Below are 72,089 nucleotides of genomic sequence, written 5' to 3' on the forward strand. Positions count from 1 at the left end.
GAGTTTTCATGAAATGTGAATAAAATATTGTTGGAAGTGATGTTAAGGCATTTAAACTGTTGAATAGAAAATCAGTTGGCCTGAGAGTTTTCATGAAATGTGAATAAAATATTGTTGGAAGTGATGTTAAGGCATTTAAACTGTTGAATAGAAAATCGGTTGGCCTGAGAGTTTTCATGAAATGTGAATAAAATATTGTTGGAAGTGATGTTAAGGCATTTAAACTGTTGAATAGAAAATCGGTTGGCCTGAGAGTTTTAATGAAATGTGAATAAAATATTGTTGGAAGTGATGTTAAGGCATTTAAACTGTTGAATAGAAAATCGGTTGGCCTGAGAGTTTTCATGAAATGTGAATAAAATATTGTTGGAAGTGATGTTAAGGCATTTAAACTGTTGAATAGAAAATCGGTTGGCCTGAGAGTTTTCATGAAATGTGAATAAAATACTGTTGGAAGTGATGTTCAGGCATTTAAACTATTGAATAGAAAATCAGTGGGCCTGAGAGTTTTCATGAAATGTGAATAAAATATTGTTGGAAGTGATGTTAAGGCATTTAAACTATTGAATAGAAAATCAGTTGGCCTGAGAGTTTTCATGAAATGTGAATAAAATATTGTTGGAAGTGATGTTAAACTGTTGAATAGAAAATCGGTTGGCCTGAGAGTTTTCATGAAATGTGAATAAAATATTGTTGGAAGTGATGTTAAGGCATTTAAACTGTTGAATAGAAAATCGGTTGGCCTGAGAGTTTTCATGAAATGTGAATAAAATATTGTTGGAAGTGATGTTAAGGCATTTAAACTGTTGAATAGAAAATCAGTTGGCCTGAGAGTTTTCATGAAATGTGAATAAAATATTGTTGGAAGTGATGTTAAGGCATTTAAACTGTTGAATAGAAAATCGGTTGGCCTGAGAGTTTTCATGAAATGTGAATAAAATATTGTTGGAAGTGATGTTAAGGCATTTAAACTGTTGAATAGAAAATCAGTTGGCCTGAGAGTTTTCATGAAATGTGAATAAAATATTGTTGGAAGTGATGTTAAGGCATTTAAACTGTTGAATAGAAAATCGGTTGGCCTGAGAGTTTTCATGAAATGTGAATAAAATATTGTTGGAAGTGATGTTAAGGCATTTAAACGGTTGAATAGAAAATCAGTTGGCCTGAGAGTTTTCATGAAATGTGAATAAAATATTGTTGGAAGTGATGTTAAGGCATTTAAACTGTTGAATAGAAAATCAGTTGGCCTGAGAGTTTTCATGAAATGTGAATAAAATATTGTTGGAAGTGATGTTAAGGCATTTAAACTGTTGAATAGAAAATCGGTTGGCCTGAGAGTTTTCATGAAATGTGAATAAAATATTGTTGGAAGTGATGTTAAGGCATTTAAACTGTTGAATAGAAAATCGGTTGGCCTGAGAGTTTTAATGAAATGTGAATAAAATATTGTTGGAAGTGATGTTAAGGCATTTAAACTGTTGAATAGAAAATCGGTTGGCCTGAGAGTTTTCATGAAATGTGAATAAAATATTGTTGGAAGTGATGTTAATACATTTAAACTGTTGAATAGAAAATCGGTTGGCCTGAGAGTTTTCATGAAATGTGAATAAAATACTGTTGGAAGTGATGTTCAGGCATTTAAACTATTGAATAGAAAATCAGTGGGCCTGAGAGTTTTCATGAAATGTGAATAAAATATTGTTGGAAGTGATGTTAAGGCATTTAAACTATTGAATAGAAAATCAGTTGGCCTGAGAGTTTTCATGAAATGTGAATAAAATATTGTTGGAAGTGATGTTAAACTGTTGAATAGAAAATCGGTTGGCCTGAGAGTTTTCATGAAATGTGAATAAAATATTGTTGGAAGTGATGTTAAGGCATTTAAACTGTTGAATAGAAAATCGGTTGGCCTGAGAGTTTTCATGAAATGTGAATAAAATATTGTTGGAAGTGATGTTAAGGCATTTAAACTGTTGAATAGAAAATCAGTTGGCCTGAGAGTTTTCATGAAATGTGAATAAAATATTGTTGGAAGTGATGTTAAGGCATTTAAACTGTTGAATAGAAAATCGGTTGGCCTGAGAGTTTTCATGAAATGTGAATAAAATATTGTTGGAAGTGATGTTAAGGCATTTAAACTGTTGAATAGAAAATCAGTTGGCCTGAGAGTTTTCATGAAATGTGAATAAAATATTGTTGGAAGTGATGTTAAGGCATTTAAACTGTTGAATAGAAAATCAGTTGGCCTGAGAGTTTTCATGAAATGTGAATAAAATATTGTTGGAAGTGATGTTAAGGCATTTAAACTGTTGAATAGAAAATCGGTTGGCCTGAGAGTTTTCATGAAATGTGAATAAAATATTGTTGGAAGTGATGTTAAGGCATTTAAACTGTTGAATAGAAAATCGGTTGGCCTGAGAGTTTTAATGAAATGTGAATAAAATATTGTTGGAAGTGATGTTAAGGCATTTAAACTGTTGAATAGAAAATCGGTTGGCCTGAGAGTTTTCATGAAATGTGAATAAAATATTGTTGGAAGTGATGTTAAGGCATTTAAACTGTTGAATAGAAAATCGGTTGGCCTGAGAGTTTTCATGAAATGTGAATAAAATACTGTTGGAAGTGATGTTCAGGCATTTAAACTATTGAATAGAAAATCAGTGGGCCTGAGAGTTTTCATGAAATGTGAATAAAATATTGTTGGAAGTGATGTTAAGGCATTTAAACTATTGAATAGAAAATCAGTTGGCCTGAGAGTTTTCATGAAATGTGAATAAAATATTGTTGGAAGTGATGTTAAACTGTTGAATAGAAAATCGGTTGGCCTGAGAGTTTTCATGAAATGTGAATAAAATATTGTTGGAAGTGATGTTAAGGCATTTAAACTGTTGAATAGAAAATCGGTTGGCCTGAGAGTTTTCATGAAATGTGAATAAAATATTGTTGGAAGTGATGTTAAGGCATTTAAACTGTTGAATAGAAAATCGGTTGGCCTGAGAGTTTTCATGAAATGTGAATAAAATATTGTTGGAAGTGATGTTAAGGCATTTAAACTGTTGAATAGAAAATCGGTTGGCCTGAGAGTTTTCATGAAATGTGAATAAAATATTGTTGGAAGTGATGTTAAGGCATTTAAACTGTTGAATAGAAAATCAGTTGGCCTGAGAGTTTCCATGAAATGTGAATAAAATATTGTTGGAAGTGATGTTAAGGCATTTAAACTGTTGAATAGAAAATCGGTTGGCCTGAGAGTTTTCATGAAATGTGAATAAAATATTGTTGGAAGTGATGTTAAGGCATTTAAACTGTTGAATAGAAAATCGGTTGGCCTGAGAGTTTTCATGAAATGTGAATAAAATATTGTTGGAAGTGATGTTAAGGCATTTAAACTGTTGAATAGAAAATCGGTTGGCCTGAGAGTTTTCATGAAATGTGAATAAAATATTGTTGGAAGTGATGTTAAGGCATTTAAACTGTTGAATAGAAAATCGGTTGGCCTGAGAGTTTTCATGAAATGTGAATAAAATATTGTTGGAAGTGATGTTAAGGCATTTAAACTGTTGAATAGAAAATCAGTTGGCCTGAGAGTTTCCATGAAATGTGAATAAAATATTGTTGGAAGTGATGTTAAGGCATTTAAACTGTTGAATAGAAAATCGGTTGGCCTGAGAGTTTTCATGAAATGTGAATAAAATATTGTTGGAAGTGATGTTAAGGCATTTAAACTGTTGAATAGAAAATCGGTTGGCCTGAGAGTTTTCATGAAATGTGAATAAAATATTGTTGGAAGTGATGTTAAGGCATTTAAACTGTTGAATAGAAAATCAGTTGGCCTGAGAGTTTCCATGAAATGTGAATAAAATATTGTTGGAAGTGATGTTAAGGCATTTAAACTGTTGAATAGAAAATCGGTTGGCCTGAGAGTTTTCATGAAATGTGAATAAAATATTGTTGGAAGTGATGTTAAGGCATTTAAACTGTTGAATAGAAAATCAGTTGGCCTGAGAGTTTTCATGAAATGTGAATAAAATATTGTTGGAAGTGATGTTAAGGCATTTAAACTATTGAATAGAAAATCGGTTGGCCTGAGAGTTTTCATGAAATGTGAATAAAATATTGTTGGAACTGATGTGAAGGCATTTAAACTGTTGAATAAAAAATCAGTTGGCCTGAGAGTCTTCATGAAATGTGAATAAAATATTGTTGGAAGTGATGTTAAGGCATTAAAACTGTTGAATAGAAAATCGGTTGGCCTGAGAGTTTTCATGAAATGTGAATAAAATATTGTTGGAAGTGATGTTAAGGCATTTAAACTGTTGAATAGAAAATCGGTTGGCCTGAGAGTTTTCATGAAATGTGAATAAAATATTGTTGGAAGTGATGTTAAGGCATTTAAACTGTTGAATAGAAAATCGGTTGGCCTGAGAGTTTTCATGAAATGTGAATAAAATATTGTTGGAACTGATGTGAAGGCATTTAAACTGTTGAATAAAAAATCAGTTGGCCTGAGAGTCTTCATGAAATGTGAATAAAATATTGTTGGAAGTGATGTTAAGGCATTAAAACTGTTGAATAGAAAATCGATTGGCCTGAGAGTTATGAAACCTCATAAGAGCTAAGTTGAAAAGCTCTTGTTTTTAGCTGGGAAATTGATTAATGGAACTTAAGTATGCAACCTGCATCATGAAGCTTGAATCAAAGAACTCGACTAAACAAGTGTAAAACGATTTATGAATAAATTATTGTTTCGTTATATAAAAATGTCCCAGAGTTTTTCCTTGTTTCTCGCTTGCCGGCCTGAATGAAAATGCAGTTTGTTTCAGGTATGCCCTGACGCCAGATGATGAAGGAGACAGACTGGGTCCAGCACGAAGCCAGAGTGACGGCCGAAATTAACGATGTTGCCACACGGACTTAGGGTCATGCACATTTCGCGTGCCCTGAGCAGCAGAAGGATATTTTCCAGTGACCAGTGAGAGTCTGGTCACCCTTGAGGGGTCCACCACTAGACAAGTAAGAATGTAGCCCTGCTGGGTTGCATCTATGGTCCTGTGAGCTGGGAGCGACGAACACGGCCAGAAGTACATCACAAGTATGCTCCAGTGAACCAGGATAGCGACGGATGCGGCCTGGCCCTCGGATGGGAGAGGGGTAGGGTTATATTATACATGGAAGTAAAAAAAAAAAAAAAAGAAATGGCAAAAAATAAAGAAAGACAAGTAAACTGGCAAAATCAACTGGGATTATTTGTTTTTGTGAAGCAGAAGATATCAAGTAGAAAATACACTGGGGCTTCTATATCGTGATTAGGCCCAATGTTTCAAATTCAAAGACAGATATCAGGAATCAGCAAACAAAATACTCAAAGATATGTAAACTTGATTATTGATTTGCATTGGATTAGTTTTTTTTTTTCATTACTTTTCATGGTTCCAATAATAGTTCGTACACTCATGCTTGTCAAACAATTTCCTTCCATTACATGTAAACAGTCACAAAAATGGATTCAAAATGTTGAGGACATCAGGGACTTACCAATCCAATAACTTTCAAAAGATGCCCTCAGATACCTTCAGACTCAAGTCCCGAAAGCTTTTCTACAACTCAAAAAGCAAAAATTTCTACCCAGTTGAGACATGAAAGCAGGAATGGAGAAACAATACTTCCAAAGGAGAGGACATTGTTGAAGACCCAACTTTGTGCCTCCCAGGTTTTGCTACAAATAGTACGAAGCAGTGAGTAGCTGCAAGCTGTATCAGAACAAGACATTGCAGGACTGCAGTAAACAAACACAGGTAGCGACAAATAGACTCCCCAATCTGTTCAAAGTGCAAGGAAGCTCACCAGGACACAGACCACCTGATCCTAAACTGTCGAGTCACCTGACTGGAAAAAGGCTACGCGACAGTTCATTTATCTGAAGACAATTTCTGAGAGTGGTTTGAAAAAAAAAAGTGGTATAGAGTTCTAACCCATACGATACAACGGGTCACAAATAAATATCAGTAAAAAAATAGAAACTAACAAAATCATTTCAATATTTCCTTTTTTTACAGGGAACGATTGCTTTCCTATACGAATTTAATGAATACCCATAACCAAAAACAGTTATTGTTAAGTCTACATATATAACTGATAATAGAAGTATTGGTCTGTGTGTGTAGGGGAGGGGCATGATAAAAGCGACTACTTCTCAGTGAAATATTAAAAAAAAAAATGATCATGCAGGAAAATACCCGAGTTTGGTTAAGATTGAAGATAATGAACTTCAACAAACAATCTACATAATATAAAACAAACTTTTCTTTTTAACCAAACTTATCCTTCAACTAAGTTTCATTTCAAGCTTACAGAGGCAACAAAAATGCTTCCTTAAACAATGTTTTCTGCACATCTTTTTATCGTAAGAAAAGGATTTAATAGAATATTTTAGGTTGCACTGGCAAAGGAGATAATAAAATCTCAACAAATAATTTCTTTTTAGAAAACGACCCCAGACTTTTTGACATCTGGAAACATAGTTCAGTGGTAGAGCATTCGACTGCAGATCGAATGATCCCCTGTTCAAGCTCAGGTGTACCTCACCATTTTATTTTAATTTTTTCTTATTAATAAATTCAATTTACGATAAAAGAAGAGATACCATTTAAAATTGTTGCAAATCATTTGTTTGCATATTTTAAAACTAAACATTAATAAAAAGTGACTTTTCCAGGGCATTCATCGTCAAGCCCAAATATCAGCTGACGTGATATTATAAACAAAAACAGACAGAATTTGATGAATGAGATTATCATTTTTAATTATTTTATTTTTTTGTTTGCGAATTAGTCAACCAAGCAAATTATTCCTTGTAATATATAATCTATATCTATAATATAAATCTCACCTGTCTGTTTAAATGTATGTATGTATGGCTGCCTAAAACTTCGACAGAGGCGACGGATTTTCACGATGAAAAAAAAAGATGATGAAAAAAAAAAAGATTGCTAAAATATTGAAAAGGTCTAAAAGCGTTGTTTTTCAGGTTATTGAAAATAGGAAAAAAAAAAAAAAAAGGTTTGTTATTGACTGAAAAGAAAAAAAATAATTCCCAATTTTAACCGTAATAATCATTGTCAACATACTCCGCAAATGCTTAAAAAAAAAAAAAAAAAAAAAAAAAAATTGAGGGGGTGGTAGTGTCAGTAGGTTGGGTGGTTGTTTTACGGCATATCAACCCTTTTCAAGTTATTTAATGCCGAATCCAGTGATTTTGGAGAAAAAGTTTTTAATAGAACATGTTTTTTTTTTTCAAGTCAGTTTCTATTTAACCCATAATTGGAATCCTAACAGGTACTACAACTCCGCGTCAGAGTGAACCTGGGAGCAGTGGCAATTATGGGGTGGCTTCACACTCGCCAAAGCCCGCAAGCTGGGGCTTCACCATTGGATATAGTTTAAGGTCATATCCAGGACCGTGTCAGTAGGAGAGAAATAGACTTGTTTATCACGTGTGTGTGTACAAACCTGGCAGCTAATGAATACAATGTATGATACAGGTCTTTATGTCTCTATAAGTACTGATCTCCACAAAATTTGAATGAGATTTTCTTAATAATCATAGTAGAAAAACCTATAAAAGGCGTCATTCTAAAGAAAATTGTGGAAGTGGATCTAATGTACAAACTTACCCTCCACCAAAAAACAAAAAAGTTAACGTGTGTGCAATTTTGAGAATCAATCCCGAAAAGAAATTTAAATAAAATACTCCACTGAATTTAATTCCCTAATTATTCAAATTAACGTAAAAAAAAAAAAATAAATAAATAAATAAATAAAAAAGGTATTTGCTTGTTTGGTTATTGGCCTTTTGGTCAAGATCAAAGTGTAGTATCTGTTCTTCAGATGCTGCACTTCCATTTTTTGTTCTCTTTCGGTGGAGGAGAAATCCTTCACGACTGAGACAATTTTTATTTTTGTACCTTTTCTCCACGTTAAAAAACGACCCTGGTGTCTAACTCTGTCCCGTGGGGAGGCAAAGTAAATAGGTACATTAAAATTTATGGAAATGCCTAAATATTTAGATATGGCTACATTTCCATACTTTGAAATATCTTACAATCTGCCATAGCAGTGTCGTCCACGTGTTTACGAAATTTGAAATTCAGATACTTATATTCTAATATTTTTGCATATTATTATAGCAAATCATCATATGAAAACAATCCAGTAAAAACAGTTGCAAAATGCTACGGGTGTAATGGCTCGGATCACATACATAAGCAAACAAGATGTCCAGTATTTGGGAAAAGAATATAGCTACTACAGAGTAACAAATCACTTTGAAAAAAAAAAAAAAACATGCTTAAAAACATTGACTATTGTGGTCATATCCAGGCTGATAGACCAACCTCTAGTCTATCCCTTTTAGAGTATAAAAACATTCTCTAATCTAATAAATCAGGTACTGTCTACCAAACTCCAGCCCCATCACCACACTGTTGAATCCATGGTCTCCGTCCACTAGTACTTTCATGAAAATGTGCCCCGATGAACTTCCTGTACTTTGACACCTGACGACAAACTATCCTTTCACTGTAGAGGTCCCTCAGATGCCAGAAAACATACTCTTGCCTTTGAAATTCCCTCCTTGCTCTCCAACTATACCAATATGCAGAAATTTAAATGTAATGTGAACAAACGTCTTGCTGCCCAACTCAGAATACTCCCTATAAACCTGACTCCTAATGTCTCAGTTACAATGTGCCTAATCTATAAATATAAAAGCGAAAATGTGTGTATGTGTGCCTGCTAAAAACTTTCGACAGACACGACGAAAATTCACAAACTCGGTATCATATTGAAGCCCCATCCTTTGCTCGAAAAATATCAAAAAATTGGCCAAAAACATTAAATTTTTTTCACCCCGAAATCGACAATTTTTGACAGGGTGTCAACAAAAACGGTCCTCTTGTGACGACGTCATGACCTGATTTACTTTAAATAGTTGAAAAAAAAATGACTAAATTTCATGTAGGTCATGTTAGCTCAGTTGGTTAGCGCGTTGGTTCGTTATCTAAACGTTTTGGGTTCGAATCGTGGTGTGAGATATCTTTTTTTTTTTTTTCAATTTTTTAAATTTAAATATTGAACCAGTGTTATTTAAGCCATTTTTCACGTAACGTTCGTTTTTCTGTTTTTTTTTTTTTTTTTTTTTTTTACTTCGCTTATCCACCCCCGACCACACACCCGGGTACCCACAGATTTTTTAAAAATTTTAATATCGAAACAGGCTTATTTAAGCCATTTTTCACGTGTTCGTTTTTCTGTTTTTTTTTGTTTTTTTTCGATTTTTACATTTAACATTGTTCGTTTGCCTTACGTTAGTTTTTTTTTTTTTCGATGTTTTGATTTAAACCTTCGCCACTTCCGGTTTGGCAATCCATTGCAACAGCAAAGACATCACATTTTTTTTCACGTTATTTTCCTCCTTCACAGTACGGGTTCGAGTCTGCCTGTCTATTACCACACTTTTTTTTTTTTTTTTTTTGATCACCACACCTCCAAACATGCGGGAGATGCCGGGCATCCAGGCTAGTTTGGGGGGGGGGGAGAAAAAAAGTTACTAAGAGATTTTGGATATTTGTTGAAGAATACAACTTATACCCGTTATGTAAAGCCGATAGTAGCAAGGAAAAAAAAGACAAATAAATATACTGTGACCTCGTGACCTTTCAATTATAACAGCATCAATATTTATTGCGGTGATGCGACACTCTCCAGTTATTTGTTTCTGCAACAATAGAAAATTTCCAACTGCTGAAGTGATGAATATTTTGATATATTCTCTTGATGCATTGGTTCATCTGTGTTTCAAGCTGACCCAAACTGCTCAGTTTTTTTTTTTTAATCAGCTCCAAATGGTCTTTTTATTTCCAGGTTGACCATCTTGTCTAAATTAAAAATAAAACATGCGAAAGGCCCCAGAACTTTGAAGAGTTGAATCTTTTTCATATCCGTTCAAACATATTTGCAATGCAAAACAAAAACTGACCCAACATTTTACGTTAGGTCTGAACTATTTTATTTAATGTTGTGGAAATTTAGTTGGAAATTACTTATTGAATTAAAAGTATGCTTTAATGATCCCATGGCCAGATGAGACGTCATTGCCATTGTTTTTATAAGTATCATGTTTGTCAAGCACTGCAGTAGTTGGAATGTTCTATAGCCTCTGCCGTTTCAAACTTTTATAAATGCTTTAATAGAAAGCTTCTATTGCTTTGAGAACGTTATCAAATTTAAGAATATCCTTTAACAACCACCTCCCCATCAAGTCATTACAGAGACAAGTGAAGTTTTTTTTTGTTTTTTTGTTTTTTTGCACAATTTTATTATGAAAATAGAAAAATAAAAAAATTCTTTTCATCTTTGGACTTTCAGATGACAAAAATAAAAAAATACAAAATGTCTACACATGATTGATATTTTGAACTTTGGTTCCATGAAAATCATTTTGAAAAAAAAAAAAAAAAAAGATTTAAATGATTTACAATAAAATCGAGAATAATAATTATATCTCGTGAAGTTAAAAACATTTGGAAAAAAAAAAGACATTTTGATAATTATGATCTGAAGATAGAATATTTGTCTTTTATGCGTTTAAATAAAAATTCTGAAAAAAAAAAAAAAAAAAAAAAAAATGCGAATACAATGAGCTCTTCCCGAGATAAGAAGCATGTTACCAAATGAGAGTATTGACAAATTATGAACAAAATGTACATACTTATATTTCTTGATTCAATATTTCACTTCAGTTATGAAACTTTGTCAAGAATAGCATTTTATTGTACAAAGTCAGATGAAATATACAAAAGCTTGGAGAAAAATCTTTAAGATGGATGCGTGAATGGGAGAATGTTTTTCTTGGAGGATGGAGGTGGGTTGTAGATAAAAGGTATGTGAAAGATGAAAGATTTAATGCATAGATGATAGAGGTGCATATAGGCAGCTGGATACAAAAAAAGAGTAAGATAGAATGATATGTTGAATGGTGGACCAGAAGGGAAGAAAAAAAGTTGAAGTGATGATGCAGACCTTTTTTTTTTTTTTTTTTTTTTTTTTAAATACAAAATGGAAATTTATATTTTTGTTTTTATTATATTTTTAGCTACAAATGCTGCTATTTGAAATAATCCCTGTCTTTGGTTGATGTGATATTTTAGAATATAGTTTAGTCTCATAATATATATATATATGTAATGCTTTCTCAAAATCTTTAAATGCTGCTTTGATCATTATAATTCAAGAAAATAAAAATGATTTTAAATGAACAGATTGAATAATTACAAAATGGTTTTAAAACAGATTATTTGGGCATCACACACAATATAAAATTGCCCAAATTTAGACACTCAAATATTTTTTCTTCATTTTTTTTTTCAAATCCAAAATCTTGGAAAATTAATGCTTACTATAACAAAATACAAAAAAAGTTAGCATCACTAATTTTTCAAAAGTAACCAATAGGTTTCCACATGGTAACATCACCACAGAAAAGATTAAAAAAAAAATTGTTTGAAGAATTTAAACAAAGAATAAATTTTGTAAACTTCTTTGATTGTAAACATTTCAGATCATTTAATAAGTAACTGAAAGAAATACTAGAAACACCAGAATTTGTAAAAATCATTAATGGGGGCTCACATGAAGAGCATAGCATCTCCAAAAAATTCTTCACAACTATAAAACAAACATTGAAAATCAAATCAGTGAACAGAGATTAAAAGTGGCAACAAGGCCAACATTTTTCTTATAGTAGAAAATGTAATTATTCTAGAAAGCTTAATTTTTACATAAAATAATGTAAAGTGAATGATTGAATACAGTTTTTAATCAAAATATTTATAAACTTCTGATAAATTTGATTCATAAAATTTTATCAGTATACACCCAATCAATTAAATATGAAGCAGAAACAGAAATATTGTTAATATCATGGTTGCCAGTAAAGACTAAGAAAACATCAGTTTCTTCTTGCACCCTCCCTCCAATTTTTTATTTCCTTTACAAATTTAACTGATTATTAGGCATATTCTTACGACGTGCAGCCCAGGAAATGAATTTATCAAAAGTTTATAAATATTTTTTAAATTATGTATTGTCCTCAGGTTGTGACAATGGCAAACCTCTGGAAAACTATGATTTGAGAAATTTTAAATGCTTGCAGATTGCTGGACAATTTAACTAAAAGAGAATAATATATATATATATATATATATAAATATGCAAATAAAAATATCACCAACTTGAGCACTTTTCCTGCCTAGTAATAATGAGATGTTCTTAAGAGCACCAACTTGAGGTAAATATTTGAAATAATTTTTTTTTTTTTTTTTTTTTTAAACAAATTTTGATCTTTTTACAAAACGTTTAGAAATTATACCATGCCAGATTCAAGCACTGTTAGAAAGAGTTAAAGGGGAATAACTCTAGGGGAATGACACTTAAATTGGTTATAGTTCTTATACTGTTTATAAGCAAGTTATATTTACTTTTACGTTATGATGAACAATTACATCAGACACAAAATGTCTCACACTTATTTTACCATTTTCAATTTGGAAAAAATGCATATACATAACTAGTGTAAGAACCATGCAAATATGCAGGATATATAAAGGTTATGTTTTTATCAGTTGTTGAGAATAATTAACTAGAATTGAAGTAACAACAGAAAGGATTTTAAAGAGACGTGTCAAACATGTCAATTAATAACTGACATTAATAGTAATCATATTTCATAAAAAAAAGTTTTGGTAAGGTTAGAGTTATCTCCCTTACATATTTGGACAGAGTCTAAACAAGCTTACTTCCTTTTGCATGTGATTGAACACACATCTGCCGTCACCCTTGTTACTGATCAAAAGGCACACCTGTTGAATAAATTTCTTGCTTCAATCCATTTCCAACAATTTGTTTATTATTTTAGTTTCTTCTATGATAAACGCAAACTCTTGTCAGTCCATTTTTGTTCTTTAACAGTTATTTCAATACCAAAATTTGTCAAAATGTGTATCTTTATATATGCTTAAATTTGTAGGGTTATCTCTTGGTAGTTATAAGGTATAACCGACTATACATGTACTTTTACCAAAATTGCAAATGGTTGCTTAGCAAAATAAGGACGCTTCTATATTAACGGAAGAATATTGAATTTCAAGTGAAATAAATGGTACCTTTGTAATTATCAGGTCTCAAATAGTAATATATCCAAAAATTATGAAAAACGATATGATAGAAAAATAATTCTTAATGAAAAAAAGAAATTTGAAATGGAGCGAAATCATTGTTATCAGGTCTCAAATAGTAATATATCCAAAAATTACGAAAAACGATATGATAGAAAAATAATTCTTAATGAAAAAAAGAAATTTGAAATGGAGCGAAATCATTGTTACGGTTACTAAAAAGAAAAGAGATAAGTTGAAAGGGGAGATAATTAAGTTCTGTCGCTTACATCAAATAATTCAAAATGTCGGACAAATTTTATTTATCATCTAAACTTTATCGAAAACTTTCATTTATAATTTTTCTACCTATCGTTTTTCGTAATTTTTGGATATGTTACAATTTGCCACATGACAATTATGTAGGTACCATTTTTTTTATTTGAAATTCAATATTTTTTCGTTATTATAATATAGTAGCACCAAAATAACTATTGAGGATTTTGTTTCAAGTAGGTGCATTTGAATGTTGATCACATTCAATCCAACGCTAACCACAAATCAAAGGAAAAAGATAATGCCCATCTTTCGTAATTCGATGAAGGATATGAGATTTGAAAAAAGAAACAAAATTCAGTGAAATAACATACAGAAAAAAAGTTTGTCTAAAATTCCCCCATATTTGAAAAAAACAAAAAAATCTATGATGTAATGTACCTGTGACAAAACAAATGTCATATTCCAAAACTCACATAAATTGATCAAGTAGTTTTAAGAAAATCAAATTTTATGAGCAAGTAAAAATGGATTGTATCGTGTGACATCTTGAAGAAACAAGGGCAGATAACCCGGCAATGTATTACATCCCATTACACACTTAAAATCGCTCAAAAATTATTTTCTGTATAAAAACATAACTACTTGACCCATTTACATGATTTTTTAAAATATGATTTTTTTGTTCAGTTACAGGTATGTACACGATAAAGATTTGTATTTTTTGTTTTAATATAGAGAAAAGTTTTGACAACTATCCAGAAAAATGGAATGGAAAAAAAGAAGAAAAAAAAACTCAATTGTGCATTTTACGTTCGGAGGACATATTTTTGGTTTTCAGTTTTGAAGAATTCTAAGGGTTACATGATTCAAGCATTTGTAAAAGTTTCAGATAACACTAGAAAAAGCTAAACACACTGAATTAGAAATAACAAAAATAAAACATTTGAACATTTATTGAATTAAAATAAAATTTAGATTTTTAATTACAATTATCATTCTTTGTATTAAATAAAAATTTATGACTAAAAAAAAAAAAAATTTAAAAAAAAATAATAAAAAAAATAAAAATTAAAAAAATAAATAAATCAAAAAGAACTTTTTGAAAATGTATGACTTTTTAAACAAACTCTTAAATGAACAGTCTCTCTAAAAAAGAAAATTCTGCAATAAATGAAATTGATCATATAAAAAATGTACGGCTTCAAAAGAAATTTTTGTAAAGCCATTTTACAAAATTCATCTTTTGTAATAAATCAAAATAATCATTACAAAATTATAAACTTTAAGAATTTCTTGAATTATCTCCCCTTTAAATTCTTTGAAAATAAAAACAAAACTGTTCTCCAAACAAAAAAGTACAAAAAAGTGCAAGGAAATTAAATGAATGCTTAAAATTTCTTCTCCACTTGTTTACTTCTATGAATTCAATTTTGGATGTTAATATTTTCTTTCATCAATTCTGCTGGTAACATATTCCAGTCAATTGGTTTTTTGTTTTGTTGTACCAGGTAGTCGTTACACTTGGAAAAATGGTGACAACCAAAAAATCCACGATGGGCAGATAACGGGGATGGATGAACTCCTTTCAATACGCAGTGTTTCTTCTATAAAAAAAAAAATAAATAAATAAATAAAATCATAAGATCAAACTTTAACAGCTTTCGTTAAGGGTCACACTTGTTGGTTTGCATAATAATTTGGTGGAAATGACGTCAGAAAATTTTTTAAATACGGATGACCAAAATAAAATATAAAAATATGAAAAGTTGAATAAAACTTCTAACAAAATTATAAACTTAATAAAAACATGTTTATACATTTTTTTTTCTTTCAAAAATCAAATATCAGGTGTTAATTTTTTTCCACATCAAACATAGAAATAGAACTTAAAAAAAAAAATATTTAACTATTTTTTTTTTTTTTTAATCTATTTATGTACTGTTTTTATCCCCCAATATAGTTTATGATTTTTTTTTTCGTTTTAAAAACAAAATATTTTTTAAACAATATCTCGTTGGGGGAAAAAAAGAAAAAAAAATGGTTCATAAATATTTTTCATAAGTTATATTTATAAAAATGAGAGGTAGTTTGCTTGAAGCATTGTGTGAGATAGGTATATACAAGAGATTTAGAAAGCTAATTGAATGCAGTAGGTGTTGAGGAAGAAATAGGTATTCAAGAGAAAACTCACAAATTTAACAAGTTATTAAGAGTGCTCAATAAAAAAAAAACAAGATATATTTTTATTGATATAGATAAAATTACATGGTCACGATACTGGACATGTATCACAGCTCATCAGTTCGACTGCCCGTACGAGTTTCGACCAATTACGCTAAACTGCCGCTGCTGTGCAGGTAGTGAATTAATGAAGTTTTGACATCATCCGAATACCTAAGCTCGTTTTGTTTACACAAAGAGCATCGCTTAATACACTAATGGTATATCGTGAATCACTTCCCAATATGTTCAACTCAAGATAAGGAGCATTATACAGGGTGTTTCAAAAGTCTTGGGAACATAAAGATTTTTAATAACTCAAAAACTATTAGGAGTTAAAAAATGAAATTGGTACCGTTGGAAAGGTTAAAGTTTCAAGTTTTGTGGGGAATCTTAAAACTTGCTCAATATGAGCACCATTCGTCACACGGCAGACATCTAGTCGATAGTCCATTTCCTGCCAAACGCGTTCCAGCATCTTGACGTCAATGGTTCCCACAACTGCCGTTATTCGAGCCTTTAGTTCGTCAATATCTCTTAGAAGGGGCGGCACATAGACTTGTTGCTTGACAAAGCCCCAAAGGAAAAAGTCACACTCAGTACCCCATATGCGAGTGCTATGCTTGTTAACTTTGCCATTCAGATAGAAGGTCGCCTCATCGCTAAAAACAAGCCGGTCATCAAAGCCGTTATCTTCCAACTTCTCTTGCATTGCAATGCAAAAGTCACGGCGAAGTGGCTTATCAGTGTCCTTCAACTTTTGGACCAACTTGAGCTTGTAAGGTACCATTTGCAGTCGTTTCCTTAAGACACGCCAGACAGTTGCTGGAGCAAGCTGAAGTTCCCTGCTGGCTCTTCTCACTGATTTACAGGGGCTCTGCTGAAAGGCTTCCGGACTTGCTCAACTGCATCTTCTGAAGTTGAAGGGCGACTTGTTCGCTTACTTGGGCATAAACATCCATCTTTCACAAATTTAGCATGCCATCTGACAATGGGTTTCCTTTCAGGGACTTCTTTTTTAAATTTCCTGCGAAATGCATGCTGAACACATGTCCACGATTCAGTCTTTGCAAATTGGAGGACGCAAAACGCCTTGTCTTGTTTAGAGAACGCCATTACTGCACATGGAAAGATAAGACGAAAATCATTAGTATGACCAAAAATTTGATTAAGCAAGCTTTAAAATGGCACCAGTTTCATTTTTCTACCTGGAATAGTTCATGAGATATACGCATTTGTAATGTTCCCAAGACTTTTGAAACACCCTGTATATTAGCCACTTAATATCTGAAGGGTCTTCTTTTATTATTTTTATTTTTTTAAATTTGTTTATCTTTTTGTCATAAGTAGTCCCATAATAACAATGGTTATTTTTATATGCCAGCCTGAACTATTTAATTATTACTCCTAAATTTGTTGACTAGTTAATTGTTAATGATTTATTTTTTATCTTATTTACGGGATTTTATGTTATTGATGGGAATGTTTCTATAAAAGAATATTATAATATTTAATAGTTGTGTCAGTCATGATATGTGGTTTTAGTAGTTCATTTAGTGGTTGCTATCTAATATTGATTTTATTAACTAATTTAATTTTAATACTTATACATCCTTTGAACTGGATGTAACTCAGCATTCGCTCAACTTTCTCCAGAACACAACGTCAACAGTTCGGGTTTAGCTGCTGTTGGACGTAACATGGAAATCAGCCAATCACAACGCTGTGCGCATGAGCAGCAAACAAGAATTTGGATACCAATTGTAAGAAAAAAAAAAAAAACTCCACCTTACATTTGGCGAGATTATTTTGTCAGGAATCCCTGGCAGATAGGAGACCCACGCCATATGGTGGAGACAGATGAGTCCGTTTTTAACAGACGCAAACACAACCTCGGCAGACTACTCACATTGGATATGACCCCACTGATAAGGATGGTTTCTTAGTGAGCGTACCAAACCGAAATGCAGAAACCCTAACCCTTCCGCTAATTTAAAAAAAAAAGAAAAAAAAAATTCAAAGTTAAAAGCATGCACTAGTACCAATTTTAATTTATTTTATTTTTTTAAATTTTATTTTATTTATTTTTTTTTATAATTCAAATTAATTTTTACCTTTTTTTTTTATTATTTTCTATTATTTTTATTATTCTATTTAAATGTTATTTGGATATTTTCCTTTCAGGAAGTTTTATTAAACATATTTAACTGTGTTTATTAGATACCTTGATTTGATTAGGCATGTTAGCTTAACTTTAAGATTAGGGTTATTAGTTTATTTATGTATTTATATTTTGTTTTATTAATTTACTAGCAGGAGTGCCTGACATTGCCCAGGTGTTTGAAGGTATGTGTCGAGCAAAAAAAAAAAAAAAAAAGTGGTAGTAGGCAGGCAGGCAGGCTGGAACCTGTGACGCAAAGAAGGAAAAGAAAGTGAAAGAAAACCTGACATCTTACTGCTATGCTATGACGCGACAGGAAGCAAAAAGCGTTCAAATTTGTTGATGGCAATCAAAAAGTTGCAGAAATGGATAGTTAAGTAAATGAGTTCACACAAGCGTTAAGCTTTCAGCTTTCTGCCTTGTAATTGTTTCCCCATGATGTTGGGGAAAACCAGCTCCCCACAAAGAAGGGGAAATGCTGGCAGTGTCCAAAGGAATAGCAATTGTCCGATATGAAGGGTTTTCCCCACATTGATCAAAGCTGTTCGCCTTCAAGATGTCCTGGCCATGAAGGCCAGCGAGTGACTTTGCTTCAGTTAGTTTCGCTTTATTTACACGAGAAAGAGAAAAACACTGGAAATCAGGGATTTGTTAAAAAGTCGATCAAAATAAAGATAGAGACGATGTCCGTCCGCAAATCGGAGATATTACAATCTATGGAGTATAAGGAAACTTCTCTAAAATAGTAACCTTGTCGAGAACCCCCGCGAAAAAAGAGAGCCTTTTTTGTACATACAAAAATGTGCACAGCCGTTTTGCCTTTTATATATATATATATATTTTAATAGTAAAGCCATATTTGTACTAGTAGGTTAGATGTAAGAGAGGGATGTAGTGGTATAGCCATATCTGTTCTTGTTAGAATAGTAGAGTATGGGGAGATGGTCGTGGTGGAAGCTATATAGAATGCTACATAACGAATCATGAACTGAGTTCTAGTCTGTTAAGTTCCGTCTGTAGTGATTTCTTTATACAAAGACTTCCAACGTTGTGTTCTGTGGTTAAAATATCAACTTTAATAGATCTATTTAAGTTTCTGCTGAGGTGTTTGTGGAATGATGATGCTTGTATCTGTGTGTGTTCATTGATTCTTATATGTAGGAGCGTCATAGTGCTACCCATGTAAAATTTTTTGCAGATGGAGCACTCTAACCTATAGACTTATGTGTGCAGTGACAAATGTTTGTGGAGTATATAGAGCAATGTGTATAGAGATGGGCCATCATTGTGCTTCTGTTTAGAGAGCTGCTGTCTAAGGAATGGACCAGAGTGGGCCAATTGCATATTAAAGCAATCTCTTCTGATAGTCCTACAAATAGGTGTCGTGATCCAGTCGCTGAGGTGGGGTATTTTAAGGAAGCAGGTATTGGAAGGGAAGCTTTTTGCTCTTTTTTTTTTTTTTTCCCCAGAGGCGTTCGGTGAGTGTTGGGATATCCATTCATTTCCAGCACCTGAAAGAACTGTTTAGTGCATTCTATCTTGTCTGCTGTTTTACTGCACTTGTTTTGTATGCGGATGACTATTCGCTGCGTATCTGATTATGGCGTTAGTAGGGAGGGCTGACTTATAATTTACAAATATGTTTTGGCTGGCTATCGGTCTTTAGAATTTTGTAGTGATAGTCCCCTCGTCTGAGATTTTGATGTTAAAATCCAGGAGTGAAAAGGATCAATCAGCGCCAGGGTGTTCAATGGTGAATTCTATTTGTGGGTCGGTATCAGAGAACATGGCGTAGATGTTCTCAGCATCAGCGCGTGATGATCTGAGGATGAGGACGTTGTCGACATATCTTGAGAGAAATGCGACCAAATTGCAGGTGTTCAGAGCTCGACATTCTAAATCTGTCCATGTACAAAAACAGCAAGAAATTCTTAGAGACTGGATCCCATAGGCGGTCCTGTGATTTGTCTGTTTGGTGCTGGAATATGAAGAATGTGTTATCGACTATTATGAGTAAGAGCTTGTGGATGTCTGAGGGAGTAAGGTTGAAGCACTATAAGTCATCGGAGGAGATGTGGTCAGTGAAGCTGGGTGTGCTGTAGTGTAAAGGGTAACTACATAGAGACCAAAAGTGCATTTGTTTTGTCTAAGTTTGAAGGGTGTGTAGACATCTGAATACTTCATCGGAACTGATGACATGTCAAGGGAAGGAGAAGCGTAAGGATTTGAATAGTTGCATGAAAAGCCAGATCTTATACAAAGGTCCTTCGATACTTGACACTATTGGTCTAATTTGTGGGGTTGACGTGGTTTAGTGGGTTTTAATGAGGTGGTAAAAAGTAGAGAGCTAGCTATTTTTAGTGATGAAGTTCTGTTTATGTTTGTTGGGGAGGTTTTTACTTCTACATATGTTGGTCCATGCAGAGTTTATATGATTTTGGATCTGTGTGGATGTGAGGTCAGCTACTGGTGTGTATAGGGTGTCATTTCTTAGGTGCACAGGGTTTCATTTCTTAGGCGCACAGGGTGTCATTTTTTAGGCGCACAGGGTGTCATTTCTTAGGTGTGTGAGTGCAAGATGTGTCTTGGGGTATGATGTAGAACTCCTTCCCTTTATCGGAAGAGAAAGTCTTCATTTTTGAGGCTCTCAAGTAGGCAGCGTTGTTTGTATGAGATGTTTTGTACAATGCTTGCTTGTCTGTGTTTGATAATGTCGAAAATGTTGTGTTTCAATCTTGAGAACTTGATGTCTAATTCTGGGTCATTGGGTGGAGAACGCAACGGGTGATCTAGTTGGGGAATCCGCCAGTAGTGTGGGGAGTGCGAGTGTTGATAGTGGATAGCCATTTTAGGTTGTAGACTGCACTGCAGAAGTGTGCTATTAAGTTGAAAAGAGTGTCATTAATTTTCTAGGTGATAATGAATTTGGGTTGGATACTAAGAAGGTCCTTTTCCTCGTGTGTGACAAAATTCCTGAGGTCTGTGACTAGGGTGTGCATGAATATTAGGAGTGGTGCCCTCTTGTCCAAGAGGGTGTGTGGGGTTGTTTTTGTGTAGTAGCCATGTGAATTTGTCTAGTGGTAACATTGGTCTAAGGCTGTAATTATTTTATGACGCATAAATATAGAAGTTATCATTAGTTTAGGCTCAGTGGCGTTGAATTCTTCAATATGTTGGTGAAGATATTAAAGGAGTTTCTCCATGCAGTTTGAGGTTTCGTGATGGTTTGAATTTAGGTAAGTGGAGGAATGAAGATAGGTGTAAATTGTTGGTGTTGATGCAGCGCTTGATGAAGTTTGATTTGTCATCCAGTTCTAGCACGTAAAAAAAAAAATAAATAAATTACCAACACCTCTAATGTTTGATTAAAAAAAAAAAAAAAAAAAGAACACAGTTCATAAACATATTTCTATAATAAAAGGTTATAATTTTGTTATAAAAGTTCGGGTTTGTATTACTGTACACAGATTCGAAAAAGTTGTCAAAAAACAAATATATAACAAATAAATGTTATTAAAGGCAAGATAAGTTACTTTTCTACCTAACTGGATAATTTTTTGTGTTTTTATTTAATGTAGCATGTTTATTCAGCTCGAAAAACATACTGTGTTTACCGATGTATTGGAAAATTCAAAATGGCGCCCGACTCTCTCGTTAACGCGGTAAGTTTGGGAAAAGGTGCTATAAATATAAAACTAGACAAAATACTGTTAGAAACTTGCTCAATATGTTACCGTGACATAGGTTGACATATATTCGGTGGGTTTTTAATAGTATTTTGTCTAGTTTATAATTTATAACACCTTTTCCCAAACTTACCGTGTTAAAAAGAGAGTCGGGCGCCATCTTGAATTTTCCAATACATCGGTAAACACTATGTTTTTGGGACTGAATAAACATGTTACATTGACTAAAAACACGAAAAATATATCCAGTTTGGTAGAAAAGTAACTTATCTTGCCTTTGATAACATTTATTTGTTACATATTTGTTTTTTTGACAACTTTTTCGAATCTATGTGTACAGTAATACAAACCCGAAAGTTCAATAATTTTGTTATAAAAGTTCAAACAAAGACTGAATAAAACTACATCACATCATTTGCAACTTAAAATTTTTCTGATGTCACTTCTGCCAAATGGCTTTGTAAATAAAGTGTGACTCTTAATGAAAGCCACTTTAATATGTTTCATCACTCATTTCAGGTTTTAAAAACATATCAACTCTACCAATAAGCTACCCTTGATAAGAAAACAAGCACATATCTTATCTTGAAAGTGACGTCAAACATGAATCCTATGTGGTGGCAGATACTATTAATAAAAAAAAAAAAAAAAAAAAAAAAACCCAACTTATCCAGAATTCCTGCCCTACGAAACAAACAAAAAACAAATATATAGAAAAATCTGTATGATGTACGTACCCATGACAAAAAGAAAATATCTTTCACAAAAGACCACATAAATTGATCAAGTAATTTTATTTTTATAAAAAAAGAATTTTTAAGTGAATTGAGTTTTTTCAATGCTCTCCATAACCCACGTTAAGAATAGTTTTCTAAAATCTTGATACGGAGTTATCTCCATTGTTCCTTCAGACTGTTTTCAAGATACTGCTGCAAGATCGGCACTAGTAGTTTAGTCATAAAATTTGATTTTCTTATTTAAAAATAAAGCCACTTAATATGATTTTTGGTATACAAAATGCTTTTTTCCATCACTGGCAAGCACATCCTTTTTCAGATTTTTATTTGAAGGTTCATGAGAGGAGAATTCTGAACAAATACAAAAAAATAAAACTTTTTTTAAGCTTTCTGAATACGACAAAAGTTTATAGATTGAAAAACACAACTTAATGCTTCATTGTAAGCATGTTGTTTTTTGGCATCATACAAATTCTACTAGTAAGCCAGCCTTTGTTTGATAAAAAAGAAACCAACATCTTAAAAAGTGACAAACCATAAAACTAAATCATATTAAATGATGCATCTGGAGGATATATCACTATATCTTCTAGTAGATAAGACATTGATGAAAGTAAAAAAAACTGAAAACATTAGGAGGTAGGTGATGACACATTGATAATCTGAAAAAAAAAAAATTACATGAAATACAAGGAGCTCCTGCTGAGCTCCAAATTTTATTTCAAGTGGAACAAGACTAGCATGTGGAGTCCCCCTCCATTAGTGAAAAATTTACTTTCACTATGACTAATGTTTGTGCAAAATTTCAAAAAATCCAAGGTGTGGTTATTGAGACAAGTGCAAACAAACAAACGGACAAACGATTTTGGGAGCAATTTTACAACTATAATGTAGGTTCGTTTTGGGGATTAAAAAGAAAAAAAAAAAACAGTTTGATTTTTATCTGGTCTAAATACTGGACCAGTACTGAATAAATTTTAATTTGATTTCCTTGTAAAAAAAAAAAAAAATATATATATATATATATATTGGTATTGAATCATTTTTGATCAGGATACAAATGCGGTGGTCGGGTCATCTTGTAAGAATGGATGACTCAGAGTTCCTAAGCAACTTTTTTATGGGCAACTGACAAATTCTTGCTGTTCAATCGGCCGTTCCCTGCTTCGTTACAAAGATAAACTAAAAGACAACCTGAAACGTTGTGGAATTTCTGTGAGTTCCTGGGAGAGTGCAGCAGGGGATCACAGAGAATGGAGGAAGATGTGTTTCCTGGGAATCAAAGAATTTGAACATAACCGCCTTTGTCATAGGAACACCCTTCGTACAAATATGAAGGCAAAACACAAGAAAAATCCACCTAAAAATGAATATGTATGCCACTGTGGTTTCAGAGCACGCAGCAAAGCAGGGTTATCTGTTCACTCGAGAAGGCATCTTTGACTGACGAGCATATGAAAGTTCACCATCTGCGGAGGAGTGTGCCGGATGTCTACAGGATTGCAATTATACATGTGGTGGCACAGAGCTTAGAAGCTGCTGAAGATTGCATACCGAATCCTCATTCATTGTCTTCGATGAGAGAATCCACCATATATATATATATATATATATATATATATATATACACACACACACACACACACACACACACACACGTCATTTTTTTTTTTTCCATCAAACAAAGACATTTTTTCTTGCTTTAAATGTTTTTTTTTTCATGTTGGAATGCCACCTCCAATTTGATTTCAATGTCCTTTTTGATTCAGTATTTTTCATCTCATAATTCTGCGTCGACAAAAACTAATTTAGTTTGATTCAAAAACCGTACCAGTACCAAAAGTTTATTAAATGACATTTTTGGAAAAGATGTAATTTCAGTTTACACGACACGAGTTTCATATGAGATTGCTTCTTTTTTTTTTTTTCTCCTTAATTTCTGTAACTTTTTTTTTCTGCTTCAGTTTCCTTTTCATCATTGTGCAAGTTTGGGAATTGTTATTTTAGCAGATTTTGTGAAGGTTTTCTTTGATCTTTAAATTTTCAGTTTTCCCCTTTCAACTTGAAGCCTACAATTATATCTCCCATATGATAAAACCTGTAATCCCAAAACACTTATCACGGATTAGAGAAAATGACTTTATAGTTACTTTGAATTCCAAACTTACAGCAACAGGTATTCCAAAATTATCACAGGTCTCAGTACTGACTAGCCGCATGTTTCCTAACGTGTTATCTGATGGAAATGCGAAATAATCACGATGCATGTAAGTACATTGTTTACATCTCATTCAATTTTGTGCAAACGAAGGCCCCACAATATTATTGGCATGAATAAATAAAATTATTTAAAAACATGCATGTTCACACACTAAATATATAGTTTTCTTGGTTTTATTTGTTTAAAAATTGGCTAAGATCAAAGTGTAGTACACGTTCATCACAATATCAGCATCATTTGATGCCATAACTTTTCATATAATTATATTCTTTGAAAAATTCAAAATACAGACATAAAGAGAAAGGTATTAGGTATTTAATTTTTTTCTTCTTTTTTTTAAAGATTTTCTTTTTCTTTATGGATGTTTAAGTTTGACCACACTCAATTCATCAATAAAAATTACGCACTATTTATAAATACCCGTGTGATAACTCGTGTTGGGATGATTAATTTGCAGTATCAGAATCGGTATCGGAAAACTTTGAGCCTATTTTCTGATGCCAAAACCGATTCCTTAAATTATCTTTATTTGATTTTAGTTTAAGAAACATCTTCCACTGCTTGTAGCAATAATAAAATAAATATTTATTGATTTAAACTTCCAGTAGGACTAAAATCTCTTGATCACACCGTCACAAATGTGTTTTACGTTTGATAAAATATATGCACATTTAAGATGTGGTTTTACAGTAATCGGGACAAAATAACACTTCTATAGCTAAATATTTAGAGATTAATAATGAATTGTATCGGAATTGGGGAAAATATTAGAATCGTCCTATCACTAGTGATAACTAATGATACAATAAATAAAACTACATGAAAAAGTATACCATCATTTTTGACACTGTGATAATTTTAAAACTTATTTTGATTAAACTGTGAAATTTCTATCGGTCTTGCTGGTTAGGATAACAAGACTTACCTATGCATCCATTCCTTTTATGGACTGTTGTTTTCATAGTTTTTGTTTCACCACATTTCAACCAACTAATCCTCTGGTTTGCTTGGCCAGGATGGAAATCAGATAATGCTCACCTGGAACCATAGAGATGCAACACCTTTATCCACTGCTTCAGGGCCCATGACACAGTAGATGGAGGAACCGAGTCTCTATGGTTCTAGGTGAGCATTGGCCTAAGATAGCGATTTCAATCCTGCTCAAGCAGGCCAGAGAATTGGTTGGCGAAAAACATGACAAGACAACAACTATAGAAGACAGTAATTACTGTGGCTAAGTTACAAAACTCGGCATTCCTATGTTGCAATTAATCACCTGAAGAAGGCCAGAAGAGGAATTGGCTGAAGCGTGGTAAAACAAAAACTATGAAGTCCGCAAAAATAATGAATACACAAATTATGGAGCCTCATAGCAAAGGATTAAAAAAAATGATTTACCTGATCGATAAAAGATCCTTTCTTTTGAGCATATGCTCCCCACAAAATAAAGACAAGACCAGAACGGTTGCTATTCAGCCATTTGATGACGGCATCAGTTAGTTTTTCCCAGCCTTTGTCCTTGTGAGAATTTGCTTGCGACGCACGAACAGTTAAACACGCATTCAGCAATAAAACACCTATAAAAAAAAAAAAAAAAAAAAAAATTAGATTTCAAAGTTTGAGATGAGGATTGATAATCTCCTAAATATTAATTTACTTGTCCATACATCCAGTATCACAAATAAAAATTAAAAAAAAAACATCAAACATTAATTAATGAGAAACGAATTATCTCCCCTTGTAGTCAATCTTTATTCTTACTTAATTGAACCTTTTCATCTAATTTTTGTTTATACTAGAATACATAAATGAAAGCAGCAAAGAATTAAAAGAAAAATCTTGAAACTATTCTGTATTGATATTAAAGTAATGATTAAGTAAAATAAAAAAGGCTGGTGGGTTCTGGTGATATTTAAGCTTCAAATGTTTTTTTTTTCATTTATCACTCCTATATTTGAACGTGCCACTGTCTTAAAGAACCTTCTGTTGAGTTTATACACCGGGCCTTACTGCTTGTGTGGTAATAAGACTTCAAATACACTTTTGATGTTAAATTATATAAAAGTGTTAACTTTGGTCAAAATCAGAATTCCTTCTTTAATAAGATTTTTTTTGGATTATCGATACTTATTGAAATCATTCCGATATAAAACCTATGCAAGAACATTCCCAGACACATGCAGTCCATATGTGTGAAATTTAAATAAAATCAGCACAGCTGTTTAAGTCCATAGGGTACTCATACAAAATTCATTTTATATAATAGTAGAGATAGGAACATATACAGATGAACAACCCAAAGACAGATTATTTGAATGCCTAACTTGCATAAATATTTTTTAAGCAGCCTATAATAAATAAATTAATGTTGGTGTTTGTAATTCTATTGTTCTATTTTTCCTATACAATAGTTTTGCTGATATTGATAGTTAAACTAAAGTGATTTAAAAAAAAAAAAAAAAAAAAAAGAAAAAGTGTGTGGGGTGGATTAAAAAACTTAAAATATGCTCATTAATTTTCAAGGGAGATAATTTCCATGAAAGTAATATATTGGTTGGTTGGTTTTGTTTTACGGCATATCAACCCTTTTCAGGTTATTTACTGCCGAATCTAGTTATTTTGAGGAACGATTTTTAATGGAGTATATTTTTTTTTTTTAAGTCAGGTTCTATTTAACCCATAGTTGGGACCCTAACAGGTACTACCACTCCAGGTCAGAGTGGACCTGGGAGGAATGGTAATTAAAGGGTGGCTCCACACTCCCCAAGATCCGCAAGGTGGGGCTTCACCATCGGATATAGTTTTAGGTCATATCCAGGACCAATATATTGGTGATTAAACCAACACATTTCGGGTGAAAACATTATGTATTCACGCATCATGATGAAATCAATATAAACTGCAAAAACTATGAAAAATGATCCATTAGAACATGTACTAGAAGTATTTGAAAAAAAAAAAAAAAAAAAATCAGTCACAATTACATTCTGAAAATGTTGATTTAAAAATGGCAGCTCCTTAATTTAAGGTCAAGGGTTATCTCCCTTGTTTGTCACACGGACTTGTCACACACAAACCTCGTAATTCAATAAATTGTATTTTTACTTGTAATTATTTTTCTACTGAATCATTTTTTGTAATTTATATTAATTTCCTCATGATTGATAAGTACATAATGTTTTCATTCGAAATCAATTGGTTTAAAAAAAAAAAAAAAAAAATCACCAATATAAATAACTAGCTAAAAAGATATACCAATAAAGCATAAGAATTCATATTGGACATGACTGCCCTCTTTTTTGTTTGTCCCCTCACTATATTAATACCAACATTTCCTTTTTAAAAATGTTCTTCCTCTTGCCCCAACATACACCATCACTCAAGTGAATCGATTTCTCCTTTCTTATAGTCTTATTTAAAAAGATAAATTTAGAATAAAGAGATGTAGACATTTTTCAAAACACTGTTTCTGTTTTTTTTTTTTTTTTAAATTTTCATGAAAGAATAAAAAAACAATCCTGCAAGACTCCCCCTCAATCAAGCAAGCAAAATGACAAAAAAGAGGATGTAAATCTAGCAATTCAAAGAAAGAAAAGATAAATAAAAATTGAGACTTCTATTTTTTCTGATTTGCTAAAAAGTGACAGTCTCACATTTCTGAGAAATTCATTACTTTGTGGAAAGTAACTGCAGAGCTTTCAGAATTAGGTTCCTAGGTCGGTTTTTAAGGGAAAAAAAAATGGTCTCAGTCGTGAAAGATTTCTCCTCCACTAACCGAGAACAAAAAATTGAAGTGTAGCATCAGAACAGATGCTACACTTTGATCTTGGCCAGAAAGTTTTTCAAGGTTAAGTAATTAAGTTATAAAAAAAAGTTAATGTTTCTGTTGACTCCCTAAAAGAAAACGTGCCTATATTCTTTTGGGAACCACTTATATAGACCAAATCAATTCAAAGCTAATATACTTACCTTGACTTGCCCAGCCAGTCAAGCAGCCATGATCTGGAGATTTAAATTCAGGAATATCTTTGGAAAGTTCTTGATACATATTTGCTAAGCTGATAGCAAAAATAAAAAAAAGAGAAAGAAAATTATTTTTAAAATTGCAGAAAAAGAATAACCATTTAATTGACAATTAAAAAGTACAAACATTTATACAAAAAAGAAAAAAATAGTTACAAAATGTTGGTATAAAAAAACAAAAACAAAAGTTATTGTACAATGAACATTCTGTATACAAGTGTTGGGAACCAGAATTATCTCCCTTAGATGTTTTTTAAAGTAAGAGGGCGCTACGGTTAAGTGATTTTGTACACTTGTGTTGACCATCTTTGTAAATTCAGACCATGAAGAACAGTAGGAAATAAGCCATACATCATCTATTATGATTATGCCATTCCTACAGCTACGTATCTAGAAAACAGAGCTATTAAACCCGACATAGAAAGAAGCAACCTTAGAAGTTAGTGTATAGGAACTGAGTTCTCTACACAAACGATCACACAAACACAAACGGATGACTTGAAGCCAAACATGATTATCACTCTTTAACTCTGGTAATATCATTCCTTGCCACAAGATGGCGATACAGCCTACCTTCACTTTCAGTTTATATTCATTCTCTTTTCGCTGGACCTCAGTGCAGATGTGACAGAAAACAACTTCCCAGTTTTGGCAAATGGCCAAACCGATGTTCGACCTCTCATCAAGGATTCTTAAGGTCAAAACGCAAGTAACATTACTCATACATCTTTCACCATGAACTTTTACAATCTTTAATTTGTAACTATGCTGTAAATAAATTTACTTTAGTTGTAATATTAATATCAGCAGATTTCGTGTCTTCATTTCATGGCAAAAGGAGACCATGTGACTTTTCTTCAATCTCATACCTAACAAGAGAGGATGATTTTGCCAACTACATTAAAGTGTTCCCAAGGATTAAACAGCCGAGAGGGAAAAGATAAAATACAAAGGTCTTATGTACGACATAAAAAGAAATTGGAATCTTAGGAAGATCTCTATCATTCCAGTAATTATAGAAGCAACTGGACCCATGAAAAAGAATTTCAAAAACTACCTGATAAATATACTAAGTGAACCAAGTGCAAGAGAGATTCAAATAATTGCACTTAAAGGGGCAGTTAGAATCCTAAAAAGATCTCTCTGCTGGAATATACGAGATAGCAGGCAAATGTCTTACATCTGGTAGGATGCCCCATCCCCAGCTTAAAATAAATAAGAAAAACTTAAAAATAATGAGATTTCTTTCATTAATGTGACATTCGAACTGATGAACATGCTATTTAAACCAAAATTAACTTTGTTTATTAAGGTTGTTTTTCTGAATGAGTCAACAGACTCGGTCAAGAAATGAAACCGACTGTTCGTATTTTCCGTGTGGCATATCACCGTTATTGAGACTATGTAGATGAATTTAAAATTTTCTGTTCATTTTATTTTTATTTCATCTAACTTCATTTTTGCCACATCATGGAACTTTGTAGGTTTTCTCCATTTTTTTGTATTACACACAACGAATGGGCACCAGGACAAACAATGTTTTGTTTTATGGCATATCAACCCTTTTCAGGTTATTTAATGCCGAATCCAGTTATTTTGGAAATAGTATTCATGTTGCATTCAGTTATTTTGTAGAAGGTTTTTATTCTTCAAGCTTTTTGTATTTTCAATCATTAGTTTGTAGTGTTTGATAGTGGATTTTATCGATTTTGTTTCCTGTCCTGCAGAACATGAAGGAGTTTTGCAATGGGAGAGGAAAAAGGGTTACAGAATTAATTTTTGGTACATTTGAAGTTAGGAAACTAGTCAGGAAGTGGGGGAGATAGAAAGAGAGGAAAAATGGGAAGGAAAAGTGTATATATATATATATTCAACAATATATATGGTTTTTGGTTTTGCAGAACATAGTTAAGTTTTGCAAAAGGAAGTAGATAAACAAAAAGCATTTCAGGATTGGTTGGTTGTTTTTGTTTTATGGCATATCAACCCTTTTCGGGTTATTTAATGCCGAATCCAAAGATTTAAGAAAAATTTTTTAATAGAATATATTTGTTGTTTTCAAGTCAGTTTCTATTTAACCCATAGTTGGGACTCTAACAGGTACTACCACTCCGGGTCAGAGTGGACCTGGGAGCAATAGTAATTAAAGGGTGGCTCCACACTCCCCAAAGCCCGCAAGCTGGGGCCTCACCACTGGATATAGTTTAAGGCCATATCCAGGACACCCATTGAGGGACTTTTACCCTCTGCGGGGGGGGGGGGAGGGGGAGGAGTCAGTGTATTCTAATGTCCCACAGACAGGGCCTTCATCTCAGGAAGCCAATATCTTTAGACAGCTTGATACCACCAGTGATCAACATGAACTCAGAAACTGGGATCTTGGGAAGATATCAATCATATTATAGGTGCCACAAAGCTTATGAAGAAGAACCTGAAGTCCTACCTAACTAATATTTCTGGTGAACCAAGTGCAATTGCACTTAAAGGAACAACGAGGATACTAAAAAGAGCTCTCGACTGGTTTTAATAAAAAGCAGAGCAATGTTGGCAGCTGGTTTAGCTGCCTTATACCCAACATTACATTCTCCAAAGGAAGAAAATGAAAAAATAAAGACACACATATTATTCTAACTCATATCTACTTGAGAGTAAGGCCATGCAAATGTTTTGTTTACTTTATATATATTCGAATTTATTAATGTTTTGATCTATCTACTTTCGTAATTTATATGCTTCTGGATGGTAGATAGACATCAATTTAATGTCCGCTGTATTGATCGCCAAGGAAAAAAAAAATAAATAAATGGAGTGGTAAAAGTAGGAAAAGAAATAATCACTCCGAACATGTACATGTAATCAATGGTGAAAAGATTAAGTTCACATTTTTTGTTTTTTTTTAAATGCATCTTGAATGCTTGTCACTTTAGATTGGTGAAAAATTTATGCCAGGATTACACCAGTTGGTATTACTTGGAGGAGGTAATGTTCAGGAGGATGGCTTTCAAGGACTGAACCAGAACCATACTCCACTAATTTAAGCCTGAAAGCCACCAATCAAAATGTGTGTGTGTGTGTGTGTGTGTGTGTGTGTGTGTGTGTGTGTGTGTGTGTAGACATAGATGTTGCTACGTTTGTGGAAACTGATTTCACCTTTAAAAACATATCTGCAGTCATTTAGAGGACTTTCAAACCAAGTGAAAGTCATTTTGTATTTTACCTCCTTTTCTCAAATGGAAATATTCAATGCTCAAACATAAGCAGAGTTTAGAAATTTATATTTTAATGAGACATTAACTGCTTATATATCTTTGTTCAATTGTTCCTTTTACAAATAGTATGTTAAAATTTAATTTCATGTAAATCTGAACGATTTTTTCTTGTTTTCTTAGGCATGTTCATTTGATAGCATTAGGACTATACAAAATGTTTTCAGCTAACAAAAAAAAAAAATTGCGTTTCCACACAACTGATACCCCAACTATTACAATAATACACACAAACATTAACAAAAAACAAATAAATCACCTAAATATTGTAAAACTTGATTCCAGCCTTGCATCCTGTTTGATCATAAAAAACTTTTGTGGGCTTATATTTGCATTTCTGCAAATACAATTTGGCAGAAATGTTAGTATTGCACTTCTGCAACCTATTTCAAAACCTTTGATTCACCCGTTGTATTCAAATATTTTTTAATTCATTATATTAATTTAAGATTTATTATAAGAATGTTTACTGACCTTGGGGGACGCTGAACACCAGGCTTCACACTAAAACACAAACCTACAGAAAAAAACAAAAACTGAACTTAGCGGGAAATTAGATATGCAAGAGATTCAGATAACTGATAAAGAATATTCAAAACAATATAATAAGACCTACGTAAATGGGGAAGAGGTCTCAATGCTGGAAACTGAAGATTTCTAATCTTATTTATAAATGTAATATTTTGTAGGTTTTGACTAAATCTGAGGTGGTTCGTCCAATTTGTTTTTCACTTCCTCTCATAACTTGAAAGTGATTTTATCCAAGGTCTAGAAAAAGGCATGTCTTGCTAACTTTTGAGTGACAGAAGTGCGTGTGTAAGAACGTTTAAAATTAAAAAATGTTTAAATTCAACGTTTATTTCACGCGGTTAATGGTGTCCGAATGGATACGGTCTTTGCTAATCAAGCCAGAGATGGCTCGTGGTGCTGAGTTTGAATCTGTCAACTGGTGTTAATCGTGACACCCTACACTGAAGATTCCCGAAAGGATGAAACACTAGTGTCTGTAGGTATTTAATTATTATAGTAAATATATATATATATATATACATATATATATATAAGGTAAAATTAAAAGCCAAGAACAATGCGAGATTTTTTTTTTATATAGAGTAAAATTAAATGAAAACAAAAGAAATAAATTTCTTTTTTTTTGTTGCTTGTTTTTTCTTTTTCACACAAATTTTAACTCTAAACATTAAATTTTTTTTTTTTCTGTTGTATTCAATGGTGTTATAAATCTCAATATATTTCAGACTTCTCTTGAAAAAGGACTAATAGGTCTGAAATATATTGAGATTTATAACACCATCGAATACAACAGAAAAAAAAAAAAAATTTACTGTTGTTTAGAGTTAAAATTTGTGTGAAAAAGAAAAAACAAACAACAACAAAAAAAGAAATTTATTTCTTTTGTTTTCATTTAATTTTACTCTATATATATATATATATATATATATAAAAAAATCTCGCATTGTTCTTGGCTTTTAATTTTACCTTATAATTTTCTTCAACAATGCTTCAAGCAAACTACAATCTACTTATATATATATATATCTCAGTAGTTTTCATTCCAAATGTCAAAAGATGGAATTAATTGACTCATAAATTTTTTTTTTTTAAATTTTTTATTTTTATCTTTACATACTCCTATGTTAGGCAGATGCCTCAATTTTTGTAGCGGCTGATGTTTACACCTCAGCATCCAAAATCAAAATACGTAAATTCGTTTGTATGCACGTCATGCGCACATACACTAGCCTGAATAAAAACACCAAATTATATTTTGGACCCATCTGAGAACTTTCTGAATTTATTGGATATGGTCTTTCTGGGAGCCACCTAAGTCCTTTAAAAAGCCAGATTTTTATTCAATAAACCAATGGAATCCAGTTGACATGAATCTATAGATCGATATTGCTGGGCACCCCTGAGCTGGGTTCTCATCTCTACCATGTCTCCACTCATAAACATTAATGATCGACTTATTATCGTCTGCCAATCCGTAGAAACTTCATTCATCGAATTATTTCCGATTTTTCTCAATGAACTACTTTTCTAATATAAAAACAAATGAACACTGACTCATATGAACAACTTTCAATGAATTACAATTTATATAAATGAGAGCAGAAAAGTTTTGATAATTTTTCTGACCCAACTAACTTAAGGCTCTTAATAAATTCAGACTTCTTCAATGTCTCAGTTAATGAATTTACCCTTGTTTTACAAGTATTTTAATGGATGCTCTGATGAACTACAAGCCCTTGTACCCCACTCGACGTAAATACCCCGGCAAGCAGCAAAGTCCCACCCCTACACAGTAGAGATCCCTAGATGTAAGAAAGCCTTCTACTCTAATAGTTTCTTCCCCAGAACTGCTAGACTTTGGAATCCCCTTCTGAGTTCCTACTTCCTCAACTCTACTGACATGCAGAAGTTCAAGTGTAATGTGAACAGACATCTTGTTGCTCAACTCCCTCCATAGTATCCCTGCAATTGATGTCCCTGATAGTAGTCCTCTACATCAAAGTGGCACTGTGCCTTGTTCGGGGTGAAAATGCAATTAGAAAAAATAAATATCCACACATCTATGTTTTCTTATTGCTGTAAACTTTCATTTTAAACGTAGAAAATACCTCTATATGCCTTCTTAACTAATTTTGTTTTGTTTAGCTTATGATAAGGTCTTCTTTTTCTTATATTTGGTTATAAAACCTGCAAATCTTTTTTGCTGAAAATATTTCTCTGCAGCCAGGTCACCCCAAAAGTACTTAGCTCATTAGAAAACAACTTAAAGACCACAAAACTGGTGTAGAACGCATTCCTTAGAAACTGGTGATCCAGACCACCTAAATTTTTATTATATTTGCATTTTACACGTCTTTCGTTGGATAGCGGAAATTATTTCCCCTGTATCACTGAACACCGAGGAGATGAATAGATATTCTTCAAAACCTGCTGCAAAGTTCAAGATACGAAATGTAAAAAATTAGAATTTGAAGGAAAAGGAGATATGCAAAACCTGTAAAAACAGAAATTGAAAAACATGGATGGTAATCTTCACAGAAACCAAAAATCCCCAAAATCCATGCTTCTGTTTACTCTTGAAAGACAATGGATACCGCCTATAAGGGTAATTGTGCGTGTAATTGTGAGGCAAGGGTAACACAATCTCCAACCACACCTCTCCTCAACTGGCACTGTTTGAGTCCAGTAGCTCAATGACTGGAAACAATGTTGAGATAAGCGGAGAGCACATACAGCACCTAGAATTCCCAAATGGTCACCCATCTAGTACTGACCAGATTCAACAGTGCTTAACTTTGGTGATCTAACCAGTGTGTCAACATGATTATGCTGTATATTCCCAAAATAATAGTCTTCCAAAACAATGGAGAATTTCTCACAATGCTATATTAGAATATATTATACTAGCGAGGGGTACCCGGCGTTGACCGGGTGTTTGGAGGTGTGTGTGAAACCTCTGGGGGAGGGGGGGGGGAAGTAAGTATGAGGATCGAACCCGAACTCTTGAGGCAAAGTTGTAAATAATTAAAGTGTGAAAGAAAAAAAAAAAGAAAAAAGTGCAACGTTAACCATTGCTAACAGAAAAACGTTTGAATTTATTTAATATCTTGGATTTGGCAGGTGCTCGTTTTAATGAGTTAATGAGGTCAAATTTGACTGCGGGATGGTACCTTCATTTACTGCTGAACGCCCCCCCCCCTCAAGATGCTATAGGAAAAAGACTAACCCACATGCGGCGAGCAACAAATGTTGAATATTTATCTTCCCGAATGCAAGCAAATTAAATAGACAGGTGAGCTTCGTTGTTAACTGTGAGATATTACGATTTATATGTGATATAAAAACTTTTAAAAAGTTGTGAAGCGAGCGACCACTTCTCTGAAAAAAACCTTTTGTTGACATACAGAAAAAACGAACACACATACATACATATTCGCTTTTATATATATAGATTACACATACACACATACATACATAAACATTGGTCTTTATATATTTATTTTGATTTTGTAATAGCAACGTTTTAAATGGCATTGGTATCAAATATATAATGTATCGTTTCCAAAAGATGTATGAAAGTATCGATACGTTTGATAACATGAATATGGAAAATAATGACAATATATAAAAAACTAGCCTGAATGCCCACTGTTGCTTGGATGTTTGGAGGTGTGTGTTGACAAAAAAAGTGGTAGTAGGCAGGCTCAAATTCAAAGGAGGAAAAGAATGTGAAAAAACCCCCAAAAAAACATGACATTTTTGCTGTTGTGTCCCCTCACAAAACCAGAAGTGGAAAACATCAAAATTAAGGCTATTCAATCGAAGAGTGGATGACTTGTGAAAATATCTGCGAAAATTTGTAGAAAACTTTCCAATTGAGGGTGAAAAAAAAGTAATGTTTTTCGCCAATTTTTCGATATTTTTTGTCAGAAAGTTTGAGATTTAAAATCATACCGGCTTCGTCACGTTCCGAAGTGTCTGTCAAAAGTTTTTAGCAGGCATACAAACACACATATTTTTACCCTTCATATTATAAACTAGCGGCATTGCCCGGGTGTTTGTAGATGTGTGTACGGAGGGGGGGTGTATAAGTAACAACCCTGTTTAAATATTATTAAAAAAAAAAAAAAAAAAATGTTAAAACAATCAAAAAAAACCAAAACAAAAAAAAAAAAAAAAAAAGCAAAACAGCAAAAAGCAGAAAAAAAATGGCATAAACAACCCTGTCGGATCGAACCTGCAATCTTAAGATAACAACACTGTGTAAGGGGGGGGGGGTAAATAAAAAAAATGTTTTGGTGGGTAAGTATGAGAATCGAACCCGTACCCTTGAGTTGGACATTACCCATTAGGCCACCGCAACATACAACATACCCAGGTTTTAATTTATTTATTAAACTATAAAAACAGGCGTGCGCAATAAAAGTTAACTCTGCTGCTTCCATTTGACCTAATTAAGAAGGTCAAATAGAAGTCACGCAGTTGTTTACCCAAGTTTGACTGTTTTTGTTTTTTTCCCCCAACAGATTTTGGGGGGAGGGGAACCAGCTCCCAATTGTCCAGATTGAATAACAATTGTCTGATGTACAACATTGATCAAAGCTGATTGCTTCTGGACATTTCCCGGCGCAATGCCGAGAATGTTGTTTGTTGTTAACTTTGAATTAGTTTCGCTTTTTATACGAAAAAGCCTTATCAACATGCGAGAAGCCAAAATAGCAATAATTTTGTAAAAGTCGACGTAAATGAATCTAGATGCGATGCACTTTCCCAAATCGTACATATTATTATTTAGGACCCATATAAACAGTTGTAAGCGATCGTAACGACCTCGGAACCGTGTACAAGAAAAGCCTTTTGAAGACATACACGAAATGGTCACACACACACATTTTGCCTTTTATATATATATAGATAGATTATAAACTAGCCTAGGTGTTTAGAGGTGTGTTCAGCAAAAAGAAAAAAAAACAAAACATTTTTTTAAAATAAAAATAAACTAGTCGTAGGCAAGCAGGTTCAAACCCATACTGCGAAGGAGAAAAAGAATGTGGGGGGGGGGACATAAAAAAAAAAGTGACGTCTTTGCTGTTGCGTCCATCACTAAACCGGAAGTGGCAAAGGTTTAAATTAAGGCTTGTCAATCGAAAACAGGGGATGACTGTCAAAAAAAGCTTTTGAAAATATTGGTGAAAAAAAAACTACCCCTCTCTGTAGAAAAGTACCCAGTTGAGGGTAAAGGAATTAATGTTTTTAGTCAATTTTTCGATATTTGCTGTCTGAAGGGTTAGCTTCAAAACGATACCAATCTCGTGAAAATCTGTCGCCTCTGCCAAAAGTTTTAGGCAGACATACAAACATACATACATTTAAACAGAAAGGTGTGATTTATATTATAGATGTACTTACCATGGGCTTGGTTTGGACCATGATATGGATCTTGTCCAATAATCACAACTTTGACCTGTAGAAATATGAAGAAGCAAGGTTAAAACTTTTGTTTGTCAGTTGAGAGAGACACTAAGTAAATCCTCCCCCAAATAGTATTCTGAGGAGATGGAAAATTGGACACATAACAAACAAAACTATTATGATTCTCTGTAGAGAAATGTGTAAAAAAAAAAAAAAAAAAAAAAAAAAAGTGAACCTAAAAGGAGTATGTTGTCTTATGCCTAATACGTAGACTGGTACATATGTTGGCCAATGCAAAAAGAAACTATTATAACAAGTATAGTACAATCGAAGAAAAAAAAAAGGCAAACAATATGCATACTCCTGTAATGTGGCTGTTACACTCAAACAGTGTCATTACATTTCAACAACCATGTGGACCCACACGTTGTTTAATACTTTGTTACAAAAGTTTAAAAAAAATAAAAAAATCTAGGTACTTGTACAGTTTAATCAAGACATTAAAAAAATGAAAATATCGAAAAAAAAGTTTAAATTGTACGCATCCATTATGGAATGAAGTTCTCAGAAAAAAAAAGAAAAAAAAAATTCACTTAATTTCATCAAGTACTTTTTTTTTTTTTTTTTTTTTTTTTTTTTACAGCGAAAAACAATTTGTTATACCAAGCAAAAGGTTCGATTTTTAGGAAGAAAAGCTAGTATTAAAGATGGGAAGGGAGGGTCGGGACTTTAACTGGAGTTATCTCCCCATGGTGTTCCTAAAATTCAAACAAAAATTTACAAAAAATCCAAGATGTCTGCCTTCAACGCGCTCTCATAAAAATCTGTTTTTCCGCTGTAAAAAAAAAAAAAAAAAAAAAAACTACTCGATCAAATTAAGTGAAATTTTTGCAGAGATCTTAAGTTCAAAACGGATACGTACAATATAACCTTTTTTTTTCTCTCGATATTTTCATTTTTTAATGTCTTGATTAAACTGTACAAGTACCAAAATCTGAATCTGCATTTTTTTTTGAACGCTAATGAAATGCATTTATATGGGGTTCTTCCAACATTAATGCATTTCATTATCTTCCAAAAGTCTTCGTTTTTTTTTTGACCATGCAGCGCATTCTCTAACCACATAAAATAAAAAAACGCACTTCCTTTACTCAACCATGTGCTGTCCATTTCCTGCCTTTCTTCTCCTATCCTGTGATGTCAGTGCATGCACATTTGCTTAATTTGCATATGTGCTAAGACAGCTGCTGCTGCTGTTAATATTTTCACTAGTCAGCTATTCTTAGGCTGCTGCTGATCTTGTCACTTGCACTATGTTACACTGCAACTACAATTACCAGCAGATGAATAAGATACAGATGCAACTAAGTTTGCTACTATGAGATGTCGGGGCACATGTCAGCAGATGTTTAAAATCGTGAAAAGATTTTTGCGACAGATAATGCTACACCCATGTTGATTTATTTAAAAAAATAAGATGCTTTCTTCATAGTGGGGCGATTTGTAAACAATATTAATACAGACGTGTCTTATTTCAATATACATATTCTGATTCAGTATGATCTCAAGGTGGTTATGCAGGGCTCTACATTGCGAGTGAAACAGTCGCATTTGCGAGTGATTTTTCAAAGTAGCGACTAGAAATAATGAAATGCTTATCTTTTGGCAATTGTATTTCTTTCACTGACAATCTTCCAAAGCTCACTACTGAGTGAAAAATATCTTTTCAACTTTTTTTTTTAATAAAATGAACAAAGCAAATTATTTAAATAAAAGTTTAATAGAATAATACTCTTTTTTTTTTTTTTTTTAATAAAGGCTGTTTAAAAAATATTTGATGAAAACAATGTTTATACCTTCAAGTATCAACATAAAATTTGTTGTATATTTAGAATTACACTTATTTAAAAATATACAGAAAAATCTTTATGATATGCATACTCGTCACAGAACGAAGATGTCATATTCTAAAAATCATGTGGGTTTGGCTAGTAACTTTTCTATTTGGCTAGTAAACGAAAATATTTAGTTGTCAAAGGTCAACTGAAGATAAATTTGTCCATAGAGCCCTGATATGGTAAAAAAATCAAATTAAATAAAGTATGTATATTCATTCCTTTGAAGTCATTATAATAGATACGAAGGAGTGGAGGTAGGATGAATGGAGTACCCACACCAAAAATTTGCTCATTTAAAATTAAAACATTTTTTTTTATAAAGAAAAAGAAAAGCAAAACATTTATGAAATACAGACTTATCCGGTCTCATGAAGAAGAGGATAAAATTTAATGAATATCGTTTTCATAATAACTAGCGGGACCCATGGAAATTCTACAGTGGACTCTTTCGTATGTAATATATTGATGTTGGCATTCTGTGGATGTTCAGTGTAAGTGGAGTTTTGTTAAAACTGCAAAAGTATTTATCTAAGCTAGTAGGGACCCCCGGCATAGCCGGTCGTAAAACACGTTTAAATTTATTTTAATTTATGCAGATTTTGTATATATTACAGTCAATTTTCTATTGATTCCTATATATTATATACAGTTGTGATTTCAAAAATAAAATATATATCTATGACTGTTAAGGCTAGTTAGTTATCTCCCTTACACCCTCACGTTTTAGTGAAATCAAAACAGGCTTACTTCCCTTTGGAGATGTACACCGTGATTTGAACGCGAACTTACGAGACTACACACTGTTGACGGGCGGTCATCTTTGTTTTTGATAGTGTTACGTGCGCAGAGCCGTGACCATCGTCATAGATAGCCTGTCAGCTGAAAAATGACGTCATCGCCATAGGTTCTAGCAAGCAAGATAAGTCGAACACAGACTGTGGATAACGAGCAGACATTTTCTACAGAAAGCGTTATAAAACTTCAAAATTGGATTAAAAAAGATAAATATGATACTTTGTACTGAAACTCATCCAATATTAATAAAAAACGAATTGAAAGGGAGAAAAGTTTTTAAAAAGTTTAAAAAGAAAAGGAATACGATTTGATTTGTATGAAACTGAACTTTATTCAATAGAAATAAATAAAAATGAATAAATATTTTTTAAATAAAAAAAAACAATATTTTAAAATCAAAACTGAAAAACAAACGATAAATTAGTTTAACCGAAATACGAACAATAAATTAGTTTAACTGAATAACGAACAATAAGTTAAAAATTAAATTCAAACAAATATTAGTATAAACAAAGTTACTAAGGCAGAAATATTTCAAACATTGAACATTAAAACTTTTCAAAAATGTGTTGTAGAATTTAATTAAAAGTTTGAAATTTTCTTTTTCTGCTATATATATATATATATATATATATATATATATATATATATATATATATATATATATATATATATTTACTAATATTGTCATTCTCTTTGCGACAAAAATTGTTTATAAGGGAATTCGATGAACTCCATATCAGCATTTTTTTAATTTGCTGAATAGTGTGACCCTCATCACAAGAGTCAACATGAAATAATCGATTTTGATCAGCCAAAATATTTAAAGTTATGTACATGGCTAATTTTCTCTGATGAATTGAATGTAAAAAAGAATTGCATTTTGTAAGTTTGTTTATAACTATATAATTATATAAGACAAAATTATTAGTTATATCATTTGAATTAAACAGCTACTTTCAGGGTATTAACAGAGAACCTCTGTTAATACGCTGAAAGTAGCTGTTTAATTCAGCTATTTCTTCAACAGCCTCTCTCCTGGATATTAAATTTTTGCAGCTATTGCATTTCAGTTTTTTGAAAACTGCACAACAGCAATAACCTGCTAAGTATAATATAAAAGGAAGTACTTTCTTGCATTGATTAACATCATCTTCTGTTACGTCTATGTTAAATTTATAAACATGTAAATCTTGCTCCCTTGTCATTTCATCCTTGTTAGTTTCTTTTAAATTTTTCAATTCAATAGTTCGATTATTAATTGGTAAGCTCAATTTGAAAACTGACAACATTTTGAGTTTTTTTTCACATTCATACACCTGACGTATTGATATATTATACTGATCTCCACTAAGTTCTCAATACTGACCAAACCTTGCCTTAAGGTTATCTGTCTGAAAATTTCCTGGTAATATATACATTTATACAATATTTAGTCAATTCTAAAATTGCGTAAGTAGTATGGTGCAAAGCAGTATATGTTTCCTTTCTTAACTTACCATATCTTCCAGAAATGCTATACCAAGTTTCTAACCAGTCACAGAACACATTTAGGAAACTATAATTATCACTATTTAATGTAAGTGGATTAGCATATTTATTATGAAGTCGACAACCTTTATATGGTGTTTTAACATTCAGTATTGTCCACCAATTATAAAATATTTGAATGTAATCTGCGATTTCTGCATAATTTGGCAAGCATTCCTATTTTCCTAAGGTTAGCAACCCTTGAATAGTATATTCGGTGAAAATTTGCAAAACCAAATTAACATTTTGCCTTTCAAAAGTTGTCGGAGAAAGAGCTTTTGAAGTCAACTTATAGCAATATTTCACAAGTGATTGAGATTCTAGAGCATAAAGTTTATGTAAACTAGAAAATGGAGCACTTTGGATGTTATCTAATTCATGATTTCCATTATTACAAAATTTTGGGAACATCATGCATTTATGTTCATCTTTTTGGCCAAGCGAATTGTTTCTAATGCATTTTAATATATGCACTGAGTCGAATAAGAAGAAAAGAGGGCTAGACGTTCTAACTGGATGGGGATATACAATTGAAAGCTTTGATTGGCTACAAAAGAAAGATATAGCTTTTTTATTTATTGCATTATTATCTGTTATAACAGATAATACCTTAAACCCTATATCTTCTAAGCCAATTATTACACGTTTAATTATGTTAAATAAGTTCTCAGCTAGAAGACATTTAGTTGGCATAACATGCACAACATCCTTATATTGTGAGAATACACTGTTAAGCATAAAAGCAAATATTACCACCTTTATATTCAAGATAAGGTTTGAGATGTATTTCATCAACAAGTAAAGATACTGTGATGTCATTCTGCATTAGTAACTTGAATTTACTTTTAATATACATGAGAAAATCGTTATTGTGTTGTTCAATGACAGGATTCATAAAAGTTAATAAGATTAATCTTCGAATGATTGAATAGCATGGTAAAATTACATTTTTAGTGTCTATAGGGGAGCAGATATATAATAAGGAAGAAAATACCATCATTTCACTCGAATAATTAACCTTATTCATTGTCATTATGTTAATTTGTTCATATATGAACTTAATGGCATTAAAATATTTAAATTATTCATCTTGCACTAATAGCTAAACTGATAAGATAAATTTTAATAAAGAACTTATATTAGAAGTTTTCATTTCCTGTTCTTCGATGTCCATTTTTTCATGTTTTCCATCAAAATCTACAGTTACATGTTTAGGAATTCTATACTTTTTTTTTTTACACGGTGGTCACCACTTATCAAGGCCCGGAAGCCACTCAGGGATAAGGGTTATTGCAAGTACAGTACGTTAGTGGAGATTTAATGAAGTGTTTACTTAAGGGGGCAGTTCATTAGGAATTTGTTAACGTTGGACTTGAAGACATCCAGGTTGTAGTCAGGTGGGAAGCAGGCAGACGGAACAGAGTTCCACAGGCGTGCACTTCTAAGAAAGAAGCTTTGTTCATGGAATCTACGTTTTGATTTAGGCACAGATAAAGAGTGGGGAAAATTTTTCAGTGGATTCAGATAGACGAGTGTTTTTCGTGAAAGATTGGCGAGGGGGGACCAGAGATTGGAGTTCAGATGAGCACCTGCCATGGAAATAACGATAAAACAAAGATAGGCTCGCAACGTCTCTTCTGTGGGAGAGAGGTTGCAGGGTAGAGAAAAGGGCATTCCCCACTAAGCCATGAAGTCTATTTTGTACTCTGTCAAGGCAGGATAGGCTGTTTTTAGCAGCTCCTGCCCAGATATGGCAGCAGTATTCCATCCTTGGACGTACTTGGCTTTTATATAGATAAAGAATTGCATCAGTAGTGAGATATCTTCTGGAGCGGTAGAAGGATCCCACCATCCTTCCAGCAACCTTGGCAACAGACTTGATGTACGTGTTCCATTTCAGATCAGGAGTAAAGGACAAACCCAGAAGCTTGTCAAAACATGGGGCTTCTCCTAGACGAGAGCCATCTATTTCAATTGATGTCAGATGGGGATCAGAGCGTTGATGATGTAAAGATAGGAGTTTGGTTTTAGATGCATTAAAAGGTAACCAGCCACGTCTTCCCCCACTGAACCACGTGCTCGAGATCAGAGGAGAGAGAACTTTGTCATTTACAGCCTTTGATGTGTTGCCGTAGATATACTCCCCTATAGCACTCATTTCCACATCACTACAGAATACTCTAACGGCCAAGTCCAGTTCAATCACCATAGATATTTTTATTTTGGGGCATGGGCATCTCTTTAAATGGCATATAATGATGGTATTGTCTTGCCTAATGGAAGTCCAATAATTTTTATCTATAAACATTAATTTTTTTTTCTAAATCATCAATATTATGGAAAGTTTTACGTTTCCGTAACTAACTCGTCAGCAACACTTTCACATAATGCACGCTTAAGAGCAGAATTTTCTAAACGCATTTTCTTTGCGTTAGGAGACTCTCTAAAAGTGGTTGATGACGATAAATAGGAGGGACAGTTTGGTAATATTTGAGGGATAGCACCATCCTTAAGATAGGGATTTTTTAATTTAACACTAATTGTCTTTCCAGTCCTTTCATCAAATGCTGATGTCTCTCGCTGTATGTCTTCAGGTCGAAAATAAAGTTCACATACCTAAAGAAATAATTTAAAAGAAAATCGTACCGTGTTTGACTTAATACAAAAAAAAAAAATTTTTTTTTAAATTACATGACAAAAAACGATAAAATAAAAAAAATAAGGTAAATGCGCAGAATTAGTCCACCCTCGAAAAATCCGTTTAAATTACCACTTTTATGTTTTCGAGGGTGCTAAAAACAAAAATAACGTTTAAAATTACGGCAAACTAGTAGTTTTCAAGATATAAAGAGATGTTAGTTTAAAAAAAAGTGGGGGGGGGGATAATTTAACCCTAATCAACCACCCACTTTATGGCCAATTTTTTTTTTTTTTTTTTTTTTTTTTCATGGGCAACGAGCAATTTTTTTTAAAATTACATTTTCGCCTCAAACAAGACAAAGTGCCTCTTTGATGTAGGAATGACCACAACTAAACGTAAAATGAGCACTTACAGTTGACCCCCTCTCCCCGACAAAAATTCTGTTTACACTTTTTGAAACGGGGGTGCTCATTTTACGTTAATCTGTTCATTGTACGTTGACTCCCAATCCCCAACATAAAGGTGGCCATACTCATTTTCCTTCGCTTTTATTTAAAAAGAAAGCCCCCTTAAAAAAAAAAAAAAAAAAAAAAAAAAAAAAAAAAAAAAACGATGGCCATAAATTGGGTGCTCATTTTACGTTAAATCTTTATAGAAAAGTGATACCCCATTTTTTAAAACTAACATTTCTTCATATCTTGGAAACTACTCGTTTGCCGTAATTTTAAATGTTATTTTCATTTACAGCACCACTAGCAGTATCAGAATTTTGGGGGAATTTTTGACAACCCTAACACAAAACTGCGAATAACATATACAAAACTCGTAATTTCTCCGTTTAAAGTGGGTTGTTTATTTTCTTTATGGAATATACTTCAAAAATAAACTATTAAAATTGTTAAAAAAAATAATAGAAATATTATTTTTTTATTGCCGGCATTTTGTAAATACTGCTTTAAATAAAAAATAATATTTCTATTATTGTTTTAAACAATTTTAATAGTTTATTTTGGAAATATATTCTCCAAAATTCTGACACCTACAGGGCCACAACATTTACCACAAATAATTATTAAGCTTTTGGGATAACAAAAACGGTCATAAACTTAAAAAAAAAGTTTAATCTATTTCACGCTGAGATAAATATTACACAGTAAAATAGTTGAACTAAAAAGATAAATAATTTTTCTTATTAATTCTAAATAAACAGGGAATTCTGTTCTTATGATATCGCTTTTATTAAATTGTTAGGTGAAAGTACATAATATTTTCACCATACTCCCCATTTTAAATAAGTTTCTAAATAATAATTTATTATTTCAGTACATAACTTAAATTACATGTAAAATTCATTTTTTATATACATATTTTCATTTTTATTTTAAAATACGTTCTAAAAAAATAAACATAAAAATTTTTTTTTTTTTTTTTTTTTTTAAATTTCTCAAACACTTTAACACTCTGCTATATTTAGATGGAGTAAAATCCTTTCTTTTTATTGCATTAATCCACTGGTAAATTATTTCTTTTTTTTTTGGGAAATGAAGACACAGTAACTTTTGGTCCAACAAAATAAACCATTCATTTAAATGTCGTTTGGTATGGATTTAGTTGAATCTATATAATTATAAAACTCAAATGACCTTGTAACAAGTGATGTACCTAATTACTATGCCTCCCCACAGGACAGAGTTAGACACCAGGGTCGTTTTTTTTAACGTGGAGAAAAGGTACAAAAATAAAAATTGTCTCAGTCGTGAAGGATTTCTCCACCGAAAGAGAACAAGAAACGGAAGTGCAGCATCCGAAGTGATGTAACCCACTTTCCAGTTTACGACATCTGGTTGCACATGCGCGCATAAACATTAACCCATAACAATTTAAACAAATAAACACAAATCGCTTCTTTTGCAGATTTTGACCTGCGCACTGAAATATTAACATTATTATTTTGAAATTATTATTTAACATGGGAAGAGTGGGGGTGTTTTGCAACTATTCTTTATGACAACTATACTGTTGCTATTTTCTTACAACTAAAATACTTTAACCCGTTGACAAACATAAGAACAATTGTAGTAAAGCCAACACTACTACTACTACTCTATCTGTCCCTTTTCCTTCTTTCTTTTTTTTATTTTTTGTTTACATTTCTAGACACAAAATAGTTGTGTGAGAACGGTGAATTTATTGACACATTTACTAATCTGTTTCAATATTAGTTTTATTTTATTTTATTTAGGTTTTATTTTTTTGCTTCAGGTTTTATTAATCATTTTTTTTTTTAGATTTTAAGTTTCTATAACTTGATTGAAGGATCCAAATATGGGTTTTTCATTCTTATATTTCTCATTGGTAGGTTCAGGTGCGTTTTTGCTGCTAAATGATTTTTGTCGGCGTTCGATTCGTAGGTAAATAATGCTTAATTTTTTATTTTTGAGCGATTATTGGGAAAAATAGGTAACTTTACATGAATAGGGAGGACTTTTTTCTTCACGTTTGAGTGATCCGTCCGTGATTTTTCATTTTAATATACTTTCATAGAAATGTGTCCGTTATGTCAAAAAAAAATATTTTCTTTACGTCACAAGTGTCACGCTCATACATGAATTCCATAGCTAATATAACATACTGATCCAACGGGTCACGGGTAGTCTAGTATGATATTAAAAATCACTTTATTGGTACTTTTATGCACTTATGTTACCGGGCCGGCGGGCGTTTTGTGACTATTCTTTCACCTAAGAAAGTAATAAACAAAAAGACATCGTAAAACTTGAATTCATTTTATTATATATATTTTGGGGGGGTGGGGGTGGAGGAATTAAATTAGCGAGATAAAGGACCGTTTGAATAAATTCACAATGATTTAAATTTGTATAAAAAAATCATTTTCAGTTGTGTGCACTTATATTACTGAACTGGTGGGTGTCTTGTAACTATTCTGTACTTTCACCTAACAATTTAATAAACAAAAAGATATTGTAAAACTTGAATTTAACTTGAAAATACTATTTAAAAAAATAGCATGGTAACAAATACATAAACACCATTTTATTTTACAGTTCTGTAACATAAGTACACGCAATTGAAAACATTTTTTTAAACTGCTTCTGTGGTACCAGTTTACAAAAATTCTGGCAAAAGACCTGACCTGTTAAATTATCACTCCATTAGCCTCCTCCCGCTCTCCGCCCAAATATTCAAGTCCCTACTGAACCAAGCTCTAGTCCATCACCTTACAACTGCTAAACTTCTGACTGGCCAACAATACGGATTTAAGCAAGCACTTCTACAGCAGACATCCTAACTGTAATCTCTTAACATATATACCATACACTGGACAAAGCAGGGGAGGGTAGAGCAGTAGCCCTAGATATATCTAAGGCTTTTGCCAGGGTTTGGCACAATGATCTTCTCAGGAAAATCAGATCATATGGTATCGCGGGACGAATACTTAACATAATCAAGAGAAAAATAAGAGAAAAGTCACGGTTGTCCTCGATGGTCGTACATCTAACCAATAGGATATAAATGCGGGTGTACCACAGGGGTCTATCCTTGGACTTTCATTATTTCTAATATTCATAAATGACCTCCTTGATAAAATTGTCTCTAAGATGGGTATATTTGCAGATGACATCACCCTCTATAACAGGCACGAGGGGAAAACAAATGAACACATATCTAAGGAAATGGCAGAAACACTAGAGGATGACCTCCAATCAGTGGAATGGGAACAATTATATATATTGAGCACTCTTGAATAATCATGCAAGTTTCATTAGGAAACCAAGCGATGCAATCATTATATATATATATATATATATATATATATATATATATATATATATATATATAACTTGAGTTTCTTCAGCTAAAATCAAAACCGAAACCAAAATCATGAATTCTTGGTAAAATTATTACACTAATGCCAAACTCAGAGTTTCAACAGAGTTTATTTACATCTAACCAGATGTGTCGGAACAAAATTCTAAAGAGAGAGAAAGAATATTAAATGAGATTTTGTAATGTGATGGGCAGTGAGTTAATGATCTGCTGGATAATAGAAACTGAACTGATACTACGGTAGTAATCCTGACTCAAACTATTCATTTGTTGGTTGAAAAGTGCTTCCCTTTACTCGTGTTTATTATTATTGCAGATTCCAAGCGTGCAAAAAAAAAATATAAAAAATAAAAATAAATAAATAAATAAAAATAAACAAACTATAGTTCATAGTAATCAATATTGGCTTTTGTTTAACATTTGATACAATTGAAATCTCTTTAGATGACAATCTATTTTGTAAATATCTGTTTATATATATATATATATATATATATATATATATATATATAAAAGCGAAAATTTATGTATGTATGTATGTGTGTTCGCTTTTTCTGTGTCTACAAAAGGCTTCTTTCAGAGAAGCAGTCGCTCGGTTCACAACTTTTTAAAACTTTTTATATCACATAAATCGTAATATCTCACACTTAACGAAGCTCACCTGCCTATTTAATTTGCTCGATTTCGGGAAGATAAATATTCAATATTTGTCGCTCGCCGCATGTGGGTTAGTCTTTTACCTATAACGTCTTGGGGGGGGGGAAAGTGTTTAGCAGTAAATGAAATCCCGCAGTCAAACTTGACCTCATTAACTCATTAAAACGTGCACCTGCTAAATCCAAATAATTAAATAAATTCAAACGTGTTTCCGTAAGCATGTCGCGGTGGGGCAATGGTTAACGTTGCACTTTTTTTTTTTCCACAACTTTGCCTCAAGGGTTCGAGCCTCATACTTATTTTTTTCTTAACCCCCCCCCACCTCCAAACAACCGGGCAACGCCGGGTACCCCTCGCTAGTATATATATAAGTGCGAGTCTGTTAAGCTACATTGTTCATTGCCTAAAGTTTCCAACCTAATGCATAAATTCTTTTTCTCCAGACTTCTGTGTCCCTTCCTATTCTGTTCATGTTATTTTTACATTTGTTTTGAATTTCCAATGCAATATTTTAAATAACATGAATTGCTAACTATTTCATTACTAATTGATCATTGTCCGCTGACTGAGGTCATACCAAAAGAATCCAACATAATACTTTTACATTTGTTTTTCATTATATGGTTTGTCCTTAAACGTCTACTAACTTGGCTCACCTTATTACAAATTGACATAAGGACATACATGAGGATGTAGATAGAAGCACGAAAAACACTCGTCTAGCTGAAACCACTGTCAATAATTTTCCCCAATCTTTATCTGTGCCTAAATAAAAACATAGATTCCATGAACAAAGCTTCTTTCTTATAAGTGCACGCCTGTGGAACTCTGTTCCATTTGCCTGTTTCCCACCTGACTACAACTTGGATGTCTTCAAGTCTAGCATAAACAAATTCCTGATAAACCGCCCCCTTAAGACACTTTATCAAATCTCCATTACTAATGATTATCCCATTGATTATTGTACACGCAATAACCCTTATCCCAGAGTGGCTTCCGGGCCTTGATAAGTGATGACTACCATATAAAAAAAGAAAAGAAAAAAAGCATGTTGCATCATAAATATGCAGTGTGCAGCATGTTTTGGTGTTGCATAAAAATAGTAGACATTGCAGATAATAGATCAGGAGTGCCCATTACGTTGATCACGATTGACTGGCCGATCACAGAGACACTGTGGGCAGATTGGATGGCATTAAAAAAATAAAAAGTTGCCGCTGGCAAACTCCCACGACCTCTGGGCAGAGCAGGTGACACGAGCAGTCATGTGTGCAGCATGACAGAGCATGCTACACAAAGAAAATTGGCGATTGTTTGTTAGCGATCGATGCTTTTAAGACCTTGCGTTATTCATAGCTCGAGTATTTTTTATTTTTATTTACAAGAAGTGAACAGTTTTACCCACTAGAGTCACAAAACTGAAAAAAATGCTGTTGTCATAGCCCTAGTTATCATTCAATCCTGGGCAACGTTGGGTCTCCCTGCTAGTATAGTTCAAATCAATATTAGAATAAGAAGTCTTACCTCATTTAATGTACACATGCGGGTCCAGGAAAAGACTTCATCTGTTGGTGGATAGATTGTGTGCTTGTTCCTTTCACTTGCAATAAATTTGCAAAGCTACATTAAAAAAACGAAAAAAGACATTAAACAAGGACAACCTTTTTAAATATTTATAATATTGCAATTCATGACACACAGAAAACTCAGTTGTCTTCTTTTGTCCAAGTAAGAGTAACATGGATTGGTCAAAAACTAAACCCAATTATTGATTCCTTAGGTATTTCATGGCAAGTGCTCGTCTGAACCCCAATCTATGGTCCCCACCTTGCCAAACTTTCATTAAAAACACTTGTCTAGCTGAAACTACTATCAATAATTTCTCACACTCTTTATCTGTGCCTAAACCCAACTGTAAATTCCATGAACAAAGCTTCTTTCTTAGAACTGCACGTCTGTGGAACTCTTTTACGTTTCCCTGTTTTCCAGCTGACTATAATATGGTCGTCTTCAAATCCAACATAAGATGAGTCGTCCCCTTAAGTAATCCAATTTACCGAATTTCCACTACTGACAATTACTATGATTATTGTCCCATTGACTACTGTACAGTCATTAACCTTTATCCTCAAATGGCCTCTGGACCTTCATAAGTGGTGACTCCTTTGTAAAAAAAAAAGTATTACACGAATCAACTTATATTTGTTTACAGAAGTCATTTGCACATACGAAGACCAAAATCTGTTCTATTGTTTTTTTTCACTTGACATGAGTCAGTTGAAGTCCTTATTCTTTTCTTGGTCCAATGCGATTTATGAAATTATATTTACATCAACTGCATTCATTTGATGAAGGTAAAGTAATCTGTCAAGAATTTTTCTACCTAAAGCTGAATGATCTATACTTAGACAAATCTGAAAGATTATCATTCAAACACGGTAGTTTTGGAATGTATGGTTAAGTGACAGTTTTAGAACTGCTTTAAAGCTTCACTGCTCACTCATTTTTCGACCAAATTTAAAACAATTACTGGTATTCAAAATCATAAAAAACTGGTTTCCATAGAGACTACTGTTGCTACCAATTCACTGCTCTCACGAAAAGAGAAGTAACAAGTGAAACAGAATGAAAGGGAGATAATTGAGGGATTTTATTGAAAGCAGACAATTGCTGTACATATGTGTATGTTATGTTTATGGAGGCAAAAAAATAAGACAAATTAAACAAAGAACAAATAAATTTACTGGAAGCCTGGAAAAATCATGGTTTACAATAGAAAAATGTGAGCATGAAAAGTAATATGGTTAAGCTTAAACATGGAAAAGTAAAGGACTAGTTAAAACTGAAAAAGAAAACGACAAGATATTCTAGTAAAAAATATAAATTTATAACTTAAAATATTGCAGCATTTTTTTTTTTGATGTGTTAAGACTTGATTATATAATGTTATAAATTGAATTAAAAAAAATTCTTAATGCTGCAATATTTTAAGTTATAAATTTATATTTTTTTTTTACTAGAATATCTTGTTTTCTTTCCCAGTTTTAACTAGTTCTTTTACTTTTCGATGTTTAAGCTTAACCATATTACTTTTCATGTTCACATTTTTCTATTGTAATAATATATATGCATAAGACCCCTCCACTCAAGGTACAAACTGTCGAAAAATCTGCCCACTTTCATCATGATTCAACAAGATAATGATACAATCAGCTTATTCACAATGTATCACTTGCGACTTCCTGTCCGTCATTTAATATCTTACAGTATAATTCTAATTGTGATTATACTTCTACTGGAATTTTCTACCCTTTTTTTTTATATAAATCTATCCTAATCTAAAATACTGATTTTAACTTTTTCTTCATTTTGTTTAGCACACACAAACCTAACATTGTTAAAAAAAAAAAAAAAAAAAAAAATGAAATTCTAGTTATTCTATTTTAATATGGAATTAAAGCATACCCAGTGATAACGCATAAATTTATGAGTTTATTATTGTTGTGTCAATTTCAAGTTATCATTACTCTCAGGTTTACTCTGACTTGTAATACCCATCAATGTTTCATGTGTTATTTGAATTTGCCACAGAAACCCTTGAGCAAGGTATTCATCTACCCCAAAATTTATCTTTCCCACACTTTGTTTTTTTCCCCCCCATTCTACCTACCTTATTTCCCGACCCAATATCTCTAGCTCTAACCATCCTGGGTATAGCACTGAACTGTTTAATGGTGGTGGGAGTCATTCCTTTAGTAATCATTACTCCCACCTCCACGCTGACCAAGTGGTAGTACCTACTAAACTCTAGTCTGTGAGTTGAATAGAATCTTTCCTGCGAAGAACATGAAACAATAGATATTGTTGGGGGGGGGGGCACCCATACAGATTCTGACAATGGACTATTCCTGACGTCACATGCGGTGAACCCAATACTCAGAGAGAGGCAGTTGTAACATTACAGTTGAGTGGAGTTCCCACTCAACTAACGTCGTTTCTGTATTTTCTGTTTAATATATTTTTCATTTTACTGTTTGCGAGTCTTCTCATTCTTTCCGACATTTACACCATAACAGATATACATTTACATCATGAATGAATTAGTTAAATGTTAAGAACTTGAAAATGACTGAATCTGGAAAAGGGCTAATATGTCATCAAACACAAAAAAAAAACAGCATAATGTACTAAAAACTCTAAAAAGATCTCATTTACAAAAATTAATTACAGAATTAAATCCACTAGATTACATATTGGTTTATTTGTCCACAAGTTTGCGATTACTTTTTTGCTAATACTTAAATTACTTTGTATTGTATGCTTTCAAAAATTCAAAGGAATTTGGAAGCATTTAAACTGTTCATTTCTTGCTTTAAAATTCTCAGCAAATCCCATTCACATCTAATCAGTTTATAAGCAATATTAAACAAAATTACTTACACTTTTATAACAATTTCGTTTGATTCATAAGTTTATAACAAAGTAGGAAATTTAAAAAATTTAAATTTAACTTCCAATTATAATCAATTAACATACTTCCTGACTTCTGGCATAGTGCTACCGGAAATGGTAACAAATCAAATCAATTCATTCACTTTTATTGTTCTTCAGTATTGAAAAATATACAATAAAAGTTAAAATTATACAGATAGAAATAATTAGTTTTTAAGTTTTTATTTTACTTGAAATTTTATACGAAAGATGTTTATGAAATTATAAAAATAAGTTTTTTGAATTTTAAAAAATTATTTTATTTGCATTTATATAATACATGTTTATGAAAGTATGAAAATAAAATTATTGAAATCACAATAACAAAATTTCAAACATAAAAATAACATTATGTATACATAATATTCCTAAAATATAGTTTTAAAATATTTTAAAGTTTTTTTCATTAATTCTTAAAAAATAAAATAAAACTAATTTCAATAATTCTTAATTAAAAGAAGACTGGAAAAAAAAAATAAATAAATAAATAAATTTTTTTTCAAAAATATATCAAAGAATGGAAAAAAGTAAAAAAAAAAAAAAAAGAAAGAAAAGTACATGCACATGGGGAGATATAGGCGTGAGAAAAAAAAGATGCTAATGCACTTACTGATCTGCACTATTTTTTAAATCGTATTTCCAAGTTTAATTAAAGTTTTATGTTTTTTTTATTCAATTGTAAGGTTAAAGTACAGAATAGGTACAAAACACCCTCCCTTCTCCATGTTAAGAATGGCTATTTAAATATTAACGTTATTATTTCAGCATGGATCAATAAGTGCATGAGTACCTAAAAAAGTGAAGGAACTGATTTGCCTGTCACTGCTTCCGGTAATGCTACACCGGAAGTTAGGAAATATGTTAGTTGACTATAACTTAAAATCTTATGAAAGTGTAAAAAAACTTTCAAAGGATTTTGGAAAAGTCTGGATTTATGACACCGTTCACCAACAATACTTCCTAAAGGAAAGGGAGCAGAGAAATAGAATATATAAAAAGCCAAAAGTGAACAGTATAAAAACTTATGTCCATTATGTAAAAAAAAAAAAAAAAAAAAAAAAAAGGAGGCGTGGGGGGGTTGTAATACTTACAGATTGAAAATATTCCTTTTTGATTTCTGGTTCAAGTACCTTCATCCATGATGGCCCAACATTAACAAACAAACCTTGCGTACGCGACTGATGCAACTTTGCAAAAGCGATTATACGATTCTCTTCTGCCCTGGCTAACTGCACTGGAGAAGGAGGAGGAGAAGCAGGAGGAGAGTTTTCAATTTTTTTAATCTTGGGAGACTTCTGAAAAAAATAAATAAATAAAATTAAGAAAATAAAATCTACTTATGCTGAAGTGATTAGCACGGGTAACCATTTAAGTGCTAAATTCACCTTGGTACTTGCTTAAATGGATCTTGGTTTTAATGACTCACAGGAACAATTAAAATGTAAAACAAGTTGAAATGGACAAAAAAAAATAAAATAAACGATAAAAACGGTTGTTGTGTATGAAAAAATTTCAAGCATAAGAAACAAAACATTTTTACAAATATTGAAAGATTGTCTAGTGTTTTTTTTAACACAGGAATCACCACTTATCAAGACCCAGAGGCCACTCGAGGATAAGGGTTAATGGGTATACTATACATTAGTCAATGTGATTATAGTGTAGTAAACATAAGTAGTGCGAACTTTGTAAATTGGATTACTTTAGGGGACGGTTCATCAAGAACTTGTTTATGTTGGACTTGAAGACAATCAAATTGTAGTCAGCTGGGAAGCAGGCAATCAGAAGAGAATTCCACAAAGAAGCTTTGTTCGTGGAATCTACATTTAGGTCTATGCACAGACAAGGAGTATGGGAAATTATTGATAGTGGTTTTTTGGCCAGACAAGTGTTTTCCGTGAAAGTTTGATGAGGGGGGATTGAAGCTCAGATGAGCGTTTGCCATGAAAATAATGATAAAGCAGAGACAGGCTCGCAACGTCTCTTCTTTGGGAAAGAAGTTGCAGGGAAGAGATAAGGGCATCCCTCACGAAGCTACAAAGTTTTCCATGATTGAATCATATTTTTAAGGAATTAATTCTCATTTCATTCACCTAAGCTCATTTGAGTCGACAAATCGCAAACAAGAGTCGGATTTTGGGTTTTATACAGCAGCGGTCTTCTTTTCCTCTCCCCCAACAGACCGTAAACTCACCGTGAATGAAATGACATGTAACAGAGTGCATGAGAAAATATCAGCAGGAGCTGTAAGACGGCTGACTTATGAAGATATTAGCAGTAGCCAAAAAAGCACATATGCAAATTAGAAAGTGTGCACGGACTTGCATGACAAAAAGAAAATAAAGGACACCACATGGTAGAGAGAATTGAAGTGCACGTTGAACAAGATGGACGTATAAAGTCGAAGACGAGAAATGGTTGGTGTGCGGTTGGAGAGAAAGAAAAACACGGCCACGTGAGGTGGACATGTGGCTCTGCAGTGGCAATGACTTAAACTGGTGGAGTTTTAATTTCATGACAGACGAAATAAACAGTGAGAAAAAACAAGAAGCAGGCATTGTTTGGAAAGTACTGGTAATAAATGCCTTTTGCTAAATCAGGGAGAAAAGCAGAATTAAATTTATTTTTGCTTGGTCCTTTTCAATGGTGCTGAGGTCCAAGAGAGGTTTAAACTCTAATGAACAAAGTTTGAACGTTATGGCCATGTTACACACATTAAAAAAAAAAAAAAAAAAAAAAAAAGTCTGAACCGCTGACCAATTCGCAAAAATCGTCTTTACGTAAACCATACCACAGCAGCAACTCTCAACATTTTTGCTCTCTTTCTCTCTCGGTTGTTCCAACATTTTTTTACATTTGACAGATTTAAAGAGTCGAGCTTGGTTCTTAGAACCGATAGGACACAAGGCATGTATTAAGTATGTAGAATTATTTCTACAAAGACATCAGGGATTATGGGAAGTACCGCATGAAGGTTGCCAACATCGTAAGTGAAAGTGATTTTTGTGGAATGAACTGGATTTGAACTTGGAACACCCAGGTGGTCATTTCATGTCGTCAACCTCTAGACAACCATCTACCCCCTCTCAAACTGAAGTGTTATTACTCAAAACAAGATATTTCTAATGTGTTGATAGAAAATCCTTCAGAAATTTCAATTCCCTTCATTTGGTACCAGTTTTCAAGAACTTTGGAGAAAGAACTTACCTGCAAAATTATTGCCTCATAAGTCTTGTCCCATTCTTTGATAAAATTATTGTCCCATTCTTTGATAAAATTATTGTCCCATTCTTTGATAAAATTATTGTCCCATTCTTTGATAAAATTATTGTCCCATTCTTTGATAAAATTATTGTCCCATTCTTTGATAAAATTATTGTCCCATTCTTTGATAAAATTATTGTCCCATTCTTTGATAAAATTATTGTCCCATTCTTTGATAAAATTATTGTCCCATTCTTTGATAAAATTATTGTCCCATTCTTTGATAAAATTATTGTCCCATTCTTTGATAAAATTATTGTCCCATTCTTTGATAAAATTATTGTCCCATTCTTTGATAAAATTATTGTCCTCATTCTTTGATAAAATTATTGTCCCATTCTTTGATAAAATTATTGTCCCATTCTTTGATAAAATTATTGTCCCATTCTTTGATAAAATTATTGTCCCATTCTTTGATAAAATCTGAATAAATCTAGTCGTGCATCATCATAAAAATGGACTTTTTTTCTAATCAGCTTTACTTGCTTCCCTGACATGCAGAAATTTAAATGTAATGTAAACAAACATCTTGCTCGTCTGTAAATATAGGTATAGTTCCAAATAGCCTCTTACGGTCTATGTGCCCCCTCCCTCCCGAATAAATTATAAACGAGAGCATTAAAAAAAAAAAAAAAAAAAAAAAACTTTTCTTGCACTGATGATACCTCCAATGGCGATTTCTCTCCCCGTCCTCCAAAAATAAAATTTGGGAAAATCAAAAATGAAACCGGGTTGACTTTTTCCTCTTTCTTGTAAATTACTTGCTGAAAATTTTAAATGTGATATTCGTTCAAAACAGATCCAAATACACATAAAAATCAATTTTTTTTAATTGTAAGTCTTCATTTGGTCTACCAAGCCACAAATAACTAATTTGCTTTTTTTTATTATTATTATTATTATTATTATTACTGTTGTATTTATATATATATATATATATATATATATATATATATATATATATATATATATATACGAGAACAAATGATTGATAAAACATGTTAAAACATCTTGAAAAAGAGTTAAAAACATATTTATTTTTAAAAAGGAAGCACAAGATAAGTGGATAGTTCTTAATCCGCGGAGTTTCGAAGAAATACTCTCGTCCTCATCAGCAGGCAGGAATTAGCAAAATGCGGGATCGGATTTTGCATGTAAAAGTATTTAATGAAACCACAAGTAAGTCACAGATCTTACTTGGTTAAAAAAAAAAGGTGAGGATAGGGGAATAGGAGGTAAAAGAAAAAATGATAAAAAGATTTCACATGAATGGATAGTCCGGTGAAGGGTAAAAAATCCAAAAATGGTAAAATCAAAACACGGTCGAATTAAAAACTTCCAATCCAACAAGTAAGTCCCAAAGGAATCGCGTATCCACTTATCTTGTGCTTCCTTTTTAAAATTAAATATGTTTTTAACTCTTTTTCAAGATGTTTTTTAACATGTTTTATTAATTTCTAAGTCCAAACAAGAGGGGATGTACGTATAGATAGGTGAGAATCCTATAGACCAAGCCTTCTCAATGTGTATTCAATTGAAAAAATTCTAAGTCCAAACAAAAGGGGATGTAGGTATAGATAGATGAGAATCCTATAGACCAAGACTTCTCGGATTGTATTCAATTGAAAAATTTCTAAGTCCAAACAAGAGGGGATGTAGGTATAGATAGGTGAGAATCCTATAAACCAAGCCTTCTCAGATTGTATTCAATTGAAAAATGTTTAAGTCCAAACAAGAGGGGATGTACGTATAGATAGGTGAGAATCCTATAGACCAAGCCTTCTCAATGTGTATTCAATTGAAAAAATTCTAAGTCCAAACAAAAGGGGATGTAGGTATAGATAGATGAGAATCCTATAGACCAAGACTTCTCGGATTGTATTCAATTGAAAAATTTCTAAGTCCAAACAAGAGGGGATGTAGGTATAGATAGGTGAGAATCCTATAAACCAAGCCTTCTCAGATTGTATTCAATTGAAAAATGTTTAAGTCCAAACAAGAGGGGATGTACGTATAGATAGGTGAGAATCCTATAGACCAAGCCTTCTCAGATTGTATTCAATTGAAAAATTTCTAAGTCCAAACAAGAGGGGATGTAGGTATAGACAGGTGAGAATCCTATAGACCAAACCTTCTCAGATTGTATTCAATTGAAAAATTTCTAAGTCCAAACAAGAGGGGATGTAGGTATAGATAGGTGAGAATCCTATAGACCAAGCCTTCTCAACGTGTATTCAATTGAAAAATTTCTAAGTCCAAACAAGAGGGGATGTACGTAGGTGAGAATCCTATAGACCAAGCCTTCTCAGATTGTATTCAATTGAAAAATTTCTAAGTCCAAACAAGAGGGGATGTAGGTATAGATAGGTGAGAATCCTATAGACCAAGCCTTCTCAACGTGTATTCAATTGAAAAATTTCTAAGTCCAAACAAGAGGGGATGTAGGTATAGATAGGTGAGAATCCTATAAACCAAGCCTTCTCAGATTGTATTCAATTGAAAAATGTTTAAGTCCAAACAAGAGGGGATGTAGGTATAGATAGGTGAGAATCCTATAGACCAAGCCTTCTCAATGTGTATTCAATTGAAAAAATTCTAAGTCCAAACAAAAGGGGATGTAGGTATAGATAGATGAGAATCCTATAGACCAAGACTTCTCGGATTGTATTCAATTGAAAAATTTCTAAGTCCAAACAAGAGGGGATGTAGGTATAGATAGGTGAGAATCCTATAAACCAAGCCTTCTCAGATTGTATTCAATTGAAAAATGTTTAAGTCCAAACAAGAGGGGATGTACGTATAGATAGGTGAGAATCCTATAGACCAAGCCTTCTCAGATTGTATTCAATTGAAAAATTTCTAAGTCCAAACAAGAGGGGATGTAGGTATAGATAGGTGAGAATCCTATAGACCAAGCCTTCTCGGATTGTATTCAATTGAAAAATTTCTAAGTCCAAACAAGAGGGGATGTACGTATAGATAGGTGAGAATCCTATAGACCAAGCATTCTCAGATTGTATTCAATTGAAAAATTTCTAAGTCCAAACAAGAGGGGATGTAGGTATAGATAGGTGACAATCCTATAGACCAAGCCTTCTCAACGTGTATTCAATTGAAAAATTTCTAAGTCCAAACAAGAGGGGATGTACGTAGGTGAGAATCCTATAGACCAAGCCTTCTCAGATTGTATTCAATTGAAAAATTTCTAAGTCCAAACAAGAGGGGATGTAGGTATAGATAGGTGAGAATCCTATAGACCAAGCCTTCTCAACGTGTATTCAATTGAAAAATCTCTAAGTCCAAACAAGAGGGGATGTAGGTATAGATAGGTGAGAATCCTATAAACCAAGCCTTCTCAGATTGTATTCAATTGAAAAATGTTTAAGTCCAAACAAGAGGGGATGTACGTATAGATAGGTGAGAATCCTATAGACCAAGCCTTCTCAGATTGTATTCAATTGAAAAATTTCTAAGTCCAAACAAGAGGGGATGTAGGTATAGATAGGTGAGAATCCTATAGACCAAGCCTTCTCGGATTGTATTCAATTGAAAAATTTCTAAGTCCAAACAAGAGGGGATGTACGTATAGATAGGTGAGAATCCTATAGACCAAGCATTCTCAGATTGTATTCAATTGAAAAATTTCTAAGTCCAAACAAGAGGGGATGTAGGTATAGATAGGTGACAATCCTATAGACCAAGCCTTCTCAACGTGTATTCAATTGAAAAATTTCTAAGTCCAAACAAGAGGGGATGTACGTAGGTGAGAATCCTATAGACCAAGCCTTCTCAGATTGTATTCAATTGAAAAATTTCTAAGTCCAAACAAGAGGGGATGTAGGTATAGATAGGTGAGAATCCTATAGACCAAGCCTTCTCAACGTGTATTCAATTGAAAAATTTCTAAGTCCAAACAAGAGGGGATGTAGGTATAGATAGGTGACAATCCTATAGACCAAGCCTTCTCAACGTGTATTCAATTGAAAAATTTCTAAGTCCAAACAAGAGGGGATGTAGGTATAGATAGGTGAGAATCCTATAGACCAAGCCTTCTCAGATTGTATTCAATTGAAAAATTTCTAAGTCCAAACAAGAGGGGATGTACGTATAGATAGGTGAGAATCCTATAGACCAAGCCTTCTCAGATTGTATTCAATTGAAAAATTTCTAAGTCCAAACAAGAGGGGATGTAGGTATAGATAGGTGAGAATCCTATAGACCAAGCCTTCTCAGATTGTATTCAATTGAAAAATACTAAGTCTAAACAAGAGGGGATGTAGGTATAGATAGGTGAGAATTCTATAGACCAAGCCTTCTCAGATTGTATTCAATTGAAAAATTTCTAAGTCCAAACAAGAGGGGATGTAGGTATAGATAGGTGAGAATCCTATAGACCAAGCCTTCTCAACGTGTATTCAATTGAAAAATTTCTAAGTCCAAACAAGAGGGGATGTACGTAGGTGAGAATCCTATAGACCAAGCCTTCTCAGATTGTATTCAATTGAAAAATTTCTAAGTCCAAACAAGAGGGGATGTAGGTATAGATAGGTGAGAATCCTATAGACCAAGCCTTCTCAACGTGTATTCAATTGAAAAATTTCTAAGTCCAAACAAGAGGGGATGTAGGTATAGATAGGTGAGAATCCTATAAACCAAGCCTTCTCAGATTGTATTCAATTGAAAAATGTTTAAGTCCAAACAAGAGGGGATGTAGGTATAGATAGGTGAGAATCCTATAGACCAAGCCTTCTCAATGTGTATTCAATTGAAAAAATTCTAAGTCCAAACAAAAGGGGATGTAGGTATAGATAGATGAGAATCCTATAGACCAAGACTTCTCGGATTGTATTCAATTGAAAAATTTCTAAGTCCAAACAAGAGGGGATGTAGGTATAGATAGGTGAGAATCCTATAAACCAAGCCTTCTCAGATTGTATTCAATTGAAAAATGTTTAAGTCCAAACAAGAGGGGATGTACGTATAGATAGGTGAGAATCCTATAGACCAAGCCTTCTCAGATTGTATTCAATTGAAAAATTTCTAAGTCCAAACAAGAGGGGATGTAGGTATAGATAGGTGAGAATCCTATAGACCAAGCCTTCTCGGATTGTATTCAATTGAAAAATTTCTAAGTCCAAACAAGAGGGGATGTACGTATAGATAGGTGAGAATCCTATAGACCAAGCATTCTCAGATTGTATTCAATTTAAAAATTTCTAAGTCCAAACAAGAGGGGATGTAGGTATAGATAGGTGACAATCCTATAGACCAAGCCTTCTCAACGTGTATTCAATTGAAAAATTTCTAAGTCCAAACAAGAGGGGATGTACGTAGGTGAGAATCCTATAGACCAAGCCTTCTCAGATTGTATTCAATTGAAAAATTTCTAAGTCCAAACAAGAGGGGATGTAGGTATAGATAGGTGAGAATCCTATAGACCAAGCCTTCTCAACGTGTATTCAATTGAAAAATTTCTAAGTCCAAACAAGAGGGGATGTAGGTATAGATAGGTGACAATCCTATAGACCAAGCCTTCTCAACGTGTATTCAATTGAAAAATTTCTAAGTCCAAACAAGAGGGGATGTACGTATAGATAGGTGAGCATCCTATAGACCAAGCCTTCTCAGATTGTATTCAATTGAAAAATACTAAGTCTAAACAAGAGGGGATGTAGGTATAGATAGGTGAGAATTCTATAGACCAAGCCTTCTCAGATTGTATTCAATTGAAAAATTTCTAAGTCCAAACAAGAGGGGATGTAGGTATAGATAGGTGAGAATCCTATAGACCAAGCCTTCTCAACGTGTATTCAATTGAAAAAATTCTAAGGCCAAACAAGAGGGGATGTAGGTATAGATAGATGAGAATCCTATAGACCAAGCCTTCTCGGATTGTATTCAATTGAAATATTTCTAAGTCCAAACAAGAGGGGATGTAGGTATAGATAGGTGAGAATCCTATAGACCAAGCCTTCTCAACGTGTATTCAATTGAAAAATTTCTAAGTCCAAACAAGAGGGGATGTAGGTATAGATAGATGAGAATCCTATAGACCAAGCCTTCTCGGATTGTATTCAATTGAAAAATTTCTAAGTCCAAACAAGAGGGGATGTAGGTATAGACAGGTGAGAATCCTATAGACCAAACCTTCTCAGATTGTATTCAATTGAAAAATTTCTAAGTCCAAACAAGAGGGGATGTACGTATAGATAGGTGAGAATCCTATAGACCAAGCCTTCTCAACGTGTATTCAATTGAAAAATTTCTAAGTCCAAACAAGAGGGGATGTAGGTATAGATAGGTGAGAATCCTATAGACCAAGCCTTCTCGGATTGTATTCAATTGAAAAATGTCTAAGTCCAAACAAGAGGGGATGTACGTATAGATAGGTGAGAATCCTATAGACCAAGCATTCTCAGATTGTATTCAATTGAAAAATTTCTAAGTCCAAACAAGAGGGGATGTAGGTATAGATAGGTGAGAATCCTATAGACCAAGCCTTCTCAACGTGTATTCAATTGAAAAATTTCTAAGTCCAAACAAGAGGGGATGTAGGTATAGATAGGTGAGAATCCTATAAACCAAGCCTTCTCAGATTGTATTCAATTGAAAAATGTTTAAGTCCAAACAAGAGGGGATGTAGGTATAGATAGGTGAGAATCCTATAGACCAAGCCTTCTCAATGTGTATTCAATTGAAAAAATTCTAAGTCCAAACAAAAGGGGATGTAGGTATAGATAGATGAGAATCCTATAGACCAAGACTTCTCGGATTGTATTCAATTGAAAAATTTCTAAGTCCAAACAAGAGGGGATGTAGGTATAGATAGGTGAGAATCCTATAAACCAAGCCTTCTCAGATTGTATTCAATTGAAAAATGTTTAAGTCCAAACAAGAGGGGATGTACGTATAGATAGGTGAGAATCCTATAGACCAAGCCTTCTCAGATTGTATTCAATTGAAAAATTTCTAAGTCCAAACAAGAGGGGATGTAGGTATAGATAGGTGAGAATCCTATAGACCAAGCCTTCTCGGATTGTATTCAATTGAAAAATTTCTAAGTCCAAACAAGAGGGGATGTACGTATAGATAGGTGAGAATCCTATAGACCAAGCATTCTCAGATTGTATTCAATTGAAAAATTTCTAAGTCCAAACAAGAGGGGATGTAGGTATAGATAGGTGACAATCCTATAGACCAAGCCTTCTCAACGTGTATTCAATTGAAAAATTTCTAAGTCCAAACAAGAGGGGATGTACGTAGGTGAGAATCCTATAGACCAAGCCTTCTCAGATTGTATTCAATTGAAAAATTTCTAAGTCCAAACAAGAGGGGATGTAGGTATAGATAGGTGAGAATCCTATAGACCAAGCCTTCTCAACGTGTATTCAATTGAAAAATTTCTAAGTCCAAACAAGAGGGGATGTAGGTATAGATAGGTGACAATCCTATAGACCAAGCCTTCTCAACGTGTATTCAATTGAAAAATTTCTAAGTCCAAACAAGAGGGGATGTACGTATAGATAGGTGAGCATCCTATAGACCAAGCCTTCTCAGATTGTATTCAATTGAAAAATACTAAGTCTAAACAAGAGGGGATGTAGGTATAGATAGGTGAGAATTCTATAGACCAAGCCTTCTCAGATTGTATTCAATTGAAAAATTTCTAAGTCCAAACAAGAGGGGATGTAGGTATAGATAGGTGAGAATCCTATAGACCAAGCCTTCTCAACGTGTATTCAATTGAAAAAATTCTAAGGCCAAACAAGAGGGGATGTAGGTATAGATAGATGAGAATCCTATAGACCAAGCCTTCTCGGATTGTATTCAATTGAAATATTTCTAAGTCCAAACAAGAGGGGATGTACGTATAGATAGGTGAGAATCCTATAGACCAAGCCTTCTCAACGTGTATTCAATTGAAAAAATTCTAAGTCCAAACAAGAGGGGATGTAGGTATAGATAGATGAGAATCCTATAGACCAAGCCTTCTCGGATTGTATTCAATTGAAAAATTTCTAAGTCCAAACAAGAGGGGATGTAGGTATAGACAGGTGAGAATCCTATAGACCAAACCTTCTCAGATTGTATTCAATTGAAAAATTTCTAAGTCCAAACAAGAGGGGATGTACGTATAGATAGGTGAGAATCCTATAGACCAAGCCTTCTCAACGTGTATTCAATTGAAAAATTTCTAAGTCCAAACAAGAGGGGATGTAGGTATAGATAGGTGAGAATCCTATAGACCAAGCCTTCTCGGATTGTATTCAATTGAAAAATGTCTAAGTCCAAACAAGAGGGGATGTACGTATAGATAGGTGAGAATCCTATAGACCAAGCATTCTCAGATTGTATTCAATTGAAAAATTTCTAAGTCCAAACAAGAGGGGATGTAGGTATAGATAGGTGACAACCCTATAGACCAAGCCTTCTCAACGTGTATTCAATTGAAAAATTTCTAAGTCCAAACAAGAGGGGATGTACGTATAGATAGGTGAGAATCCTATAGACCAAGCCTTCTCAGATTGTATTCAATTGAAAAATTTCTAAGTCCAAACAAGAGGGGATGTAGGTATAGATAGGTGAGAATCCTATAGACCAAGCCTTCTCAACGTGTTTTCAATTGAAAAATTTCTAAGTCCAAACAAGAGGGGATGTAGGTATAGATAGGTGACAATCCTATAGACCAAGCCTTCTCAACGTGTATTCAATTGAAAAATTTCTAAGTCCAAACAAGAGGGGATGTAGGTATAGATAGGTGAGAATCCTATAGACCAAGCCTTCTCAGATTGTATTCAATTGAAAAATTTCTAAGTCCAAACAAGAGGGGATGTACGTATAGATAGGTGAGAATCCTATAGACCAAGCCTTCTCAGATTGTATTCAATTGAAAAATTTCTAAGTCCAAACAAGAGGGGATGTACGTATAGATAGGTGAGAATCCTATAGACCAAGCCTTCTCAGATTGTATTCAATTGAAAAATTTCTAAGTCCAAACAAGAGGGGATGTAGGTATAGATAGGTGAGAATCCTATAGACCAAGCCTTCTCGGATTGTATTCAATTGAAAAATTTCTAAGTCCAAACAAGAGGGGATGTAGGTATAGATAGGTGAGAATCCTATAGACCAAGCCTTCTCAACGTGTATTCAATTGAAGAATTTCTCAGTCCAAACAAGAGGGGGATGTTGGTATATGTAGATGAGAATCCTACAGAACAAGGCAAGTCAACGTGTATTCAATTGAAAATTTCTAAGTCCAAACAGGGGTGGACGTAGGTATAGGTAGATGAGGAGCTACTAGACCAACACATGTCAAGTAGTATTCAATTGAAATTTCTAAGTCCAAAACAGTGTAAGTAAGTGTCTGGAAGTGCCCGATCGACGCCTACTGCCATGTTGGGTGCATGTAGGCGTAGCAAAATGCCTTCTAATCTGCTAGGCACATCGGGACTTAGTTTTTTTTCTGTCCTTTCTCTGCACCGTGTAGGTTGGCGTCTGGATGTGCCTCAGCGACGCCTACTGTTACCTGGGATAGCAAGACGGGGAATAGGGATAAAGAATAAGAAAAGGGAGATAGACAGATCTAGATAAATACAGAGGTATAAAGAGAGACAGGCAAGGGAGATAAATTTCATGATTCAACTTATATGCTAATAAGAAATAGTTGGTGTATCAGGAACACAAGCATTGTTTTTACTGGTTAATTTTACATCAGAATACACTTGTAGATTTTATGTAGCTTTTTTTCTATAGGGAACATGCAAATAGCACACATAACATCTAGACATATAAATATATACATAAAACAATTATAGTTATGAGATATATCTGAACTAATCCAAAAAGACAATAATGATGAATATCATCACTTACCTTGGAAAATTATCCAGGCTGTATGCCTACTCACATTCCATCAAACACCAGGAAATCATGAGCCATTGCTTGGTTGATTTTTTTTATTTTTTTCATACACATTTGTAATTGCGTCTTGCTTTATCAAGTATTTTTGTAGTTAATCTGTGGTGTTGGGAGAGGTGTTAACATGAATCAATTTTGCTTAACATTTTTGATTATGTATATTTTTTCAGTTTACAGAGTCATTGCAGTACCAAGTCTGACACTGTAATTGCTTGAAAAGTATTGCATTGGGAAGGATTCTTTTTTCTTTCTTTTTTTTTTGAGGTGTGCAGGAATTTCAGTAGGGGAAGTTTCTACTGATTTCAGATTCCAAGACAGCAAAGTTGTATTTTATTGTTTGTGCATTCTTTTATCAAGTTTTTACAGATGTTTTTGTGTTATGAAAGTGAAAATGAATGAGTTGCAAAGACATTTACATTTTTGCATTCTTTTTTTAATTCTTCACCTTGTGTGTTTTAATGTCCCAAGAGTGAACCAAGACGGATGAGTCTTATTCAGCAGAGTGGAAAAAAACAGGTTACCTTTGGTTGTCCTCAATGGATTTGTCCATAGTATAATGTGTCCAAGTTATTGCCCTAATAAAGTGAGAACCATACCCCAAAACTAATGCAGAACTCTACTTACGTATTGCACAGCTACAAGAGTTAACTTGTCTAGGATAAGTGCCATATAAGTTTGCACAAGTCACTATATAGCTCTATTTATTAACTCATATGAACTTAAATTGCTGAACATGTCTCAAAAATTTTCTACAGAGCTCTACTTAGAAATGAGCACTCTCAAAGACAATTTATCTAACATAATTTTTGAAATATGTTTTATAAAGTTACCATAGAGCTCTCAAATATATTAGGCACTCAAATAAGAAACTTGTTTTAAATACTTGTCATATATTAAACACTTACAGTATATCTATACTTACATATTGACATTTAGGTTTTCAAAACATACTGCAGAGCTCTTCATGTTTTCTGAATTTTATTCTTTCGTCTACTAATGTATTGAGCACTCTTAAGTATATTCGTGTAGCTGAATTGCCATACATGTTTTTTGAAAGTCTATATTTAGCTCTACTAATGTATTGAACTCTGTCAAAATAAATTTATGCAGTTGAAATGCCATATCTGTTTCTCAAATGTTTTATTTAGCTCTACTAATATATTGAGCACTCTGGAAGTAGATTTGTCTAAAATAATTGCCAAAATGTTTCCAACTCTTACTACAAAGCTCTATAAATGCATTGAGCACTCTTAAAGTAAAATCGTCTTGTATAATTAAACAAAGCAATTTTTAAATTTACTACACAGCTATATAAAACTATGGAGCACATGCAAGAATCATTGGTAAATATATAAATCACATAATTATTAGAAGTTATTTTTTTAATTGAAATACATATATATATATATATATATATATATAATCTATATATATATATATTCAAGGGAGACAATTTGTATATAGATCACATAATTATTAGAAGTTTTTTTTTATTGAAATATATTCAGGGGAGAAATTTTATATAGATCACATAATAATTAGAAGTTATTTTTATTAATTGAAGTAAATATATATATATATATATTTATTTCAATTCAATCAATGAGACATAGAGCAATAAAGTCATGTTATTTAGATTTTTACTTAATAATAACACTTTAAAATAGTGCTCAAAACTAGACAGAGCTGATATTATAAAACGTTTATTTTATTACAGGATAAGTAAACATTAAGATTAAACTAGAGTTATATAAGAGTGCTCAATTAGACATAGAGGAATAAAGACATTTTATTTAGATTTGTATTTAATAATTACACTTTAAATAGTGCTAAAAAAAGGGAGACAATTTGTATATAGATCACATAATTATTAGAAGTTATTTTTTTAATTGAAATATATATATATATATATATATTTATATATATATATATATATATATATTACAGGGGGACCATTTGTAAATAGATCACATAATTATTAGACCTTATTTTTTTATTGAAATATATATATATATATATATATATATATATATATTCAAGGGAGACAATTTTAATATTGATCACATAATTATTAGAAGTTATTTTTTTTAATAAATATATATATATATATATATATAAATATATATATTTTATATATATATAATCAATATATGTTCAAGGGAGACAATTGTTATATAGATGACATAATTATTAGAAGTTATTCTTTTTATTGAAATATATATATATATGTATATATATATATATATATATATATATATATATATATATATATATATATATATTGACATTTTAGATTTTTCATTGAGAATCATAACATTTAGAATAAAATTATTAAAATTTATATTACATTATCTCATATTCACACAAGAATACCAAAAAAATTGTGGTTATCTAAATTGACGTATGCATTTTTTTTTTAACTTATTACCTTGCTCTACTGATGTATTGAGCACTCTACATATAAGTCCTGTCATTTGAATTTCTGTGTATATATTTTAAATATTAACAGTTAGCTCTAAGTCTTACCATCAAATTGCCATACATATTTCCAAAAATTTAACAACTATCTCTACTAATTCATTTATCATTGTATATATTTATCTTTCTGTCTCTCATTATTTATCTATCTATCTATCTATAGAATTGAATATGTCTGTCTGTGTGTACATTTCTCTGTCAATTTTAGTCTACATATTCCAAATTTTGATAAAAAGGGTACTGAGATTTTGGAAAATCTATGTGATTGGTACTTGGACAGAAATTTGGCGATTGAGGGGTCAAACTTCAATGATTTGGCCTTTGAGAACCCTACAAATCTCCTCCGACAATTATGGGTCTAAACACTTGAAATTTTACATATAGTTTCCTTGGACATGGATCTAACTTAATATCTCCGTTGGAGCCCCAAACAATAAATTTTAAGGGTTCATAATAGGGGTCAAGTTTTAAAAAATTAACCGTTTCTCTGCTTTTTTTTTTGGTTGGGGAGGGGGGCAGCATACACCGCTAAACACCGGGGCTACGCCAGTAACCCATGCAAGTATAATATATATATATATATATATATATATATATATATATATATATATATACATATATATATATATATATATATATATATATATATAAATATATTTATTTCAATTAAAAAAAATAATTCTAATAATTATCTGATCTATATACAAATTGTCTCCCTTGAATATATATATTTATTTATTTCAATTAAAAAAAATAACTTCTAATAATTATGTGATCTTTATACAAATTGTCTCCCTTGAATATATATATATATTCAAGGAAGACTATGTGAATACAGATAACAATTATTAGAAGTTATTTTTTTAATTGAAATAAATAAATAAATATATATATAGATATATATTTGAATTAAAAAATAACTTCAAATAATTATATGATATATATACAAATTGTCTCCCTTGAATATATATATATATATTTCAATTAAAAAAATAACTTCTAATTATTATGTGATCTATATACCAATGGTCTCCCTTGAATATGTATATATATATATATATTCAAGGGAGACAATTTGTATATAGATTACATAATTATTAGAATTTATTTTTTTTTATGCTTAATTGAACTTTAATGCTTAGTTTTTCCATCAATTGTTTGACTTGGGTAATTTTTTTTAATGTATATTTGAAAAAAATCTATGTGCTAGTTGAGATAAGAAATAAAGAAAATTCTTACCTGTTACTTCCCAGGTGTTATCTCCACTTTTTCTCTTTTCTGCTTCTTGCTGAAACTCATGGCAATTTCATGTTTGTTTGTGTTCTTTGTTACATATATATAATTTTTACTGTGATGATTTTTTTCCTTTTAATAATTTAAAAACTTCTTTTTTTTAATAATTTAAAAACTTTTTTTTTAATGATATATTTAACTTTCTGGCTATGATCAAACACCCATGTACTACTTTTTTTTGTAGTTGCATAAGTTAGCTGATGAGAAGAAATACAAGCAGAACTGCATTCATTTAAATAAAGCTAATAGTTTAGAATTTGATTGTACCCAGATGTGCATGTACACAAAGAAAGAAACACTTACTTGAGGACTTCTGTAACTACAGGAAACATGTGGCAGCTAGGATAGGTGATGCTGCTGGATTCAGTTGTTTTTTCCAATGCACATAATTCTAACAATAGCTGATAGTAGAATTCCACCATGATCAAGGGGAGTACCTGAAATTACAAAAATATACACACAGAAGGAAAGAAAAAGAATACTTACTCTACTTCTATGACAATGATTGCTGCCAAGACTTCGAGATGCTAATGTTGGAAGAAACAGATAGACATACATCATACGCAGTTTGATTGTACCCAGATGTGCTTGAACGCAAACAAAGAAATACTGGATTCAAAGTGCACAAGACATGTGGCAGACAGGAACGGTGATGCTGCTAGGTTTCATTGCTTGTTCCAATCTATAAAAAAGAGATGATATTTATAGTGTTGATAATCTACTGCTGTGTGAAAGCTCGAACAATGGAAACAGTTAAATTAAATTATCAAATCACAAAGACTGAAATCGAAATAAAAAGAAGAAAGGGTGATACTATACTCATCTTCCTGTCGGTGCAGACCACTTGCTGGTGACTGTTCGTTCGCCATTAAACTGGAAAGTAAAATAAAAAAAAGAAAAAAAAAGAGGTTCCACCGGAGAAAGCTCTCGTCTGGGCAGCGAGGTGATGAACTCCCGAAAGGAGGGGCACTATATAAAAACAAGCTTTGCTGCGAACATCTCCTAAAAAGCGGTTTCTACTCAGAATAACAGGCGGAGCAGAAAACAGAGGTGTTCTCTCTACCCAACAGGATTCGTAAAGATACCACTAGTTTGTGTTCATAAGACGGCGATGATCGCTCACAAAACTGGCATTCCTACTATCATATCGGAGGACCGTCATATATAATTGCACTACCATTTCGTATTGGAGGACGGTCATATATAATTGCACTACCATACCGTTTCGGAGTTCCTAGACAGTAGGAATAATAAAAGCGGCCTTAAAGCGGCTTGTGAGCACACAATCTAGTCGAACTCTAGTCGTCCTTAGTCGAGTCGAGGCAAGCCTGCATTATATAGTAACACGAGCACGTGTCGCCTGCTTAGAGGGTAGCCCCCTTCGGGAGATTCGAAAGCGCACCTCACAGCGGAAGAGCTTCGGAACCAATCGGACCGTACCCAGACTTGCAGCTATTTGTTAACTTGGAAGTGGAGTCAACACCCCGACACTGAGAAAAGAGCTTTCCAAAAGCTCAAAACCAGTTGC

At 32.7% G+C, this 72,089-nt stretch overlaps 1 protein-coding gene across 1 annotated transcript; it reads right to left on the reverse strand.

The window, feature by feature from the left end:
- Nucleotides 1-9,093: 9,093 nt before the first annotated feature.
- On the reverse strand, nt 9,094-50,702 carry LOC145283842 (uracil-DNA glycosylase-like). The gene is made up of 6 exons (XM_080132950.1): nt 50,642-50,702; nt 37,745-37,799; nt 32,279-32,321; nt 28,485-28,573; nt 25,914-26,092; nt 9,094-15,094 (listed from the first exon to the last, which is right to left on the reverse strand). Exons 1-6 carry the CDS (start codon nt 50,657-50,659, stop codon nt 14,915-14,917), a joined length of 564 nt encoding a protein of 187 aa, XP_079989076.1. The 5' UTR covers nt 50,660-50,702; the 3' UTR covers nt 9,094-14,914.
- Between the last annotated feature and the right edge of the window lie 21,387 nt (nt 50,703-72,089).

The sequence above is a fragment of the Euprymna scolopes genome, chromosome 8, assembly GCF_053919585.1.
Source record: "Euprymna scolopes isolate OS-2025 chromosome 8, ASM5391958v1, whole genome shotgun sequence".
Lineage (NCBI taxonomy): Eukaryota > Metazoa > Mollusca > Cephalopoda > Sepiida > Sepiolidae > Euprymna > Euprymna scolopes.

What these genes read in the sequence shown, in the direction of transcription:
- LOC145283842 (XM_080132950.1), bottom strand. An exon ending in GACTGGCTGGGCAAGTCAAG is followed by an intron (nt 26,093 to 28,484) that starts GTAAGTATATTA and finishes TTTTTTTTATAG; the next exon opens with GTGTTTTATTGCTGAATGCG. An exon ending in AAGGATCTTTTATCGATCAG is followed by an intron (nt 15,095 to 25,913) that starts GTAAATCATTTT and finishes TTTTTTTTATAG; the next exon opens with AAGAAACACTGCGTATTGAA.